Below are 72,089 nucleotides of genomic sequence, written 5' to 3'. Positions count from 1 at the left end.
CAGCTTGCAGTACTGCGAGTGAGCTGGAAACTTTCCTGCTTGACGCCGACGTAGCTTTGCTGAAATACGCGCCAGGCAAAGAGGACTCCAACGAATGCTTCAAAGCCATCATCCCTCATCGCCTCCGGCAAGCTGCGATGCAGCATTACCACGACGCGGACGGCCATAAGAGTGCGCCAAAGACATGGAAGAAATTATGTCGGTTCGCCACCTGGCCCGGAATGAAGGTTGAATTACGTAAATGTGTACTTACCTTCCACGTCTGCCAAGAGAGAAAGCGGAGAGGGGGATCGTGAGCACAAAGCTATGGGAATCGTAGCGTGTGACAGGATCGGACCGCTTCCGCGCAGCAAAAATAGGGCACAGATTTGTGCTAGCTGTCACTTCTTACTTCAGCGGAATGGCTGAACTCTATCAGCTGCGAAGAGCCACTACGAATGAGATCCTAGCGAAAATCTCAAGATTATTCTGCCATTTTGGATTCCCCGACCGGTTGATCCAGAGTAGAAAAATACCTCGCTCCGTCCAGGTTTGAGACAATATCGTCAATGCTTGGGAAGGGGTACGCATCCTTCTGTGCGACTGAATTCAACCGCCTGTAGTCCACGCACAAGCGCGAGATACCGCACTTTTTGGGGACGAGTAAGACTGAAAATTCCCAAGGACTCTTTGAGCGGCGAACAATGCCCGCATCGAACAGTTCCGGCAGTGTTGCGTCAATCGCCTGCCGTTTGGCGGGGCTGACCGATCTGGGATTGGATTTCCAAGGCTGTATGTCCCCTGTTTTAATGGGATGCTTCACCCGTTTTGTGCAGCCGGGGCGGCATATAAATGTCTCCTCGAAGTCGCTTAACAAGGAGAAAATGAGGCTGCGCTCACGCTCCGTCAAGTCACCCGCGTTTGCGAGGAGACCGTGTAAATTCGCGTCCTTGTCCGCACAAAACACGCGAGGACGGGGACAGGCCGCAGCTACTGACTCTGGGGGGGAGCTACTGACTCTGAACGGGCTTTCCCGGTAGCCGCCGTTACCGATATCAACCACGATTCCCGATTTCGCCAAGAAATCTCGTCTGAGAATAATGGGGACCGTGAGTCCACGCAGGAGATTGAAGCGGTGTCGTTGTCTACGCTGATTCCAGCGCACGACAAGGCGCGTCTCACCGCCGGAGCATGCCTCTCCGCGCGCGAGTTGGAGGGGCATCTTGTGCTTTCGCAGCCGAATGCCTTTCAGTCCCAGATGAGAGACGACATCCCCTCCGATGAGCGACGTGCTCTCGCCAGTGTCCAGTAGTGCACTGAACGTAAATACTGCGATTGCAAGCTCTATGAACGGAACACTCACACTGCTCGGCGTTCCGACACTGAACATCGAAGGGGCCGCGACTGTGGCTGCATCGCCCAGTTCTACATCGGCCGCCGGCGCCGCTACCGGCGGCTACTCTCATTTCCCTGCCCGTTAGGACACACATATGCAATTTGACCCGCCTGCCCACAGTTGAAGCAGCGCACAGAGTTCCGTCCATTGGGGAGCGATGGGCGAGGCTGCTGTCGTTGACGGCCATCCGTGAGCGCGTTCCGAACCGGTATTTCCACCCGGTGACGCTGTCCGTCTGGAGGTATAACCCCTTCGCGATCGTTTGACCGAGTTTGGGAATCTCTCTCGGACGGGTGGCGCGAGATTGACCAGATCCCCGGCCGTGTTACCTTTGTGGCCCTCAACCCGTATGAGTACGGATCCAAGGAGCGATTCGGGATTTCTAAGAACGCGCCTTCGCCCAAGAACCGAGCCGGTGCGCGAGCCGATTCGCTTTTTGGGCACGTGCTGCCGATCCAGGCGCAGCAGGGCCCCAAAGATTCCGATGGAGGTGGTGGGGGCCGGTACCCGCGGGCTGCCGATATTTTGGCTTGTACGCGACGCGCTTCCACAGCTAGCTCGTCCAAGTCTCTGCGGCGACTTCCACGCAGAAAGAGAGCAAACGCGGCGTGGCTCTGTCGGCTCACCCTTTCCATTCGCTCTGCATTCGAACCCGGGAATGGGCGCACTCGTATAGCTCTTGCATCGCCCTAACGTACTCGACCAAGGATTCGTCAGGGGCTTGTGTGCGCAGTTCCAACTCCCTCCGCATCCGCAGCTGGTAGTCGTAAGGCAGGAACTCCTCCCTGAACATCCTGCGGAAACCGGCCATCGTGCTCGCGGTGTGGCCGACCAACCGGTGCCACCAATCGGCCTTATCGAGGAGCGCGACGGGGATCACTCTCCGTAGCATATCCCGCTCACTCGTGCCGGTTGTCTGACCATACTGGTCGAGAGCCAGCTGAAAGTGGTTGGCGCTCTTTTGATCGCTCTAGACATTGTATTTGTGCTCGGAGTTCCGATTCGCGGGCTGGGCTGTGCGGATTGCAGCGCTTGCTGTAACGCGCTGGCCAGAACGTCGGCGAGATTTCTCGCGTTTGCGGGTGTCTCGCTGTCGGGAGCCGTGATAACCGGTGACCTCGTCGGTTCTGGCGCGTTCACAGTTAAGCCGTTTGGCAGTGGTGAGACAAAGGGCGTTGTGCCCGCCTGTGCCCAGGTGGCACGCGCCGATGGTGAATGGACGCCAACGCTGGCGTCTGGCGGAGTTCTCCGGCGTCCACGGTGGTGCATACGTCGCGCCTGGGGAAATGTGTCGTCCTGTCCGTTGAGCTGCGCCGGCTGCTGGTGTGCCAGGGGCAGGGTCTTCCCTACACCTCTGGCCGAGCACTGCGAGCCACATCAGATCAATCAGCGTACATTGCGGATCCGCCAACTCGAACGTGTCTCCGCGTGAGAACCATGTTGAGGCGCCAGTTGTGGGGGTGCCTACTAGGCCGTTGAGCTTCCTTTGAGGTCTAGGCCACGAAATCCAGACTACCGGCATCACACGCCCCGCGCGGCCGTTCTCACGGCGGCGCAGTGGAAATGCGAATAAGGGCACAACACATAACAGGGCGATTTGCCCGGACCCGGACGTTTCTTTAGTTCTCACAAATCGCTGGATGCTGGATTCTTGATCTTCGACCCTTGCCGTCTGGCTTGGTCGTGCGGCTGTCTAGGCAAGATGACGACAAAAAGAAGGGAAAAATGGAAGGTATTCACCTGACGCCCTCTCGCTGTTGCGACTCGCTGTTCTCTCTCTCCGGCCGCATCTGGTCCGCGCCTATCTCGGCGCATTTGCCTGTTGTCACTTTCCGCCAATCAGCAACCGCTTCGGCGGTGCCTGGTGGTGCGCTCTTGCGACCAGTTTGGGGAACAGGGCAGCGCAGCGCTCTCGAGCGGACCATCTGTTTGCTCACCCGTGAGGAGGGGGGAAAGCGTCCGTTTCCCCCGTCTCCACGGTGTGCCTAGCTGCCCAGGGAAGAATACGGCATTTCGAAATTCCCACATAATTGACAAGGAACTCTCGTTTCTGCTACACATAAGTATCATCAAAAAGAATGCCTCCCAGTCCTTGAATATACTCAAAGTACTGTCACGAAAACGGTAAGGATCTGATAGAACATGTCTTTTACAAATTTACCGGTCTGTAGTACGCTCTACCCTAGAATATGGATGCGTTGTCTATGGCTCTGCGAGGCCACCACATCTTAAGCGACTGGACCCAGTACATAACCTTGGTTTACGTCTCCGAACTGGTGCCTACAGAACTTCCCCCATAAACAATCTCTATGTCGAAACCAATGAACCCTCCCTTGCAGACAGAAGAACTATGCTCACATGCGCATGTCCTGAAAATCCGTTCCCTGCCGAAAAACCTCTGGTATTCCATAGTTACAAAGTGTACCTCCAGAACACTGTTCAACAACAAACCCCAGCCAATCAGACCTATACTTCTCCGCTTCGATGATAGTTGCCAAAGTTTAGGAATACTGGATACACTGCCTGAAATGGCTTCAGCGCACGACCCACTGCCGCCGTGGTAGAGCCTCCCCGCTGTAGGTGACTTTACATTAACTCATTCTCTGAAAAAACGAGCACCACGCGAACACATACTACTGGACTACTTGAGATTGCAAGAAAAATATGCGTACCACATAAAATTTTACACTGACGGCTCAAAAACAGCCCATTTTGTCGGCAGCGTGGTAATAGAAGGAGAGTTTAAAAGATAGTGACTGCCAAACTGTACGTCCATTTTTACCGCCGAATGTTATGCTGTTCCTGTAGCTGTTTGTAGAATAATAAGTAACAGTATTGAGAACAGCATCATCTACCCGGATTCACTCAGCGTGCTCACAGCTTTACATCCCAGAAATGCAGCCCTACCATCGATAGGAAGCATAATACACAACATAGAAAAAATCACAACACGGGGGCATACACTAAAATTCTGCTGGGTGCCGAGTTATATTGGAATAGTTGGAAACGAAAGAGTCGACTTGGGTGCTGCAGAAGCTCACAGTTACAAAATCAAAAAAGTCAGTACACCCAATAGAAATTGCATGAAATCAATATATTGTAAATTGCAGGCCAAATGGCAGACAACTTGGGATAATGAAATAAACAAGAATTTGAATTTTGTAAAACCTGTCCTCGGGGAATGGAAGATCCGCACCAGGAACGTTTTATGGAAGTATTTTTATGTCGTCTCCGCATAGGACACACACGCCTGACATAACTTCCTAATGGCGAAACAAGACAAACCTCTTTGTGAAACAATAGCCGCTGTGGCTCAGTGGTTATGGTGCTCGGCTGCTGACCCGAAAGACGCGGGTTCGATCCCGGCCGCGGCGGTTAAATTTCTTTGGAGGAGAAGTTCTAGAGGCCCGTGTACTGTGCAATGTCAGTGCACGTTAAAGAACCCCAGGTGGTCGATATTTCCGGAGCCCTCCACTACGGAGTCTCTCATAGCCTTAGTCGCTTTGGGACGTTAAACCCCATAAACCAACCAACCAACCATCTTTGTGAAATATGTGGAGACGAACTCGCACTAAACCATTATTTAATGCAACGCTCAAAACTCATTTTATAATGAACACACTCCTCTTCATCCAATGCTACTCTTGGGTGATTATGCAAATGTTGAGATAAATTTTCTTTTCAGCATTTTTATGAGAAGCTGGTTTTCTCCGTAAACTATAAATTTTAGCCAATTGCCTCAATTGTTTTTGAAACACCTCAACCACTTTCTCACTCCTGAGAAGACGGCTGGGGTCCCTATTCCATCGGTTGGGAACCTTGAGATCCTTGGCCAAGGATGGCTGCTGAGGTTGCCTGACCATTTTCAAAGCTTTTACCATAAGTAACCTCTAACATTTTGTCTTATCCCCAGTAGCACAAACGGGGCTCGGAATTGCGGGCCCTCGTGGGCCCCACATGGGCAGCCCATGTGGGCCCGATGTGGGATATGTGCGGGATTTGCAACTCGGCATCGCGCGGGACCCACAGGGGCAGCCCAGTGGGCTTGCTACATAGGACCAGCAGGGGACCCCTATAGTCTGCATGCATAAAAACGATACAGGGGGCTTTCCTCGGTCCCTTGTGGGACCCATAGGGGCAGCAATGGGCTTCTTAGAGGGGACCTCCAGAGGGGCTTGGGCGGAAGTGCAGCGGGGACCCGCACGGGCTAGCCCAAGTCCGGCCCACATGGGCAAGCCCAAGTCCGGCCCACATGGGCTAGCCCAAGTCCGGCCCACGTGGGCTAGCCCAAGTTCGGCCCACAGGCAAACACACATAGACCAAGAAAGAAACAGGACACACACCAGCGCTGAATTCAGCGCTGGTGTGTGTGTCCTCTCTCTTTCTTGGACTTGGTGTGTTCGCGCTGTTGAACCATCATTATGAATATACACTATTTAGCCCAATCTGGACCTCATCCGCAGGCAAAACAGTCTACTTTTGCTTCTCAACCGGTTTTCCTTGGGTGATGGCTCCCCCTCCCAATTTCTTCTCCTTGTTAGAGACACCTCGGTGCGCGCTATCTTTTTCCCATTGAACATGAAACGCGAGCTGTGATGCATTCCGGGAAAGGTCTAGTATTGGACAGTCGCAGCTATTAAAGGGACCCTGAAATGGTTTCTTCAATCATATTTTATTGCAACAACTCTGTAGAGGTGGTCTCTGAGAGTATTCTAGTCTGATTCAGAAAGCTGCGCGTGGAACCAATAATTTACAAACAATTTTTCAAACTTGCCGCTCACAGCCGATTAGGGCGACACCTCACCGCGCGTTTTTACCCGCTCCTACCACTTGACGTAAACTGGGCAGCCTTGGCCATGGACTGGGCGACCCTTCTCATTGGCTCTGCCAACTGACGTCACGCGCAATTTTTGCAACATTTCATTTGAAACTGAGCACTGATGCTCCTTGAAATATTATTTTATTGATTGCTTATTATTTTTTAAAAACATACGTATACAGAGGTAAGAATCCAGCGCATTTCTTGAAATTAATGTGGTACTTCCGGTAAAGAAGGAAATCCGTCTGCTCACAAAAGCATGTGTTTTCGTCAAATCTCGGCGCCCGCCTTTGCGAGTTTCCTAGCTGCGCCGACGAGTCGCTGCTATAGTGTACTAGAATTATATATATCGCTGCTGTCGTCGCCCTGTGGGTCTCGGTATGGCGTGTACTGAAAGGCTCGAAGCCCATCTCAGCGGTGGCTGCACGCAGCCGCGCTTCAAGCTCCGGATCCATGCTGTTCGAGCAGCAATCAGGAGACAGATGTGCGAAAACTTGGACGGCGCGGCACCGATCGTCATCAGAAAGACTGCCAGCTATACTCGAGCAGCGACAAAGCATGCCTGCTTATGTTGGGAGCTTTCGGCAACGGCACCGCTCGCGGGCTCTCCGAGCGACGAGCTCTGCTGCTGCCTGGCTGTCGTGGTCGTCGCTAGGCCTATAGCTCGTTTCGCGTCGAAGAGGCAGCGGCCGGCGCTTCGGAAGTCGCCTGAGCTATAATAAAAGGCTTACTCTACACATCGCTTTACAGTCAACAGCATCATCTCACAATAAAGTAATAGTATGGTCACTTTCCGCGACGCCTTCAGCCGCGAAGCGAGCGGGCGCCAGGCGAGCCGGACCCCAACGTCAGGCCAGCGGCAGCTGCAAGGCGGTTGTGGCCAGAAATTTGCTCCTATCACAGTTGTTACCTTTACCAGCAGCTCAGTATTGGTCAGCGATCCTCAAAAATGACACATTTTTCACATTTCTTGGCCTAGGGTTTATTATTTACGTCAAGAACACTCTTTAGCTCACTTTTTATGACGCCGGCAGACCTGATCCAGGCCGGTCGGCCGGCCGGCATGCTCGGCGTACTTGACATTCGCACAAGGAAATACAAAACAGCCATTCTACCAGAGATGATGCTTTCTAGATTCGAGCAACGACAACATGTCTGTTAAAAAGCGGATCTTTCGGCAACGACACCGACTGCGGCAACGCCGGGCGACGAACTGCGCGCTGGTCCCAGGCTGCCCTAGTCGTCGCTAGGCCTAATGGTTTCGCATCGCTGACGGCGCTTCGGAAGTCGCTTACTCTTCACATCGCTTTACTGCGAACTCGTCCCATAATAGAATATATATTCGATTTCCACGACGCCTTCAGCAACGGAGCTAGCAGGCGGCAGGCGAAGCGCCGCAGCAGCGCCAAAGCGGCTATGGGATAAAATTTGCTAGTATCGCATTCATCACTTGTACGATCAGCTCGGTATTGGCCAACGACCGTCAGAAGTGATGCATTTTTGACATGCATCTATCCCAGGGCTTGCTATAAACGTGACAAACAATACTAGCGCGGTTTTCACTCGCCGGCGGCCGGCGTCAAGGCTGGCAGGCCGGCCCGGTGTGGCTCGGCCCCGAGCGCCCTGAGGAGCGCGCTGTACGTCATCACGACGCTGCCGCTCTCCGTGCTCGCTTTGGCTCCCGCTTCGCGTCGTTGCGTCTGCCGCGCGCGGCTCGTCGTTGACATCTATCAAGTTGCACGCAGGCGACGAGCTGCGATCGGACGTTGCGACGCCGTTCGCAACAGCGCACCGCAGTGAATCGCACTCACTTTCGCACATGTGTCTGCGACCACCGGAAGTAAACAAGCAGAGCGCCATTGCCTGACGTATGCATGGGCGGAGCATCGGCCCGTCTTTTCTTTTTTTTTCGGAGCGAGCCCCGCGTGTATGAGTTGAGGGTGGTATGTGGGGGAGAGGAGGAACATCATTTTTAATCGGCGATATCTTCGGTGTTGATGGAGTTCGCTTAACAATTTTTGCGGTGCGGCGACAATTGATGGAATACCGATCTCTCGTGGGCTTTTGCTAACCTTGGCAAAGAGCTTTTCAGGGTCCCTTTAAGCGACAGCGTAAGGAGCTCGTTCAGGTGAAATCCCGGCTGCGCCCGTCGGAAAAAACCCCAAATGCCTGTAAATAGAAAAAGAAAATAGCCCCACTGCGCCAGGTGGGCAAGTAACGCGTATGCCACGAAGGTTTTTGTTTCTTCTTTATTCCCGTAGGCCACGAAGGGTAATTGCTTCAGGCGTGTTTGAGCGACACCCATTGAACTCGTGGTCGGGTGTATGGCTTAGTAACCTGTGTTTGGGATGTGTTCTGGTCTGACAGTAGTGAAAAAAATATTGGTGTCGTGTATGGTGGCTTAACGTCCCAAAGCGACTCAGGCTATGAGGGACGATGTAGTGAAGGGCTTCGGAAATTTCGACCACCTGGGGTTCTTTAACATGCAAAGACATCGCACCGTACACGGGCCTCTAGAATTTCGCCTTCATCGAAATTCGGCCGCCGCGGCCGGGATCGAACCCGCGTCTTTCGGGTCAGCAGCCGAGAGCCGTAGCCATTGAGCCACCGCGGAGCCAGACAAATATTAATATGCAAATTACCCGTCAGAAATTGGACGGAATGAAAAGGGGTGTTATGGTGCTTCAGTGTACTGGAACAAATGGTGTGTATGTGTAAAAGTGGCGTAGTATGCCGTGCTCTGTAAGCTAGATAAGGATTGATCATAGGTAATCAATAATTGGGATTCTAATCGACGATCGTTATCGGTAAAGTGATTGTGGATTGGTAATCGCTAAGAAATAAGAAAAGAAAAAAAGACGAAAAGAAGCTACCGAGAATCTCACGCAGCGGAAGGTGTACGTCAAATTACTTAAAAAGAGATAATGCGTGCAAAAGAAGACAGGATGAAAGAGAAGGCACGGACAAGCCAGGCGTCTCATGACGCCTGGCCCTGACGATTGGCAATGCTCAGTATCGTGAATGCCCCTCACGCCTTTCGTATTTGAATTAATATTGTGTTTGAAATGTGTGTCGTAACATTGTTGGTGTGTAAACAGGTTGCTCGGACGATTCCAATGCTTGCTTGGTCATTCTTCTTTATTTACGGCACATTCCGCAGCATCGATGCGATGCGTGATGTTTGTTCAGGGCCTTGAGCCGCTCCCCCTCGGGACGCTCGTCGATGATTGCGCTCGCACGTATGCACCATATGCCTGTGTAAAGAAAGAATACACACCAGAAAACTAATTTTAGTCTTGTTACCATGAAGGACAAGAAATTTCGGTATGTAACAGAGAAAATTTTTCGGTATTTTGTCTCTCTACGCTGTGCAATCTAGAACTGGCTGGTTCAAAAAAAGACACTGAACAACTAGAAAGTTTCTGTTTACGATGAGCATATCACTGAGACGGCGGCAGTACTCAGACAACAGAGCGATTTCAAATGCGTACTTACGTCCTAGCAGCACGACGTCGCCGTCATAAAATCCGCCTTCTCCGCCGTGGCCTCCACCGCTCATATGTCAGTAAATGTCACTGTTCACCAGTCACGTCTTTCGGAGCGAAGTTATTCAACACTGAGACAAGGACGACAGGGTTCCACCATACTTGCACTAGACGTACGCATAGAAGGCGATGCCATCTTCGATCGTGGATTGATCAAGCAACACGAGGAAAGGCACAAAAACTGTATAACACAAATTCAACGAGGACTAGCAAGTGCCAGCGTGTTTTCGCAGCTACCTTCATCCCTTGACACTCAACCCAACCACAGGAGAAAAAAAAAACCTGTTCCAAACAAACGCAGGAAAGGGGGGGGGGGTGCACTTCGGCGGAGCCCCCTCTCCACTTTATTGTGCGTCGCGGGGAGTGTGGTCGGGAGGGCGGCTTAAAATGTTCGGTAGTGGGCTGTAGAGTGAGTGACTCCGCGCCATTTTGGGGAAGGGGGCTGGGAGGGACAGGACAGACACAAAGGAGCCCGCGGGGAAGCAACAAAGGCAGACAGAAAAACCAGGGTTGAGCAGGTTTTTTTTTTTGAGAGTGGACTCCGGAAAAGCGTGGAAGGCGGTGGGGAGAGGAAAGAAAAAAAATTGAAAAAAAAGTGCGCAAAGACAGGTTACTCATGTGACGTTTCTACAGGAGTTTGTTTTTATTTTGTTCTCTCTAGCACTGTACCTTTTCGCTAGCTAACCTTTCTTGTTCGTCGATAGAAATGTTCTCGGCGATTTGTGATTAGTATCTCTTCCTGATAGGGTGAAGGGTGCGGCAGCTCGCGATGGCGCTTGGCCAAGTTGCGTTATTAATGTGCGATCACTAGACGAAGTAGACGCGCAAAGAATGTTTGCACAAAAACCAAGAATTTTGTGTCTTGATCAATGCGTCGCTACAGACTACTGCTAGCGGACATTAAGAAAGCTGCTGCAATTAACGCGACAGTAACAAACATTTTGCAGCCTCTGGCGCAGTCGCCGTAGGCTCGCTATGTTCATCAACCAGTCATGAATTCCATGCGCCACATGTTGCATGGAGACGACGAAAGCGCTTGAAGTGCTGGCGTAATTGAAGTGCGTTGAAACAAGCAAGAAACCTTATCCTGGCAGCTTTCTGCGCGGCGACCGCAGCACACCAGAAAAAAATACAATGCGATAAACGCAAAAGAAGCACCAACAAATCTCAGAAGCTGGTTCTTTTGTTATTACGACGTTCAAAGAGCAGCTCTTCGTCAGAGTGAAACGTGCAAGGTCTTGCTATTTGGTCACGCTCAACCCTTTTACCTCTGATGTAGGATATGCAGGCAGACTAAATGCAAGAATGTCAACTCTTCCCGTGTACAACTAGTGTACGTGTGACTGTCGATATGTTTTGCTCGGCAGCTCGCTAATGGCGCATGATGTTTCTGCACTGTGAAGCCCAGAGTAGTCTGCGCAGGATTTACGAAGGCTGCTGGCGGATATAATACTAGCCGTTTGCCCGCACACACTGTATGTCTTGCTACTGCGCAGCTCACGCTTAGGCCTTTTCTACCAGATATGTACGATACAGGCGGGGAAGATGTTGGAATCGCAATTGTGCCCATGCCTAGCCCATATATTTTCCATGCAGGACCAATTTAGGCTACAGGCGGGAATACTGGTGTTAGCGCACCTACAGCCCAATTGGTTCCGTTAGGGCGCTGCACGGGCAGCCCCTGTTGGTTGTGCCCGCACTTCACCGTCATGTAGCCCCATCTTTTATGCACACGAACTCCACGCAGCCCATGCTTACCCCTTTCATACCCGATTTAGAATACAGGCGGTGAAGACGTCGGAATGGCAAATGTGCCCATGCCCAGCCCACGCGGGACCTTCGCCGGTGTTGCTAAGACAGCCAAACTTCATGCCTGAAACGCTTCGCCACTGTGAAGCCCATAGTTTAGCCCCTGTATTTCCTACGCGGGACCCATGTCGGCTGAAGGCGGGAATACTAGCTCTTTGCCCACACAAAAACACTGCGGCTCCCTCATGGTGGTGTACGGGCAGCCCCTTTTGGGTTGCCCGAGCTTCGCCATAATCGAGCCCGCATTCTAGCCCGCATGTATCTGCGGTGGGACCAAGGTGGGCTGCCCAGTCTGTTTAAGCCTATGCCTAACCGAGGAGGGTCCCAGTCGGGCACGAAGTGGGCAGCCCCAGTGTTTTGTGCCAGCACTGCACCCACGGGGGACCCCTGTGGGTTTACTGCGCGCAGCCACCAGCCCTCATTGCCCATGTCGGACCCGCATGGGCCCGCCACCTTGTGCTACTGGGGATATTTTTACAAGGATGCACGAATTAACTTTTCAGGCGCTTTGCACCACCCTTGATTTACACTTTTGTATAACATCCTATATATAGCAGTTTTCTATACACTGAACTTGGCGAATGATACCGCATATGCGCCATAAAACCCAACACACACAAACATGTTTCTTACATACCCAAAAATTCTAGACAAGCGCATTTTTTCAACGAGCAGTTTTTTAGGGATGCCATTTTTTCGCATATCGTGAGATAGCACATGATAATTAATATCCACCGATCTCTTCTCGTGACGCTTGTTGTTTTCTGCATGGTAATTATTCTCAAAACCACAATCCATTGGTTTTATTTGCAGTGTTAACCAATCAATGAGAGGGCAGGTCAAGCTTTAACGGCAAGATTTTGCGACGCTTTGGAAGATAAGACCATTGTCATCGGTTCCTTCTTAATGGCACTTTGCGGTATTCCGCAGTTGCCTCAAAATTAAAAGCAATGTCCAGGAATTCCGGACTTGTCCACCTTCTTCTTCTGCTCATCCAGCATGTTTGCAGCGTCTAATGCACCGAGAAGTGTTCACATCGACAAAAAGATAATAGATGCATACCTAAGGTGCAGCTATGACAATTTTTTAACAAGCCTTTCCGAGCTTTAGTTGGTGACACGCTATCCACCTAGCTCTGGCGTCCGCATATGAGGAGGTGTAAATAAGTCTGCACTATGTTTATTATTAATTTACGGAAAAAAGGGTTCGGTCATAATACTGCTTCCATTAAAGTTGAAAAAGAGTACAAAATTATCAGCGTGGCCAAGCCAGTGCGTATAGAGTAAAAATCGTGAGAAATTGCAGCTTCTATTACAGCGCTCGATCGTATCATTCGCTAACATTCTCGTCATTTTCACGCAATAAAAAAAAACGTGATTCTGAAAAGTGAAATATTATTAAGGGAGCCCTTTTACGCCGATTTGCTTTCGATAACAGACACTTTTTTATGTGTGCCTTTAAAAAATTAATTCTTTGTTTGTCCTCAGGAGAGGAGACCAGGGCCGAAAGCATTGTTAATGGCGGCCTAAATACCTTCAGAGGAGAGTAGATTTTAACTCTCTCAATCACCACATTGTGCTGTCCTGAGCGCCTGAACCAAATAATACACTACGACACGCAACCCAGAACTAAAAAGTGGCGAGCCCATTCGGGCGACTTTTTCAAGCTCGCATCCGCCTTTGTTTCAAGCTCTTGCGTGTGCCGGTTAAGAAATGGTTATTAATTTAATTGTTTCACACGCCACGCGGACAGTCGTCACTCCCCGGTAGGTCAAGAAGCGGCGCCTCATGGGGAAATTCCCGCGCTCGTCTTGGCAGCATGCGGTTGGGTCGTGTGGGTAGGGCCTGCGGAGGAGCGCCGATCTTTGAGCGTGGAAAAAAATGACGAGGAGAGCGGAAAAAGCGCGAAGACGCTGAAATTCAAACTTCAGCTACACAATACTCTGTTTCTGAAAAGCGCGTTAAAGCAATTCTAGCTGGAGTATATTCGTGAAGCGGCGTCCTTTTGCATCACTGGAATACCGTACCTTTATTGAGAGGCGTCTCTCATAGCCTTAGTCGCTTTGGGACGTTAAAACCCCATAAACCATAAACCAAATTTTCTAGACTCCTTTACAGTCAAGGGAACGGGATGATGAAAAAGAAAACGCACTTAAGTAATGTGTCTAGAAGAACTAAATCTGTACACAATTTAAACCTGAAAAATATCTCCCGGGAAAGACCGCACAGTTATCCGCTATAAAAAAGGACAAATTCGGATGAAAATCACTTGCGTCGTTGACCTTTCCGTTTCCTCTCGCACACTGCCGTCGAAGAGGAAGAAGAAGCGAAAGCGTCTCGAGTTTCGTATTCACGCGCCGGAGAGAAACACTGCTTCTCTGAGCGTTCGAGTCAGACGTCGGGGCATTTTCTGTGGTGGTTTCTGCTGGTTACTGGTGCTTCCAGTGTTCTACTCACCGTTGCTGCCCACAAGAAGTGCCACTTCGCTGAGCTCACGAAAGGTTCTCTTCGAAAAGGTGAGCTTCTGTGCAAGCGTTCACTCACGCAGGCAGTCTCACGTAATAACGAATCTCCAACTGTGCACTGCAGCTTTTCTACAGTAGCTCGCACCTACGCTCGCGGGGCGCGCATAACTTACCCACCTATCTGCACGTGTCGAGGGTGTGACCGGCATTAATCATTAACCATCTGCAGTGCCGCGAACGTCGCAGTGCGGCTTAACCGCTTGGGTCTAGTGCGTCATACCCTCTTCACTGCCGGGAAACTGCGTAGTATCTATTTCCACTCGAGTGCGAAACGCGGAGCGCGTACTTATTTCCAAACGCACGCTGTTGGGAGGTGCGGGCTTTGGACTCGGTGAAAGTTAGGAAATGGGTCCTTATTCAGGAAATCTGACCCAAAATAAACAGGGCCCCAGGCCCTTGGAAGGTAGTACAGACTGGCTCCCCGAGCAGCTGCTCTCTTCCGTTGCTGTAGTAATACTCCCCTGCGTTCACTGCCGCCTCTTCGAACGCCGTGCCCATGTGACCAAGCGGCGCGTTCTAGGACGGAAGCGTCCCTGGGCGCTGACGATCGCGCTCTCGAACGCTGTATCCACGCCACCAAGCGCGTTCTCGGAAGGAAACGTGTTTGGGCATTGACGGCCGCGTTTTCCAACGCCGAACAGGAGCCTCGCGTCCGCGACAAGGCCGCACACTGCGGCGCCGAGTATAGGTCGGAACACTCGGGGCAAAAACAGTTTCCGGAGCTCGCGGGCCCGCAGGCCAGCAGTGTCTTGCAACGCAGCAACGCGTTCCTGCAACGAGCCGCACATGAATTCGTACCGTGTTTGACAGGCAGTAAGCGATGCTGTAGTGTTCACGCCGCCGCAGAATACCCGCAGGCGATTTTTAGAGCGAAGCTCTTCGGGGCCCGTTTCTGCGTTGCGCGCCGTCGCCGTCGCCGTTGCAATCGCCGTTCTAAGAAGCAGTGGGCACCTTAGTCGTGCTTTAAGCTGCGAAACCAATGGAATGGGAGCTTGGAAAAAAAGGAAAGGCGAATAACTGCCCTCTTGGAACAGTGGGCACCTCAATCGCGCTTTATGCTTCGTGGTGGTAGTGAGAAATGTGCGCTGCATGCGTTTTTATTGACAACGTCGTGCCATTGTAAGGAAAGGAAGCGCGCATAACTGGCTCCCTGGGTCAGTGGACACCTGAATCGCGCTTACAGGTACGTGGGGTGATGAGATAGAGATGCGGGCTGCAGCCATTGACAACCTACGCCTGAATCGCGCCTATAGGTACTATCGCGCTCAATATGAGTTGCAACGCGAGGTCATCGACCGGAGCTGGTTCCGTAGTGTGCGCTCTCCAAACTGTCGCTCGGAATTCTGGGAGAAACTGCCGTTCCAGGAAACGACAGCACCCCCTCTAAAGAAAAAGCTTGCAGTAATTGAAATTCATTCTTTTGGCTTTGACATTCTACCGCATCGCAACAGCTCGCGAGAAGTTCCCTATAAGTTTTCTGTTAGTGTCTCAATTAATTAAAGACAAATTATTTGATATTGATTTCAAATAAGCTGCAACTGATTTAATTACGTTATCACGCTTTATTGTAGTGAAACCTTTTTCAATCCGGTCTTGATGCATATCAAACGAAATGATTTTTGTAGCCCCCTCCTGCCATGACTGTCATGAGTTTGCATGAGGTATTTACTCATGTTTTTCGTCACGTGACCATGCTGTTTGTATAGCGAATTATTTTTTACACCTGGGAATGACTGATATTAAACAAAATGGTTTCTGTAGGGATGCTGGACTATCGCCATAGCGAGGTGTCGCACCATGGCCTAGTCATTAGTGGCAATGGCAACCTGACCACGTTCGAGAACAGTGCATTATTGTTCTAGCCAGGCATGTTGCATATCGAACGGAACCGGTCTTAAAACTTATTGAACTATCGGGCGCACGAGCTCGCACGATGAAATCATGAGAAATTCGGGTGACGTGACTTCGTGACCCGAATAGAACCTGAAGTGTATGAGACACACTTCAAATAAATACTTTTCAAACTTCAAACATTTCAAACGTTCGAGTGCAGTCAACTCTTTTTCTACCAAGGCATGATGCCTATCAAACGAAATATTTTTCCAAGCCCTGCTCGGCTGTCACAATAAGAAAGCCACATGGCCGTCACTAGTGACTAAAGTCACGAGACCACGTTTGAGCCCTGGAAATTATTTTTCTCCCCAGTCCTGTTGCATATCAAATGGATCAGGTCTTGAAGCTCTCTTCGGCCATCAGTATGATGAGCTCCCATGATAAATCACTAGTGATTCCGGTCACGTGACTACGTTCGAGTGTAGCGAACTCTTTTTGTACCCAGCGATGATACACTTCAAACGAAATGTTTTTCCAAGCCCTGCTCGGCTGGCCGTATAGCAAGGCCACACGACGAATTCACTACTGACTATAGCCACGTGAATGCATTCCAGCACGAGGAATTATTTTTCTGCCCAGGCATGTTGCATATCAAACGACTCAGGTCTTAAAGGTCTTTTCGGCTGTTAGCATGACTAGCTTGCATGATCGAATCACTAGTGATTCGGGTCACGTGATCACGTTAATGTGTAGTGAATTCTTTTTGTGTCTGGCCATGATGCATATAAAACAAAATGTTTTTCCAAGCCCTGCTCGGCTGTCAGTATAAGAAGGCCACTCGACCATGTTACTAGTGACTATAGCCATGTGACCATTTTAGAGCTCGGAACATTATTTTTCTGCCCAGGCATGTTGCATGTTAAACGACTCGGGTCTTAACGCTCTCTCCGGGTATCGGGACGACGAGCTTGAATGAAGAAGTCACTAGTGATTCCGGTCACGTGACTACGTTCGAGCGTAGCCAATTCTTTTTTTACCCATGCATGATGCACATCAAACGATATGTTTTTCAAATCCCCGCTCGGCTGGCCGTATAACAAGGCCACATGACGAATTCACTACTGACTATAGCCACGTGAATGCGTTCCAGCACGAGGAATTATTTTTCTGTCCAGGCATGTTGCATATCAAACGACTCAGGTCTTAAAGGTCTTTTTGGCTGTCAGCATGACGAGCTCCCATGATGAAATCACTCGTGATTCGGGTCACGTGACTGCACTCGAGCGTAGTGAAATCTATTTGTAACTGAGCACGACGCATTTCAAATGAAATGGTTTTCTAAGCCCCGCATGGCTTTCACTATAATGAGGCTACATGACCACATCCCTAGCTTCTCTTGTCACTTTACAAGGGTCGAGCAGAGTCGAATGTTTTTGTACCCAGGCGCCCGCATATCGCAATAAATGGTGTTCGAAGCATTTCTCGGCTGTCACTGTATTGAGCTCACACGGCCTACTTACTAGTGATTAGTGCCTCTTTAGTAGCGCCATCGCGGTGACTCAGTAGTAACGGCGCTCGGCTACTGACCCGGAAAGCGCGGGTTTGAACCCGGCCGTGGCGGCCGAATTTTGATGAAGGCGAAATTCTAGGCCCATGTACAGTGCGATGTCTCAGTGCACGTTAAAGAACTCCAGGTGGTCAACATTTCCGCAGCCCTTCACTACAGCGTCCCTCATAGCCTGAGCTGGTTTTGGGACGTTACACCACTTAGACCAAACCAAACCAAGCATTTATTGGCCAACGATATAACCGAAACATTTGCGCCACCTGATTGGTTTCACGGACTTATGAGGCTTAAAGTCCCAAATAGATTCAAGCTATGGGGGATGCCCTACTGGAGGTCTCCAGATAAATTTTGACCAGCTGTGGTTCTTTATCGTTAATTGGCATCCCACAGTACACGGGCCTTTTGCTCTTCGCCTGCATCGAAATAGAGCCGCCAAGGCCCGGGCCCGAACTCACGTCTTTCTAGTTAGCAGCCGAGTAACATTACCCCTGTGCCACCACGGCGGTATTTGCGACAACTGACTACCAGCAATAGTCAAATCATGCATTTATGAAATATCTTGTGGACGAATGAATTATTTAATTCCGCAGTAAAGGACGAGGAGTATGTTCATCGATGCATTCATGCTCAAAAGTAAAGCTTTTCTCAAGTTGCGCGACATTGAGCTGTCCGATCGTCGTTTACTGAACTGTCGCATCTTAACTACAACGTAGTAGTCAAGGACATGCGCTGTCTTATCTACCTTGTGTTCAGTGCATGGAAATGTTATGCGATGCTTATCAAACATTTCGCTGATGGTGAGGTTCCAAGCGTGGCAGTGGCTTATCGCTCAAACCTCGAAAGTATTTCTAATAGAACACTAGGTGAGAAGGACATCCAGATACTCGAGCTAAACAAAAGATAAATATAAGCACAGAATCACAGATTCCACGACGCAGTTTCAAATAAATATATCTATATATTAGATCGTAACGAAGGCATTCGACGTCGTGATGGCTGGAGCATGAAAAACGAACGTAATTGCAGTGCATCGCATTATTTGTAGGCTCGTGATAGCATGGCATATGCACTGCGCATGTCAGGTGCCTTTTTCTTCTATGCGGCGACCTGTATACAAGTTAATCAATTTTAAAGATAACATGCAGAGTTTTGAGAGCATACTAGAGTTGAAATAAAAAGATTAACACTTTAAACTGAGACCAAAAAGAGAGACAGTTCAATTTAAGAGGTAGCTCGGACCGTTTGGAAAAATTTATAGAACTTTATCCGATGAAAGAGCAAATAGAACGACGTGTGCGGGATAACACGACATCAACCCGCACTGCAGACATCGTCTTGCTGACTTAACTTCTGCAGAAAAGCTTTCGCACACATCCTTCGCAACTAGGACAGTAGCGACACTAACACTCTACCCAGTAACTTTAGATAGGGAATGTCTGCAGAGCTCGGTGACGCGTAGGCTGCGAAAACGAGCGAGTCCTGTCAGGTAATCATACCATCTCCTGCATACCACACACTTGAGAAACCAACTTTAGGATGAAGTGGATACGCGTGGTTGATTTAACAGAGTGGACAGTGCTGTACAGTCTTAGAAAAAAAGGTGTCAGAAAGGGGCAAAAAGGGCATAGCATGGACTTTTACACCCCTTTGAGGGCCCTAGGAATAACTTTGCACCCGTTAAAAGCACGCTCGTGATCACTTACCCTCTTTCAGAAAACTTACACCCTACTTACGCTCTCTACCGGTGTTGAAAACTGCATATCCATTCCGGCCCCTAAAACGGCGAAAAGAATATAGTTTGCTCGTGTGTCACGACGGGGCGCTCGCGGATGATTTCGCATGGAGTGCCTTGATGCACGCCGTCTTCACAGCGGTGCGGCGAAGAACCTATATAATGGTCGATTTCTATTGTGTTGCAAACACATCAAGAAAAAAGGCTAAACGCAGCAGTCTATGCTGAAAAGGGAATGAAAGTCCTTAGAGCTCTTTTTCTTACAGAAAATTTCTAGTAGGACGAAAATATTCGATGCTTTCATTTGACATGACGTGACAATAAGCTACAACGCTCCCGTTGTATGCCCATTTAAAGTGTGTCCATTATCAAGGAATGTAATATTTCCTCCTCGCGCTCAGCTGCACGTGAGAGCAAGATCGGCGTGCCTAGTTTATTGTGATCATTACACTTCCACCTTAAGCTCGCGTTTGTCTGGAGGACATTCGTGGTTTATTATATTGCGTCAGTCGATGTTGCGAGTGCTTAAATAACCTAAATGCAATTTCCCATTGACAACCTTGCCGTTAGTAGGATGGGGGCAGGGGTGAGACTAAGGTAATCTTTTAGTAAGGAACAGAACACAAACTACTGATTTGTGGGAAGACACGTTGAGTCCTCTGGCACTTTCTCCTGCTCCATGGCACAGCAAATGTTTTGTTTATTTCTCCACTAAATTTGAAAACGACTTTTGAATACTATGCACCAAGTGAAAAACAAAGGGCAGAAATACTGCCTGTCATAAATATTTATTGTGTAATCGGTAAATGAATGCTCAAGCTTTGTTACATCTCATATTTCTCGTGGCACACTAGCAAACTAAGTCCTGTAGAAATGGCTGTGCAGGAAAGGGGAAAATGAAGGCGCTTTTGGCCACGTGTCACTGCAGCAATTATTCCAAGTATTTTTTTGTCGCGAGCCCACTACTCCGCCTTTATAAACGACCAAAGGGGACAAGAACGCTTCGCTCGGAAGCAAGAGAAGCTCGCGCAGGGGCGCGCATTCGTTACTTCAGCTGGTTTCCCCGTCTGCTGAATATGCAGTGACTCAAGTCAGAGCCTTCTGCGCGGGTGTGGCTCGCTGTCCAGCGCAATAGTTCCCTTGAACTCAATCTTGTGGTCACGAGCACCACAATGTGCTCCAACGCCGTTCGTTCCCTGCTCTTTTGTTTTACATCCACTTTGTGCTGCTTAATTCTTTCAGCGAAGTTCTTGGTTTCGCCATGACTATGGTCTCGCCGATGTACGACGCTGACCGCGCCCGCGCAGATGGCTCTTGCTTGAGCCATGAGTCAGACGCGGGGCAATGTCAACCGCTCCCTAGGAACTCTTCGCCCAACTTATATCCGCGGTTTACGTTCAGTAACCCGTCGGTTGAATAACAGAAGGCTTAAAAATGCAAGCTGCAACTCGCTCGCAGTCGCCCCTGATGAAAGAACTGAGTTGGTTACGAAATTTCCGTGTTTTGTTTTTTCATTTTTCTGCATCGCATTCTCTACAACTTAAATACGAGCCGACAGTCTCGACTACGAGTTTTTTTCAAAATCACATCGTCCATGCCCATTCCCTAAACCACTATGGACGAGGCTGCTTGCTTCTTTGGTTTTGATCTTTTTTTTTACTCATGGGGTGTCCTGGGGCCTTGAAATTCTGCATCCTGCCCACCCTCGCCTCCTACTCTTCCTCCTCTCTCGAAGCCCCTGTGTATTCCCGTAGGGGCTTTCTGGTGGACGCATAGCATTGCGTTGGACGCAAAGCACTTGCACAAACCATCACAAACCATCAAACCACAGCGGCCTGTCAGTCAGTCAGTCAGGCGGGGCCCGGTGGCGACCGACGCTGCCGGCAGCAGGCGTCCGCCACTATTCCAAAAGAATGTGTCGGAAATGCAAAAAGAAAGGATGAAATGAAGCGGGAAACGAAAAAAAGGCCCCAGCAATGAAGGTTATCTACCCTGAGCTGACGGCGTTACTTTCCGCTTCTCCGGCCAAAAACTGCGACATCGTAGTGACCTGAAATATCAGACTTAGGGCGCGCTCTCCCCAAAACGAAGGAGACGAAGGATTAGCGGCGCCCCTGCAGAGGCTAATGCCCCGATGGACACCCAAATGTGAAGACCGAGCTTCCAATTCTCTGTCTACAATTCTACTGGAATTTTTTTGTATCCCGAATAAAGAACGAACTAATATTCCAAAGCACGCTGTCGCCAGAGAACAGCACGGGAGCGAAAGAAACGCTGACGCGCAGCTTACCAGAGCCTTTTCGTTTCGCAGCCCTGATAACCGCTTCCATGGACACATATGAGGTTCACGAGCGCAGCGCTTACGCGCCCAGCGCCGCGAAGCGACAAGCGTCGGAAAACATATGCAATTCGGTGGCCTGTCGCCTCCCGTCGCTGGTACTGCGCACAGCTCGGCACGGCGAAGCAAACGGCGCGAAGGGCCGTAGTGGATGCCGAGAGAACTGTGTTCACTGATTGGTTACACCGAACGCAAACCAGTGGCCACTTCCGGCGCGGTGCGAGCGAGGCGCGAATATCTTACATGGACAGATATTTGCCAAGCGCCAGCGCTGACCAGAGGTATTAAGAACCACAGTACTTGATGTGGTTGCGAAGTAGAATGGGCAATGCTCCATTTCAAAAAAGAAATCAAGCAGCAGAATCAAAAGAGACACGGCGCTACAAGCACTTTTCGTTCTTATGGTCTCCTTTTCACGCGCTTCTCCTCTTCAGGCGGAATAACGAATCAAGCAGCACCTTAGATTTCTCAGCGTGCAACCTAATTCTCGCATATAACTTCTCCGGTGAGTAGCTGACGCAAAGAGCGCAAGGCGGCGTGGTAAAAGTTTCATAGTTGGCAAGCGAGCGTGTCAGAACACCTTCCCTCTGCAAACGATCGCGTGGTACTCGCATTTTGCACCTCACTCCGAACAAGATGTGATGATCAACACAAATGCATTCGCTGCCCTCATGCATCCCCCCAACACATCGCAGAGGTCATTTTCCAGTGCTGTACTTACATCTGTAAGCAATCACAGCAAGATTTTTCTTCTATCGGGCATCGCGCGCCGGCCGCTCCGGTGTGGTTGGGTGCAGTACGTCAGAGCAGTTTTTCAGCACTGCATGCGCGTAAGAACGTCTTGCGCAGCACAGGAGCCATCTGTCACCTTCCGAGTTTAGTCACACTACCAGAACAATAACGAGGCCGCACATTCAACACAAACAAGCCGAAGAAAGGCACCCACAGCTACTGAATCGTCGGACCTCGTCAACAAAGAGCCGTTTCAGCGTACTAAAAAAGGTAGTGTAGCGCGCGGCCAATAGTATGCATGACACGCTCAATCCGCCACCAGCGAACGGAAGGGTGGCGCTAAAGTCGGCTAACGTCACAGTGGGCAGTTGAAAGCCGTGCTGTGCGGACGCATATTTAAGTGCTCTTAGGATCACGCGTGGAGACTGGGACCGAACCGACTGACGACTGCTACAGCGACTGTATAAAATAGATAAGTACGTTCTTTTAATATTTTCAAAGCAGGGTGTGTTTAGTTTTTAGGCTGTTAGGGAAAGTCTATGATAATAAATAGAATTTAGGTCAATGACCTATAATCGGCCTCGTCTTTCCTGGCCGGCAGCTATAGTTTTTCAGTGTTTATTGTGCGTTAACTTTTTTTAGAAACGTAATTATTCGTTTTCTAAGTGACCGATCGGCATTTGTGGTAGGCAGAATTTTATTTTATTCGTGCACGTGTTTTCAACTGTTTTTTTTTATTTTGTTCCTGTAGATATCCTAGCATTTTGTGGTAGCAAGAATGGAGTGCTGCTAATATTGCTCAGCTACTGAAGGTTAAATGCAAGGATTGTGAGGCGTCGGTGAATTTAAACGAAACGCGGTTCGAATCGGTGGAGGAGGCCGAAGGCGCAGATTTTATGTGGAAATGCTGCGTATTAGGTGCACGCCTGGACAGGGCTGAAGAGGCGAACAGCAAACTAGTGCTACGTATGGGTGCTCTAGAGAGAGAGTTACAGGTAGAGAGGGCATAGATGCGCAAACTTCTAGAACAGGTTGGTCAGTTGGAGTCAAAACTGGCTTACACCACCATTGGAAGCCATATTGGCGGCCATTCCAGCGCCAGCCACGTTGATGGGGCTTGCACTGGCATGAAGAGCGATAAGCAAGTAAATCAGACAGGTTCAGAGAGGAACAGCTACGCACAGGTGGCAGCCAGGAAGTCTAGATGCGATAGAGGGAAGGGGAACAAGATAAGCTCAAGGAATGAGGTCGCAGTCACAGATAAGAGGCAGGAAAATCCGGAAGTTAGGATTGAGGAGGAGAGTACCCTAGTGCTTATGGCTAATGGCTCAAACATGGGGAGCTGCAAAAGAGGGAGCGTGCAAAGGGTGATAGGCGGGTGGGAGTCGGGGTATTCCCAGAAGGACAATGGACGAGGAACTTAGAGAGGCAAAAAGTGAGCTTTTCGAGAACGTTGCAAGGCGTAACTTGCTAGTGGTAGCGGCGGGGCTAAATGATGTCCTGAATGGGGACGCCCCAAAAGGAGTGAATAGATTAGCTAAGGGAGTTGACGGTATAAGGGCGATAGCACGGCAAGCGCAGATCGTGGTGTGCACACTGCCCGAGGTGCAAGGAATGAATGGAGAGGTTGCTAACGACGTTGTGAATCTTAATCGAGAGAAAAGGACCTTAAGCCTCGAGAAAGGCTTTGAGGTGGTAGACATAAAGAGGGGAGTGCAGAGAGCAGGTTTCGGCCGAGGCTTTAGACGAAATGGCATCCATTTCAGTGGAAGGGTAGGAGCAGAGATAGGCTGGCGCCTGGCAGCCCGAGTGGTAGGTTTTTTAGGGTGTCCACGGTGGCTCAGAGGGTAGAGGTAGGGAAACGCGAAGTAGTAAATGTAACAATGGCTGCTGAGCCCAACAAAATAGCTACTAGGGGGCCCACAAAAGAAAACTACGAAAAAGAAATTAAACGCCAGGATCGCTTACATAAACATCCAAGGAGGTAGAAAGAGAGCGAAAGGGCTAGAAACAGAGCAGCACTTAATGGATGAAGAAGTAGGTGTGTACGCGCTATGCGAGACACATCTGAGGGATCCAGAAGATTCAACTTTAATTGATGGCTATGAATGGGAAGCGTGCAACCGAACAACAACAGAGAAAGTAGGATAAGTAGGTATGGTGATACATCAAGGAACAAATTGGCAAAGAATAAAATCAACTTGCAAAAACATGTCTGGGTATCGGGTACAAATGCTGGCAAAAGGCCATGGCTAGATGTAGTTTATTTAGGGACCGGGGACAAATGCAGGCAAGAAAACAAGGATCTAGTTTAGTGCCTCAGTGACGGTATAAAGCAGTTTCGAGACGGTGCCTATATTCTTCTCCTTGGAGACATGAATGGTGACATGGAGGATCTGGATGGATACACAGATTGTAACCGGAAGTTAACGCTATACTTCTGTGAGCGGCACAACGTAGTTGTTGTCAATATAGAAATTAAATGTGAGGGACAAACCACGTGGGAATCCAGTAACAGGCAGACAACCACTGTCTACTTTCTAATGTCGCCGGGTATCTATAGCAAGCTCGCAATATTGGAAATAGACGAAGAGAGGAATTATAGCCTAGGAATTGATCCTAAACGTATTAGTCTACAGTTGTGAGCCCTGGTCAGAAGAGAAATGCCGCGAAGTCAAAAAGACAACGCAAAATTAAACGACGAACAAATCGAGCTAATTGCAGCCGACATGGAGGAAGCAATCGAGAAACACCCCATGGAAAAGTGGGATTATAATCCGTTAAAGCTACTCATCAGTGCAAAAATGAAACAAGCGAAGAGAGAGAGAGAACAACTTTTATTTAGAAAGCCTGCAGAGTAGGTTAGGCTCCCTCCAAGCAGGGAGGACAAGCTTTTACCGCGACGCGGCCACTACGTCAGTCTCGTGCGTTGTGCTCCTTGAGGTCTTGTTACGTCCCTCGCTACTTCCGCGGGTTCGAGAGGGCCGCCGCCCCCTTCCTGGGGGTGCCGCCCCCCTCTCCTCGGTTTCGCTCGGTCGCTGCCTCTCGAGAGCTGCCGAGACCTGCTGGACGGCCTTGAGTTGTGTCTTATGATCACAGCTCCTCGTTGCAGCCTCTAGCTGCGGCGGGATCGTCGTCTTCTCGCTGGCTTCGCGCGGATTTACGCTACAGTCCCAAAGGATGTGAGCCGCGGTGGCTCTCTCCTTCGCGCACAGTCTGCATATGTCACTCGCGTACACACTCGGACACACGTGCTTAGCTAGCACCGGGGTGAGCAGGGACCCCGTCTGTAACTGTCTATATAACACTGTCTCCTTCCGGGTAAGCCCCGGGTGAGGTGGCGGCATAGTCTGTCTGTTCAGTCTGTACCATTTCACTATTTCGTTGAAGGTGGTCATCTTGTCCTTGGCACTGCGTCGCGACCAGGACTCCGAGTCGGCCGTACTTTCAGCCGCGCGGTTGGTTAGTCCTCGCGCGGCCGAGTTGGCCGTCTCGTTGTGGTTCACGTTTCCGCGTACCGACACGTCACTGCCCATGTGGGCCGGAAACCACTTGATCACCAGAGGACTGTTGCGTCCGATGTCTTCGGCCTTGCGCAGTATGCGCGCGGCCTCACTACATACCCTACCCTTGGCGTAGTTCTTCACTGCCGTTCTAGAGTCACACAACACTGTAGTACATCCGGGGTCGGAAACGGCCAAGGCGATGGCCACCTCCTCCGCCCGGTGCGCTTCTCGAGTCCGGACGCTCACCGCGGTCTTCGTTGCACCCGTCGATGCCCCGACAACCACCGCCGCGTATGCGTCGGTGCTCCCTTGATACTCTGCCGCGTCCACGTAGGCGGCGCCTTCTTCTCTGGCGTGGAGGTCCACGAGAGCCCTGGCCCTCGCCAACCTCCGCTCCCTGTTGTGCTCGGGGTTCACGTTCTTCGGGATCGGGAAGACCCTGAGCTTTCTGTTGATGCTATCTGGTATAGGTACGTCTTTCTGCTGCTTGCCTTCCCTCGGTTCGAGGCCAAGGTCCCGCAGTATCTGTCTTCCGGTTCTCGTTTCGGAGAGACGCTCGAGTTGCGCCGTTCTCTGTGCTTCGGCTATTTCGTCCAGCGTGTTGTGGACTCCCAGCGCCATGAATTTTTCGGTGCTCGTGCTCCCGAGGAGACCGAGTGCCGCCTTATACGCCTTGCGTATGGTGGCGTCTATCTTGTTACGTTCACTCGGCCTCCAGTTGTGGAAACAAGCGAAAGGAGTAAACTGCTGGAGAGGAAAGTGGAAGCCACGAATATTGAAACTAAGCCACGTGGAATATGGAAACTGAGGCCATCGAACAACGACGGGCGGCTTCAAGGGAACATAGAGAAGCAAAGAGGGCGCAGTTATCTGGAGAGGAAATATGCCAAAAATGGGAATTTATCGGCAAAGGAAAAGCAAGTTCAGGTCCTCGTCCAGGCTAAAATAAAGCAGTCTTCTGATCAATGGCTGGCTGAAGTTCGCGATGCCAATAAAGGTTGGCCAAGAAAATTCTGGAGCCATATAAGCTGGTTGGGAAAAGAAATCAAAGAAAGCAGGAACAGATTAAAGATGTTGAGGGAAATTGTTTGCAGGGCAACGATGCAGTGAACTACATTACGTCAGTTATTACAGCGTCATTTAGCAGCGCAATATGGTAATCTCCCCAAATGAGGGAGCAAAACAGGATAGCACAATAGAGAACAGCTTACAACTGACTAGTCTTAACTGGAAAAAGGCGGAAGCAAATATTCCTAAAACCACATCCGCAGGGATAGACGAAATTCCAATTAACCTGATCAATTAACCTGACTTGAGTTGACTGGTCAGATGTTTTCAACATCTCGGATGTAAATTCTGCTTATGATTGTTTAATTCAAAAGTTCACTGACATTTATATATCTTGTTTTCTTTTTGTTACTATAAATTTATCCAGAAAAATAAGAAAGCCATGGATTAATGGCGATCTTATGGCAAGAATAAAAATAAAGAGCGACATGTTCCACAGGTTCATTCAGGCCAAAGATATCATCCTCCTGAGAGAATTCAAGAAGTATCAGAATAAGCTAAATAAAAATATTAAGAAAGCTAAAGCACACTACCTACAAAAGTCTTTTAGTGCAGGTAAAAATAATAGTAAATCAACATGGACGAAACTAAATGAAGTTCTGTGCCGCTCACAAAGAACAAGCCCAGTGGAAGAACTTTTGATAAATGGAAAAATAGTTATTGGGGCTTCCCTAGCAGACGCATTTAATGATCACTTCGCTAGCCTGCCTACCCCTCAGCTATCTTGACATACAAATCTTTCTAATAACCCTCCTTGCCCACACAGCTTATTTCTTACACTTACTTCAGACGAAGAAATTTCTTCTACATTCTTGAATCTCAAGAATTAACGCAGCTGTGGCAATCAAGGTATGCAAATTGAGCCATTAAAATACGTTATTGATTGTATAGCACCTGTACTAACGCACATTTTCAATTTGAGTTTACTACAGGTACCTTCCCGAAACAGCTTCAAGTAGCGAAAGTGAAACCTATTTATAAAAAACGAGATCACAATGACCTCGGCAATTACCGTCCCATATCAATTCTGCCAGAGATCTCTAAAGGATTAGAAAAACTTCTTCAGGTTCGCCTTGTTTCCTTTTTAGATACATTAAACGCATTGTCGAGCGCACAGTACGAGTTGCGGAAACATCGGTCTACCCAATTAGCTCTACTTGATCAAAAGGAGTATATTTTACATAATATAGAAGCAAAAAAAACTTGTGTTAAGTGTGTTCATTGATTTCACCAAAGCTTTTGATTACCTGAACAGAACCTTACTCCTCGAAAAGTTGGAATCTTATGGCATTTGCGGAAATGCATGGGAATTAATTAAGTCATACCTCTCTCATCGTTATCAATTTGTTGAGGTCAATGGTCACCCTTCACATTTAATACAAACGCACACTGGAGTTCCTCAAGGGAGTATTCTTGGCCCCCTTTTGTTTAATTTATACTTAAATGATATCGCCAGTCTTGATGATCGAGCTAAGTTCGTAATTTACGCCGATGATACTAGCATATTGTTTGCTTCTGATGACAGCACTGAATTGTTTATGATAGCCAACTCTGTACTCGCTAAGGTAGCTGCTTGGGCACAGGAAAATGGCTTGGTAATCTGTATTATTAAAACAAAAACGATTGTTTTCCGTCCTAAGACACGACATATTCCACCTAATTTAAAGCATAGTTTAAATAATACGGAGATAGAAATAGTGAGTGAATTTAAAACGTTGGGAGTGATCTTCACGGAACATATATCCTGGGACAGACACATCGACTACATCTCAAGTAAGCTCGCCTCGATTAACGGCATTTTGTACAGACATAGAGATTTCCTCCCTAAAAATATTTTGTTACTCCTATACAATTCCTTGTTTGTCTCTCATTTACAATATTGTAGTCTGGTCTGGGGTACTACTACCCTAACTAACATAAACAAGTTGAGTATATTACAGCGAAGGGTTATTAGAATTATTACACGCTCTCAATACGACTGTGATATATAGTCTGTAATGCAAAACCTTGGCATAATACGTTTTGAAAACGTGTACAATTATCACCTGTGCCTTGAGCTTATCAGAGAAAAGAAAGCAAAATGAAATAGTGTCGTGTCCGGTCGCTGTGTTGAATGCAGCGAAAGACGCACACGGTACTTTTAGACTTCGTTTTTTTTAAGCCGATGAGGGTGCGACCAGCGTCGACCGAGGTAGGAGCCGAACTGGCCGTCCGAAGAAAGGAGGGAGGGGAGAAGCGTCCACGGGAGGGAGTGGCTTCCCAGAACAGGAGGAGGGTGCGGGGGCGCACCATGGGGGGGCATCCGGCGACAGCGTGCGACGAGGGGCAAGCGGTCGTTAGGAGGAGGATTGAGTGGTCGTTAGGAGGAGGATGCGAACTGTCGTTAGGAGGGGAATGCGAGTGGTCGTTAGGAGGGGGCGCACACACACAAAAGCAATAAGGGGGGGACACAACACTTCCTTCCCCCTTAGAAAGTTGCCTGGTATCGTGCAGGGGGTCGGCGCTCACGCGTGGAGGCGCGCTGGCTTTGTGCGCTCGGGGGAGAAACACTTGTAGGCTGGCTGTTGTTCGCTGTGTCTCCTAGGTCTGTCCTGGGCGAAGTCTCTTCTTCCGGGAAGAGGTGCCAGGCTATGTGGGAAGATAGTGCACGTGTTCTCTTCGCTGGCGGACAGCTCTGAGACGGCGTCGTAAATCTACGCAGCTGGTTGAGATGTCGGCGTGCTACTGTGCCATGTATGTTGACGAGCCAAGAGCGCAGGCCTATGCGTCTGACAATTGTAGCTTCCTCCCAGCGTGGCTTTTTCATAAACTGTCGGGCGAGGACGCGCTGCCCCTCATTAAGCGTGCCGCAGCGCGGAATTGCTTTTTCTTCCCGGAACGTCTTTGCCTTTGGCTCGGGGAGGATGGCTGTGAGCTGGGTTCGCATTTCACGCTCGAACATCATTTTCGAGGGGGTCTCGCCTGTTGTGCTCTGAACCGTCGTGTGCTGCTTGAAGAGAAAGCGCGCAAGGCGGCGCTGCAGCGAGCCTGTCTGATCTCTTTCAAGGGCGCGTTTTAGCTCGGCTACGTAGCGCTCGGCTTGTCCGTTTGTCGCTGGGTGGTAGGGGGCCGATGTAACTGATGAGATCCCGTTGTCGCGATAAAACTTGAGGATCTCCGCAGACACAAACGGTGTTCCGTTGTCCGACACTACCTTGCGCGGCAGGCCGAACGTTGCAAATAGTGATCGGAGGTTGTCAATGACTGCTGCCGAAGTCGTCTGTCCCATTTGCCTTATCTCAAGCCACTTTGTGTAGGCATCTACGACCACAAGGAAAGTGCAGCCCTCAATTGGTCCTGCAAAATCAATGTGCAGTGTGTGCCATGGTGTGTCTGGCTTTTCCCATTCTGGGACAGGAGCTTTCGGCGGGGCGCTCCGGCTGCTCTGGCAAGGCTTGCATTCTCGCACCACTGTTTCGATGTCGTTGTCAATGCCAGGCCACCACATGTAGCTTCTGGCACACTTTTTCATTGCAACGATGCCCCGATGTCCGGCGTGGATGAGAGACATAGCTTGTGCGCGTAGTTCTCTCGGCATCACAACTCGGGACCCAAATATGATGCAGCCGCGATGGGTGCTCAACTCTGTAGCTCGCCTACGGTAAGCGTCGAAGTTGTCCCCTTTGAGTTTATGCACGTTGCCTTGTTGAACAGCTGTGTAAACTAGCCGGAGAGCTGCGCACTTCTGCGTAGATGCTGCAACTGTGCCTGCTGTAAGCGGAGGTTCTGGCAGTGCTTCGAACATCAGAACGTCTCCTGGTGGAAATGGTTCGTCAACAGTTGCGTCTAGTGGCAGACGGCTTAGCGCATCGGCGTTTTGATGTTTACCAACCATGTTCTGGCTCGGCGTCTGGTGTATGCCGCATATCATCACGCCTAGTGGAGAAAACCAATTTCTCCCTAGAAGGCTTGATCCTGTGCCCTTCACAACAAGCAGAGGTAGCGTATGGGTCTGGCCGTTGTAGTTAACCTGCACGTTGGCAGAGCCCAATAGTGGCAGATTCTGTCCTGACCACGTTCGCAGGTGCGTGTCGTCTTGTTGCAGGGCGGGTGCGTCAGATGGCCATGAAGTTCGGAACGTGTCCTCACTGATCAGAGTACAGGCTGCGCCGGAGTCCACCTCGAACTTAATCAGCTGGTGATGTACGCTTACTTCTGTAAAAATCTTCGGTCGCGTGCCGAGATTCATGGTGTTCAGGTCGTACAACACAGATGGTGTTGCTGATGTTGTTCCATGGAGATCAGATAGCGGCGTATTCTCTGAGGCGTTGACGCTGTGATTAGGCTGGGAAGGTGACTTTATCTTGGCAAGTCTCCGTTTCGTAATGCATGCTCTTTCGATATGCCCTCGCTTGTGGCAAAAATTACACGTGGCTGACTGGAATCGACATCCCTGGGGGTTGTGTTGGTCGTCACACCGCCAGCAGCGTTGTGCCTTTTTGACCGATTTTACAACAACAGAAGGCTTGCGCACCTGGTTGCTTGTCTGGTGTACCGGCTCGGTGTTCCGGCGAATCCCTCTCTGCTGGTGACCGGCGCTCTCCGCTCGAACGGCGATGTCGTAAGCTTTGCTGAATGTGAGGTCCTTCTCAGCGAACAGGCGCTGCTGCAGTGACTCGTCACTCAGTCCGCACACAAATCTGTCGCGTAACATCACGTCCAAGGGAAGCATGGTGGTGTTAGCAGAAGAAGCTGCGTCTCCCTCCTGCCCGGTAGCTGTTGTCGACAGCGTTCCAAAATTGCAGTCGGCAGCGAGCCTCTTGAGCGCGGCTACGTAGGCGCTCACAGTTTCTCCTCCCAGTTGATCTCGTCGTTGGAAGCGAGCCCGGCTGTAGACCTCGGATGGCCTTGGGTCGTAGTGCTTTTGCAGCGCTTTTACGATGTCGTCGTAAGACACTGCCGCTGGTGTGCTTGGCTGAATAAGGGCGCAGACAGTATCGTAGGTCTGCTCCCCGCACAGCGTCAGCAGGTTGGCCCTCTTCAAGGCTGGGTCTGTGATGTTGTTAGCTTCAAAGTAGAACTGAAGGCGTCCAACCCACGATGACCACGATGAGCCGTTGAATTCTGGTATCTGATTGGGAAACCCTCGCGTAGCCATGGCTTGTCAATAGCGTTGCGTAGCGCGGGTCGAATCCACTTTCTCGTCGCCACTGTCGTGTCCGGTCGCTGTGTTGAATGCAGCGAAAGACGCACACGGTACTTTTAGACTTCGTTTATTTTAAGCCGATGAGGGTGCGACCAGCGTCGACCGAGGTAGGAGCCGAACTGGCCGTCCGAAGAAAGGAGGGAGGGGAGAAGCGTCCACGGGAGGGAGTGGCTTCCCAGAACAGGAGGAGGGTGCGGGGGCGCACCATGGGGGGGCATCCGGCGACAGCGTGCGACGAGGGGCAAGCGGTCGTTAGGAGGAGGATTGAGTGGTCGTTAGGAGGAGGATGCGAACTGTCGTTAGGAGGGGAATGCGAGTGGTCGTTAGGAGGGGGCGCACACACACAAAAGCAATAAGGGGGGGACACAACAAATAGTTAAATAAGGTTCGCCTAATTAGCCATGAAAGCTTCATCACGCTACCACACATGCAATCTCGAGTTTTGGAAAGTGCATTCCTTCCCGACTAATTATGGATTTCAGAAACTATAATATCGAATTCCTATTATACTAAACACATACCTAAAGGATAACATTGATATTTCTGACCTTAAGCCACATGAACTGAAATCTGTATTCTTGTAATGCGCCATTCTTTTTTCTCGTTTTTGCTACCTTTGTGTGTTATGAATATTTTTTACTCATACTTAAGCTTTGCCTAATTCAGTTGTCATGAATGCATACATTTGTGAATGATTTCTTTATTATGAACTGTCAACCAATGTCGCCTTTATGTTGCTGTATTACATTTGTGCGCTCCTTTTTACCATTACATTTTTCTTTACAGTGTACTTAGTGTTCAATGCTTCCTTGTTTGATATTAGTATCTAATCTTCCTCTTACTTATAAACTTGTAGTCACTTTTTTTTTCTTCGCATAAAAGAACTGCGTTCAGTGTACATAACCTTCTTATCAATTTGTCAAAAAGTGTATGCTTTTCGTGTGCGCAAGTGGTACATTTTTTTTATTGTACGAGCAGTAAATTTTATACTTTATCATATATATCTGTTAGGAGAAGGTAAGTGACGCCAACCAAGTAAAATACAGGAAAAACACGACGTTTCGGGACCGGCTCGGCCCCTTCTTCACGGTGTGACTACGGGCGAGCGCAGCTTGGCTTTTTAAGCCCCTGTGTGGAGGACCTGCGGGTCAATGGCCGCAGCCCATGGACGTAGGATGAGGGGAGAGTCCCCAGGGAACGATTAACATTCTCTCGTGTTTGCTGTATGTGCCACGACTCGAGTAGAAGCCTCCTGCGTGGGTTAGCTTCCGTTTCCAATACAATGGTGCTGTCGAAGTCAATTGGGTGGTCACACCCTTCACAGTGTTCGGCCACGGCGCTGCGTTGACGATTCATGTGACGGACGTCCGCTTTGTGTTGGTTCATCCTTTCCGCGAAGTTCTTCGTTTCCCCTATGTACGACGCCGGGCAGACGGAACACGGAATTTTGTACACGACGCCCTGGGCCTTTTCTCTGGGCTGCCGGTTTTTTGGGCGGGGGAGAAGGCGACCGATAGTGCTGGTCGGTTTGTGCGTTGTCAGCACCCCTTCTTTTCCGAGAATGCGACCGATCGTCTCGCTCACGCCTCTCACGTAGGGGATGCAAACACGTTTCCGCTTCTGGCATGCGTCTGAGGAAATAATAGACCGGATTTTGTTTTGCCTTTCTTGTTTCCTGATAATGCGCCGGATGAATGAGCTTGGGTAGCCGTTCTTTTGGAGGTCAGAAATGACTCGGTTCTTCTCCTTCCTTTTATCTTCACTTGAGGAACATATGGAGTCGGCTCTCTTCAGTAATGACGTCACGACAGATGCTTTGTGCGGGATGGGATGGTTCGAATCGAAATGTAGGTACCGTCCTGTGTGGGTTGGCTTCCTGTGCACCGAGGACTGCAGGCCTGTGTCGTGCCTTGTAAGTAGGACATCCAGAAAAGGCAGGCTGCCCTGCTGTTCATGTTCAACAGTAAATTGTATGGCCGGTTCAACTGAATTTAGATGACTCTGGAGGTTTTCTATCTCTGAGGTTTTCACCACACAAAAGCAGTCGTCTACATAACGGAGGAATAACTTTGGCTTGGGATTAAAGGAGGAGAGGGCCCGGCTTTCGACGTCTTCCATGGTTAGGTTAGCCACTGTGACTGAAATTGATGCCCCCATAGCAGTTCCGGTTGTTTGCTTGAAAAATTCTCCGTTGTAGGTGAAAAAGGTACTGCGCAGACAGAGGTCGAGAAGGCGACATACCTCATCGACGTTGAGTGGAGTTCTCTCGTGCAGCGTTTGGTCGTTTTCGAGTGCGCGGCGAGCAACGGACACAGCAAGGGGAACCGGTACGCAGGTAAATAGCGACACTTCACCCTGTCTCCTCTGCGACGTCTCTCTGACTACCTGCACAAGGTACTGGCGCCGCTCGCCGGCAGAACACCCACGCATGTACAGAATTCGCGGCATTTCGTCCAACTTGTCTCGAACCTTACCGTGGAGGAAGACGAAAGCCTAGTCTCGTTTGACGTGGTGTCGCTATTTACCTGCGTACCGGTTCCCCTTGCTGTGTCCGTTGCTCGCCGCGCACTCGAAAACGACCAAACGCTGCACGAGAGAACTCCACTCAACGTCGATGAGGTATGTCGCCTTCTCGACCTCTGTCTGCGCAGTACCTTTTTCACCTACAACGGAGAATTTTTCAAGCAAACAACCGGAACTGCTATGGGGGCATCAATTTCAGTCACAGTGGCTAACCTAACCATGGAAGACGTCGAAAGCCGGGCCCTCTCCTCCTTTAATCCCAAGCCAAAGTTATTCCTCCGTTATGTAGATGACTGCTTTTGTGTGGTGAAAACCTCAGAGATAGAAAACCTCCAGAGTCATCTAAATTCAGTTGAACCGGCCATACAATTTACTGTTGAACATGAACAGCAGGGCAGCCTGCCTTTTCTGGATGTCCTACTTACAAGGCACGACACAGGCCTGCAGTCCTCGGTGCACAGGAAGCCAACCCACACAGGACGGTACCTACATTTCGATTCGAACCATCCCATCCCGCACAAAGCATCTGTCGTGACGTCATTACTGAAGAGAGCCGACTCCATATGTTCCTCAAGTGAAGATAAAAGGAAGGAGAAGAACCGAGTCATTTCTGACCTCCAAAAGAACGGCTACCCAAGCTCATTCATCCGGCGCATTATCAGGAAACAAGAAAGGCAAAACAAAATCCGGTCTATTATTTCCTCAGACGCATGCCAGAAGCGGAAACGTGTTTGCATCCCCTACGTGAGAGGCGTGAGCGAGACGCTCGGTCGCATTCTCGGAAAAGAAGGGGTGCTGACAACGCACAAACCGACCAGCACTATCGGTCGCCTTCTCCCCCGCCCAAAAAACCGGCAGCCCAGAGAAAAGGCCCAGGGCGTCGTGTACAAAATTCCGTGTTCCGTCTGCCCGGCGTCGTACATAGGGGAAACGAAGAACTTCGCGGAAAGGATGAACCAACACAAAGCGGACGTCCGTCACATGAATCGTCAACGCAGTGCCGTGGCCGAACACTGTGAAGGGTGTGACCACCCAATTGACTTCGACAGCACCATTGTATTGGAAACGGAAGCTAACCCACGCAGGAGGCTTCTACTCGAGTCGTGGCACATACAGCAAACACGAGAGAATGTTAATCGTTCCCTGGGGACTCTCCCCTCATCCTACGTCCATGGGCTGCGGCCATTGACCCGCAGGTCCTCCACACAGGGGCTTAAAAAGCCAAGCTGCGCTCGCCCGTAGTCACACCGTGAAGAAGGGGCCGAGCCGGTCCCGAAACGTCGTGTTTTTCCTGTATTTTACTTGGTTGGCGTCACTTACCTTCTCCTAACATTAAATTTCCCAACCAGACAGACTTCTGTCGAATGTTTTCTTTTGAGTCATATATATCTGTTTTCGTTTCTCTTATTTTTTTTTCTGTTTTGATTCTTTGATGTAAGATGCGTCGGGTTGTCGCCGTGTACTGCTGTAGCTTTGTAGGGGACGAGGACTTAGATGATACCCTGTTCGTGTTTACCTGATGCATACAAATAGCTAAGGCGGAAAACAGACCTCTATATTTAGCCTTTCTGTACATAATCGGGGCATATGACAACGTGAACAGGGAACCCTGTGGAACATATTAAAATATACTGGGTGTTTTTTTTTAGAAGGTCCAAAATTCTCACAAAAAGGTAAATTGTTTTAGATTTATTTTAGCACAGGGGCTATAATGGAGGCTACGGCGGGTGCCAGGCAAGAGGAAAACTGCTTTAATTAGTTCGCTGATTAACTAAATATGTTAATAAACTTCTAATTTTTATTTTAGGGGGTATGTTGTATTCGCATAATTGGCGATCGTCGTCCAAACAGTCCAACCGAGAAAAAAAATTTGATTAAAAATTTTCCACGCACGTTACGAGGCGCGAAAAAGTCACCCTGGTAGGCATCTTCTCACCATAATTCAGCGGCGGTGAGCGCCTCTGACGTAGTTCGTTCCGCCCTGCGCTTTGCGTCACACGGCTGACGTCACCTGAATCCCGGACGGGCGGAATGCGCTATCGCTGCTTGTTTCGCTTCACTCCGCGGCCACACGGAATGCCGCTTTGGAACAAAAACGCACTGACACAAAGCTCAGGGCGTAGCGAACTACGTCACAGGCGCTCACAGAGGGTGTGTTAGCGTGTGAAGCTGCCTACCAGGGTGACTTTTTCTTGCTTCGTAACGCGAGCAAAACATTTTTTCATGAAATATTTTTTCTTCGCTGGACTGTTTGGAAGACGATCTCCAATTCTGCTAATACAACATATCCCCTAAAATAAAAATTATAAAAGTTTATTAACGTATTCAGTTAATCAGTGTACTAATTAAAGTAGTTTGCCTCTTACCCGGCGTCCGCCGTAGTCCTCAGTATAGCCCCAGGGTTGAAATAAATTTAAAGGAATTTACCTTTCTTTCAAAATTTTGTAGCTTCTAAAAAACACCCGATATAGGTAACGGCCATGAGGTAATAGATTTTCTACAGCAAATCTACCGAGATAATAAAGTTCAAATAACATGGCAAGGAATAAAATGTGCCACAACTGTGGCAGTACACAAAGGATAAAGGCAAGATTGTCCTACATCACTGCTGCTGCTCTTGCTTTATGTGATAAATATGGAAAGAAGGCTACAAGGAAGCGATCTAGGTTATAATCTGTCGTACAGATTAGGCGGAAATGCAGTTGAGCAGCGGCTCCGGATGAAAAGCATGCGGACCATGTTGTACTGTTCGCAGATAACGAGGAAGATTTGAAAACCTTGGTTAATTGTTGTGGAGACGAAGGAAATGCTCTTGGTTTCAAGTTCAGCGCAAGTAAGTCAATTGTGATGATTTTGAACGATACAACTGATGAGGTGCTTACGATATAAGGCCACGTCATACCCAGAGTGGCCGAATACAATACCTCGGGATATGCCTAAACCAAGGGCAGATATACAGAGAAAAGCATGAACAGTTTCTTAGGGCAAACGGGCGAAGAGACGCCGGGTATAATGAAGCATAGGGCACTATGGAGGTACAAAAAATGTGAAGTACTGAGACGTATTTGGAAAGGAATAAAGGTGCCAGGGCTTACTTTCGGGAATGCACTTCTGTGCTTAAGTGCAAAACCACAAACGAGGCAGTACAAGGGCATATGACCTGAGCATCGTTCCAAGCACGGGAAGCTAGGAGTAAAATACTACATGGATATAGCCTGAAGAAATTGGACGGTAACAAGTGGGCAGCTAAGTTATTTAAATACTTATGTAGAAAGGGCGCTGACTCAGAGTGGTGGAAAAGAACTAAGAAACTAACCAGTAAGTATGCCGGAGACGCGGTCGGAGAAACAAAGAGCATTAAACGACAGTTTAAAAACGCGGAAGTTAAAAATTGGAGTAATTCAATGGAAAAGAAGCGTAGTGTAGAACTACACCAATACCGGAAGAGGCAGATCAGGAAAGAAACGAATTTTTCCATGGTAACTCAAGAGGCAGTGCCCTACACTTTGAAGCTAGGTCAGAGTGTCTTAGGACGCGCAGCTACAGAAAAAAAATTCAACGAATAATTTGACACATGTACTGTGTGTGGTAGATCTGGTGAAACAATTGAACACCTCATACTCAAATGTGATGGAATCCATCCCGATGTCGATACAGGCACAGTCACCCTTTCTGAGGCCCTAGGGTTTAAAGATAACAATTTTCATGTAAAAAAATGTGCAGTGGAAGTTAGCAAAAAGCGATTGGAGGATTGGTGGCTGAAAACCGGAGAGGTGACATAATGTTAGAAGTGTAGGAAACAGTAGTGAAAGAAGATGGCGAATCTTAATGTGAATTAACAACACAGTTGACCAAAAATAAAAGAAAAAAAGCTGAGCATGGTGGCAATTGCCACCACCCCGTTTCAAAGGGGGCGCTATCCATCCATCCATCCATCCATCCATCCATCCATCCATCCATCCATCCATCCATCCATCCATCCATCCATCCATCCATCCATCCATCCATCCATCCATCCATCCATCCATCCATCCATCCATCCATCCATCCATCCATCCATCCATCCATCCATCCATCCATCCATCCATCCATCCATCCATCCGTCCATCCGTCCATCCGTCCATCCGTCCGTCCGTCCGTCCATCCGTCCATCCGTCCATCCGTCCATCCATCCGTCCGTCCGTCCGTCCGTCCGTCCGTCCGTCCGTCCGTCCGTCCATCCATCCATCCGTCCATCCGTCCAACGACGACATATTTTGTTTCAATAACGAAGTCCGCAAATCGATAACTACTTAGGTGAAAAAATGCGACTACCCACAACCATCTGTTTCCGGCGGCGCTGCAAACGAAAGCTTGGAAAAGCGGACAGCTGCTGGCGACGCATATGGGGTCATGCGAAAAGCCGCAGCCGCTGCACGGCTGCACTGTCTACCTAGTTCTAAGGCTATAACCTAGTTCCCCGTAACTACGTCGCCGAATAAGGCATGATGGTGATGTTGGCGAACGCTACTGCTTTTGGTTTTTATTTTCGCATATTGTGTGGCTTAGTGTACTCTACACAGCTTGGCTCATGCCATTTAGTGTACGTGCGTATACCTCGGGAACGCGAGCGTTCGCAGGCCCCTCTAGCCTGACATGCTGCAGCATCGCCTCTGTTTTGTGTGTGTTTATATCACGCCATGGGACACCTTGCACTCTCTTTGCTGGAGCGAGCACCGCTGGCAGTCTCGCTACCATAGTCTTCTGTGTGCTACCTTGATTGATTTTTGCTTCTACATTTCGCGGTCGTCGGCTCTGCCTCACGTCCGCTGATACCGGTTAGAACAGGCGAAGAATGAACACATGCTTTGGCACGTCTACTCGGTTCGACTACGTTAAAACCCAACACTTTTTTCCCGGGTTCCTAAGTCATTGCAATACGGGAAGATAGAAAATACAGCTACCATCACGTTTTCCCTCGCCACAGCTTCGTACCGTGTTTGCGTTGATGGAGATACAAGTGAAGATGCAGAAGAGGAACGGGGCCGGTGCTTTAGCGGTGCTCAAAGCGGGGGCTGCTCTCATCCTAGCTTTTTCTATACTGGAAGCTCCTCTGTCGCTCAGTGCTAGTGAAACGCGTTACAAGTACAGCATGAGGGCTTAAAGTGCTCCAATTGCCGTGCACTTTCCTCATGCAAAGCCATTGTTAGCAAAGTTGAGTACAGCGGGCTGCTGTTACCTGTTTTGTCTTATATAATCAGCCTCACAACATGAACTTCACCCAGCCGTAGGTTATTAGAAAACACTTTAAATAAGTTCGATTTTATTACGCGCATCCCTGCTTCACTTCTGAGCTTCATTTCCGATGTATATTCGTTATATGCTGGCAGCCCCCTCAATTAAAAAAAAATAAAGTTAATATTGCCTTGCCCGAAATTTCGCGTGTACATTCGCTCAGGAACGAAGCAACTTGAGTTATCGAAGCTGTAAGCCTGCACCATGTAACCCCATGTATATTTCCCCTCTCTTTTTTGTTCTCTGCCACTATAGCCTCCAACCTATATGTACGCCCCCCTTATGCAATGCCTCCGAGCCTTTAAGGGACAAATAAATGAAATGAAATGAAATGCAGTTTGTTCATTTGTTTCTCTCGATGTGTCAAACTGCGCCCAGATTTTCTGGTAACTTTCTGCTGACAGGAGTATATACAAAGAAGGAACAGTCCACCAGTCTTGTATTAACAAAGAAGCATAGAATGTAAAAGTTACTACAAGATTATTAGAGTAAATAGAATGTTAATAAAAATTCGAAACAAATTTGTTAGCCATTTTTTTAAGGGTCAGATAAGCGAGCACTTCAGTGTGATTGATTTGTGCTCCAGCAGTGATCGAACCTAGTGCAGTTAACAGCAGGTACTAAGGAGATGTGTGCTGGCCACGAGTCAAGGCTATTGGCGTTACATTCTGTGCTTATATAACGTACCAGTGATAATCCAAGTTTTGACTTTCATCGTGAGACCAGTCATTTGTCAATCAAGCTTGAGTGAGTATGGATGCAGTCAAGGAGGTAAGGGACCGGGCCGTGGTGCGTCTGCTGCAATGTGCTTGCCTCGAACGACTACTATGCAAGGCTGTATTATTGTTTTTTGGATACCACCAAGTTTTGTCCATATGACATTACCTCCACCTCCCGAAGTGTCATTATGCTGATGAACGTGTTTTTGAATGACAAGCATGAGGAAGAACGTTAAACGGAAAGCTTAAATGCACGTAGGCGGTATTTTAGCCTCTGGAAATACCGTTGTGTAAAGCTTACCACAGGCAGGAAGGAAGGCAGACAGAACTTTTCTAAGCTGTTTACGCCAACAGTGAACGAAAAAAAAACTTTGAGGTGGCAAGAGTGATATGAGCGCTTTGCAGCCATGGATAATTGGCAAGGCCATAACGCGTTTGCCGCTCTTTGCTCGTACATTGCGCACAGCTTTCTACATAGAAACAGAGTCGCGATTTTCTGCCTCGCCTGAATGCAATACGATAGATAACTGAGCCCGTGAAACAAACCTGAAAACGATAAGTGTGCGCTCCTACAGCGATAAAGGAAGAAAAGTCCTTCTAAAACGATAAGACTTCGCGGCAGTATCCTATCAGGCTTGCGCGTTCGCTACTTAAAGGTTCGGGGGAAATACTTTAAATTTGTGGCTTTTCGCAGGGCGACTCCTTCCTGCAAGTGAAGTGTTATTGAACACAGAGCCATCGAACATAGTCGCACAATATTTTGCAGATGGCGTCGACGCGTTTCTCCTGCGAGCCCTGCTGCATGCTTTTCAACGGCCCCGTGCCCTACCACGACCACCTGAAGAGCGTCAAACACCTAAAGAATATGGAAAGCCAGATGCACTACGAAAGACGGGCCGAAGGCGGAAGACCCGCCGCTGAGGCCGCCACCCTGGATACCCACGCATCTGCGGCGTCTGCTGCCGCTGTTACTACTCTGGCGCAGAACACTGGGCTGCCGTTCCAGTGCAATGTCTGCAACGTGTCCATGACGTGTAAAGAGGCCCTGATTGCCCATACAAGCGTGAGTTGAATTCCGGGAACAAATTGCTGTCAGTTAACCTTTGCTCAGACGGAAATATTCTTCGAAACTTATTTGCAGTTGGACACCACCACCACGGACCTGAAAGCGCGTTTCAGGTGTCCTTCTGGAGCAGGGAGCCAGTTATGCACGTTTTGTAGCGCAACAGAACTTTTTGTACCGCAACAGACCTTTTTGTAGCGCAACAGAACAGCAGAATTTTGTGCATTTACCAGAGAAAAGTACTACAGATCTGCAGACTACAGAAAACTACTATACAGTACAATAGACAAATGCTATGAAAGAACAGAAAAATTGGTCGTGATGACAAAAGTACTTTTGATTGTGATGTGTAATGCAAAGCTGTTACTATGGAACTACAGGACACACCCTGCACATTCCCCCTCTGGCAGCCTCAACTATTGACTGAATCTTTTCTTGCCAAATTGAGAGCGGACACACATTTTGTTTCTTTCCATTACAGGGCAAGAAGCACCGAAAGGCGTTGAAGAGAGAAGAGGTTCTGCGTGAGATCTCGCTTGACGAAGGCGTACGCGCACTGTCCTTATCCGAGTCAGCACCCAGCCAGACAGTGATCTCGCCCGTAACACCCGCATCCGTACCGCAGCATCAGCCGATGGAAGATCTGGAACATGTGGACCTCTCATGTGAATACTGTGGCATTGTTCTCTTCTGGAACATTGGGTACAAATTGGAGCACTTGGAGACTGACGAGCACTACAACAAAAAACTCCAGGAAATCGGGCGACAAGGTGCCACGCCGCAACAGTAGCCGAAAATGGCGACAGTCAGGCAAGTCATTGAGAACCCGTAAATTTAGCTCCTTTTTAATGAGCAGAGTAACAACTACTTCGGTGATCCCTAAGAACATTTGCCTGTGTGCCTGATGAGAAGCTGCTGCTATTTCACAACGAAGCCACCAGAATGCCTTGAGAGTTTCTAATGAGTTTTCTTCTGAGTTTTTACTGTGTTTCTAAAGAAGGTTCGCCGCCGTGTTTCTTCGGCACTTGATGTGCAAGTTTTTTCTGAGTTCTCAATGGGTACCTGCCAATGAGTCTGTTGCTTTTCAGCAGAAAATCAGCTATGTGTATTTGGTTTCTGGATGCTGACACTACAAGCAGTGGGTGACGATCTTTTTATGCAGATGCAAAGCAGAAACAGACGTTGCATATTTGGGAAAGTGTACTTTTATTTACAATAACCTGCAGCCAGTCTTCAATGTCGTGCATGCAGTAGCCTGTCTTGTACGGTGTGCAAGGAAATAAACTCACTTTATTTCCCTGCACATCATAGAAGGCAGGCTGTTCCTCAAATGAAGTGGTGTTGTTTCAATGTGGGCACAGGTGTACCTGAAAGAGACCAAAAGAAATCGGTTTTTATTACAGCATGTAGTACTGCAGTAAACAGAACTTATAAATTTCATGCTCGTGAAAACCAGCCCATCATCCTTCGAAAATGGCAAATAAACCTGCCTTTTCTGCTCATTCCTAGTAGGCATGCATGCATGCAGAGGACATTAAATATATGGTCCCACAGTATATCCATACTACAACAATGGATGGCTAAAGCAATGAAGATGACAAAAAGTTTGCAAAGAGTTAACAACCAAAGTATACGTTGTACAAGAATTTGGAGTTTCCTGTAACCCAGCTTTACAACCCAACACCCAACATGGGTAAAATTTCAGAACTGTACATTTAGCTTCACTAAAGAATATTTCCACTATTCCAGTTTCTATTTTTTACGGCAAGTTAGCAGTGCTATTCCTCTAACAACTGATACATTCAGTGAGCCAAAACCTATTACATTATGAGCAGTGAACCCTTTGCAGCGATGGCGTAGAGGTGTAGTAGCTGCCTCATGTGGGAGAGTATTGCGGTTCGAATCCTTGTCTCTCCCAAATTCACAAACGGGTTAAAAAATCCTCGGGTTGAAGGAATTCAGTTAATTGGTCTGGGGCGCGCCGTCATCAACACGTGCACTCTCTCATAAGAACAGGTTCTGACCACCCTGATTCAGTGTGTGGCCCCAACCTCTCATAAATACAGAACTTAACCCACAACTCTCAGTGCTCAGCGCCAGCGAAAGCAACTGATCAAGAATGCGCTCTGTCCGGTGACACAGCAGAAGGTGCGAATAACGATCAGGGGAACGTGCATTGTCTGTCATAAAGCAAGAAAAGCTGCTAACCAGTGGCGTACTTACCAATAACTGCATCGACACGGACAGGGTCCACGGCCTCCTTTACTGGTCGGTACTTCCTTGAATTTGTTCCTTTCCCGTAGAGCGATTTTCCTTTTAGCTCGTCGAGCGTGAAAGCGGCTCTTAGCAAATGGCGCGCAAATTTTGCTGGCGCTGTTTTGCAGTGCGCATGCAACCGGCTTAGCAGTGTTTTGCACCATAACGCCGCCTCCAATGTTCGTCTGCAATTTTAAAAACAAAGCAAGCATGAATGCGTCATTTACTCGAAATCACATTGACCATTCCAAGGGACACTGCATTCCATACTTGCAGTACATCCTATTGTTCTGCATCACACTCCTTGGCAAATGCACTGAAGCAGTGCACAAATGAAATACAGTCGAGCTCACTTATAATGAACCGGGCGGTCATGGGGATTGCGTTGACTATAACCGAGGTTCGTAGTAAGTGGACTTTTCTTCTTACAGGCATTCGGCACTTGGCGGTAGGTCGGCCTCTGCGTCTCCGGCTCTCATCAAAATTGTACGGATGCAGCGACGAAGCTAGTGACACATATCTGCACGTGGAATGTTGTATTGCACTGTCCTTTTATGTGCGCTGCTTCCGCATGCCAGCAGCAAATAAATTGGAGAAGCATTTGGAAAACACACATCACGTCGCCAGTTGGGCAGCAAGGCATGCCATGTGACTGGTTGACAGCCAGTCACACGTTATATCTCGCTGGCCAGCTGTTGATTTGAGTTCTCAAATGCTGGCATTGGTTAATCACCGAGTCTCTGTACCATTTTCACCACTGCCCCTCTTTTGCGTGCACCAGGCTTCTGCTACTACTTTAGACCAACTCGCACACATGCATGCACTTGCTGACAGTGCATTCAGTCAGTGTGCGCTTGACCGCTGGTTTCAATGCTGAATTGCATTGCTTTAACGTGGGTACGACGCGTTCTCACTTGCTCCAGTTGAGCTCTCTTGGTCGTTTATGCTATTACACGCAGAGCCATTGCTCTAACACATATTTTGACAGTCGCACCACCCTCATTCATAATAACTGAGCGTTCATCATAACTGCAGTTTTTAAAGGTAGGCTAAACTGCATATCAAATATTGCCACAGAGACTGCCAACCTTTGCCAAGCTCCAAACAAAAGGAACTAGCTTATCACAAGTGCATTAATGATTCAAATTTACGCTGAACGACGGAAGAATAGACTGAATAGGTTTTGCAATAGCTCACTTATACACACCTTCTGTAGATCATAATTAAGTATCGAGTTTTTAGTTCACACTGAAAAACACCGAAATAAAAGTGGGCCGAATTCAACTTCCAAAATTGGTTAATATCGGACATACTGTCACAGTTGCCTACCTTATTTGCAAAAGTTGCACTGAGTTAGTGCATAAAAGAAACAAAACACGAAAGCTAGGGGTATGCACGCGTGCCATCATGTCGAGTCGCTGCTGTGCTGCATGACACACATCTGCATGCGGCCGCCGCGGTGGCTCAGTGGCTACGGCGCTCGGCTGCTGTCCCGGAAGACGAAGGTTAGATCCTGGTCGCGACGGTCGAATTTCGATGGAGGCGAAATTCTTGAGGTCCGTGCACTGTGCGATGTCAGTGCGCGTTAAAGAACCCGAGGTGTTGGAAATTTCCGGAGCCCTTCACTGCGGCGTGTCTTATAGCCTTAGTCGCTTTGGGACGTTAAACCCGAAGAAGCAAACAATCTTTTGCATGCATTCAGAAAGTGCCACCACTCTCCTCCCTGCTAGCAAAGCGATAACATAATAAAGAGATTTTTAAAAGGCAACTTTAACTTGCGTCTTAATCTGATGGCTCCATCACTTAGATTTTTCATTTTTAAGATGTCTGGTGCACTTGTCTTAAAGGCATAGCTCGAAGTATGACCACATGTATATTATTTGCTGTTGAATCGATGGCTAGAGCTCACAAAAAAGCCAAGACATGGAGCACAGCATGTAGCTGTTTTTTTGAGTGTGCAGCAAGAGATGATGTCGCAACCACTGCAGCACAATGGCTCTGGACTACCAGGCACGGCAAGCGTAGAGCTCGCTCTGACATTGGTTTAAAGTTTCTGCGGCAGCCTTATTCTGTGACCATGTGCACTATTTTATCCTTTAAGAAACACCGTTATGGACATCGCAGATGGCTCTGGCAAGCATGTACAAGCCGTACAGTTAACGGCTAGAATAGGGTGAGCGTAAATTAGTGAACGGTACATTCCCATGCGAAAATACGGGTGCCGGGGCCATTCGCGTTTGCGTTTCACATAAAACACACTAGTACATTTACAGTGAGTATCATCTTTTACTTCTTCGTATGAAGAAGCGAGAACTAGGAATCAGCATTAGACTAGCCCCACAAGAGCTACAGTGCAGTGCCATTCCTTTAGAGAACTGTGCCACCCTGGCACCAATTCCTTTTGAGACAGTGAAAGTGCAGGGCGTTATACATTTCTGTTAGCGTTAAGGAACACAGCCTCCCGCAGAGACATCTGAAACAAAGAACTTATTAAATTTTCTACAAAACTAGCACTCGCTATATGTCCTGCTATATTATTCCCAGGGCGCTGGTGTCTTTGCACACAGAGTTGTGCAGAAAGTGCGCAAACTGAACGATTTCAGCGGGAAATGCTGGTTCCAAATCATTTTTGTAGGTTTTCACCAACCTCTCGGCCTGCTGCGCCAGAGAGGCCTCGCTCCCAACCTCTGTCAACAATTTTATGGATCCGAACCTTTCGCAGAGCTCAGCGTAGGCAGCCTTTCGCAAGCACAAAGCAGAGCCTAGGCTATCCAGCACGACACTGAAGGCCTCCACAGAAAATTTTTCTCTACCTCGTAGCGCACTATCGCTTTTTCAGTCCGGGTGCTTACTCAAAATGACACGCTTGCCCTTATCCTGATAACATTTATTTATACTTAGCGTGGGTGCTCTTTCCTCGAAGGTATCTAAAAGAGGTCGCAACGAATTAACAAAGCCTTCTATGGCGCTCAGAAGATCTACAGCAGTTGAAATGTCTAATCCTGGTTTCTGAACTGCTACACTCGTTATCCCAAAGCGCTCCAAGATTTCACTCCAGAAATTGCCATGAATGCGGTGTCCAGGTTTGTCATCTTCTTAAAGAGGAAGTGCGCTTCGTTCCGAGTGTCACCGTTTTATTCTTTGTTCTTTGAGATCGCTTCAAGACAGCACAAAAGTGCTTTGAAATTTTTCAAAATTATTTCGTTTATTTCACGGCACAGCTTATCTCTGTTCCTATCCACAACTCCGCAAAATTCAAACTGTTTCAAAATTCAAAATTCGAGGCTTCGAACATCAAGACGTATGCTGACACATGTGTAAGCGCTCCATCAGTGTCTTTATCTCAAAAAGAACTTCGCTTCCTGAATTGCACATCTTAGCTTGTGTAGGCGTGCAGAATCCCAATGCATGAATGAGCTCTTTGCTTTGTTTTCTATTTTGGTGCCTGAATGTATTTATACGTGCAGCGTGCCAAATCAATGCCAGTTGTTAGTTCAGCGCTGTGTTGTCCGTTTCTTTCTCTGCTCTCTTCTTTGGCTTTCGGCCTTGCGCTGTTTCAAATCAAACAATGAATAACCAGCTCGACCATCAGCTTGTGCTTTCAAGCAATGAAACGTTTCCTAGACGTGAGATTGCGTCCATCAGCGCTGCATGCAGATCAAATCTTACTGTGGAAAACAGGTAAAGCGACAACCAACGCAAACGGTAAAAGAATTTTCCATATAAGGAGAGTTGAGCTTGCGATTTACGCTATGCTGCTATACTGCTGGCATCATGTCGACAAAGTGCGCGGCTGCGGAAAGGAATACGAGGAATGCGGAAAGCACCATGTATACCTCTCGGCCACTGCCCTTCACCCCCGATCTCGAAAGCTGGTGTCAACTGTCTGGAGCTCAGGTTTTAACGTGCGTTCCCCTCTCTTCAAAAAAGAGAATGGGTGACTGGCGCTTCTGCCTCGCGCTAACCCCTTTTGTGGGTTGGGCTTTGTCAACATACCTCTCCCGGTCTACATCATGCATCAGAGCACGTGCGTAATTCTGGCCCGATAGGCAAAGCACGCCACGAACCGAGAGGGTTATAATTGGGAGAAGAAATGCTTCGAGGCGTCCCTAATCGGGAGAATAAAGAGGAGGGGGACCGCTCGTCACAAGCTAGCTTAGCCGGTTCAGAAGCTAAAGTGGACGGCTTTGCTCATCGAGGAACGCCCTTTTGATGTCGCGTTGTTTACACCAGGCAGAAGTCTAAGGAGAGGTCTGCTTCGTCTGAGAAAGAATCAACATATGCAACACGTTTATTGCAGGTACAGCTTTGCCCAATGCGCAAAAATGCCGTCGTGCGCCGAGTGTATCTGCAGCCTCGAAGATTCGCAGGCCGGGCTGAGACTCCTGGAAGGCCACATGAGCGTTACTGAAAACGTCCAATTTCTTACTGCCTCACGCCGTTCATACTTGAGGTCGATTACAGGAAACTTCAGCATTACCATCCGAGGCACGTCTCCAAGACCTCAAAGACCCGAGCGCAGTTATTTTAGTGATAATATTTTGAAACGAAGGCAAGACTTGATTTTGATTATATTTTCTGCATTATTGCTCAGTCGATACAGATGCACTGCATGCCTACCGGCAATCTGCGTAGTAGGCGTATACGGTCGACTGAGGTCCGGCAACCACGTAGGTCTGTCAAGATGTGCGGTTTTAAAAGATTAGAAAAACTTTTCCGTCTCTACAGTACACGGGCTTTAAGTGATTCTAGGTAAATACAGTAATGGACGCAGCGCATAAGTCTGTTCATTTGAACCGGCATGTATTTTGCAACGCGCAGTGGCTTGCCCGACCGAGGCGCGCAAAGATGAACGAGCCCACCATTGGCACCGCACTGATGCCGCAGTCCTCGAAGAGAAAAATATAAATTTACTTTTGAACACAAATTTTGCTTCTGGCATATTCTTTCGCTTAACTCAGCGCTTTATTCTCTTCAGCTCCCTCTTTAGATATCCAGCTGTATTTATTGATTTACATCGCGTTCACAGCACCTATTCCAAATTCCTATGCACAGGCAGGAATACCTTTCGACGGGGGAGAAAAGTGAGAAGGAAAAGAAAAAGGGAGGTCATTTTTTTACCAAGACAATGACCATATTGCACTCACAGAAGAGAGCACATGTGCTGTTGGCACGCGCGTGTCAGCTCAAAAAAGTCGACTTGATCTTATAAGCACTTCTACTTGGCCTCCATTTGAATATGTTTCCTTCCTCCACTATGTCCCAACTTTGCACAACGCCCACTAGCATAGCGGCGCGATCATCTTAGCGGCTGTTGAGCGAGGAGTTCTCGAGTCTACTACAGCAAATAAAACGCGTTTAAAACTTTTTCTAGGGCGTTTCACACAATTTAAGATGTGTGTTTTCACATACAACCAGTATTTATTTCGGATAAGTGGTGCACGCGCTACCGGTACCACGCTTTGCACTAGCCGCAACAAGCAGACGCTCCGAACCTGTCCGGAATCCAGTCTCAAACATGCGTCACTTCCGGCGGGCGGCAATGGTGCCCGTTTTTCCAGTTTCGGTATTGAAACCTATGATTTTTGCGTGCCGTTGCCACCGTAAGTGCTTGAAACTGGAGCGTAATGTTTTGTGGGTAGCATAATACGGTGCTGTACTATGAAAAAACAACCTTTTTACGGTTTGAAAAATTTCGGTCCAGTAGGCCTTTAACAGTAACGTTACGGTGCACTCGTCGACACGACACGTTCCTGGGGGAATATCGCGCACACTGCGTAAATGCTGAAAGATGTGTTAATATTCCCAAGCGCTCATTTAGCGGATGAATGAGATATTTACTAACCAAGCAACAGAGAAAAACACGCAGCAGATATCGAAATCAACGCCACGGGAGCTTGAGCAGTCGCGGAGTGCAGCCGTCCCTTACAAAAATGGTCTATAGACTTTCTATAGACTTTTATAGACTCTATAGACATCCTATAGACTTTTACTTTTGTCTATAGACAGTCTATAGAAAATCTAGACTAAAGTCTATAGCTGACTAAATTTCCTTTTGTCTATAGACTGTCTATAGACTCTCTATAGACTAAAGTCTATAGCAGCCTCAATTTTCTTTAGTCTATCGACGGTCTATAGATTCTTTATAGACTTAAGTCCATAACTACCTCAATTTCCTTTCGTCTATAGACGGTCTATAGACACTCTGTAGACTAAAGTCTACAGCTGGCTCAATTTCCTTTTGTCTATAGACGGTCTATAGATTGCCTATAGACTAACGTCTATAGCTGTCTCAATTTCCTTTCCTCTATAGACGGTCTATAGACTGCCTATAGACTAAGGTCTATAGCTGTCTCAATTTCCTTTCGTCTATAGACGGTCTATAGACTCCCTATAGACTTAGGTCTATAACTACCTCAATTTCCTTTCGTCTATAGACAGTCTATAGACTTGCTATAGCCTAAGGTCTATAGCTACCTCAATTTCCTTTCGTCTATAGACGGTCTATAGACTCGATATAGACTAAGGTCTATAGCTGCCACAATTTTCTTTTGTCTATAGATGGTCTATAGACTCTCTATAGACTAAGGTCTATAGTTGCCTCAATTTCTTTTTGTCTATAGACGTCCTATAGACTAAAGTCTATAGCTGGCTCAATTTTCTTTCGTCTATAGATGGTCTATAGACTGTCTGTTGACTAAGGTCTATAGCCTCAATTTGCTTTCGTCTGTAGACGTTCTATAGACTCTCTATAGGCTACAGTCTACAACTACCTCAATTTCCTTTCGTCTATTCAGTGTACACTATAGATAGTCTGCTGTCTATAGACCAGTCTATAACAATCATAATTTTATCTAAAAATGTTCGATACACTGACTTTCGACTAAGTATAGAACAATGTCAATTTCTTTTTGCAGTGCATGCTGCGGGGACCTGCATCTGGTGACCGCAACTATGTCGGGAGTCCTCCACCTCCTTCGCTATTACGGAAATTAAAAAAGTATTGCGTGGGGACATTACAACACCCTCCTGTATATTTTCAGGAGCCTTGACAAGCTCCTTTTCGTTATATCGTGACGTATATTGTCAATACAATTAAATATTTAATGCTAACAAGTAAGTGGCGGAAAGGCAGCCGTTCTTGAAGTAAGGGTGCCGCAAACTGTACTACATCGAATGAATACGCTGTCCCTTAAAGGAATCGCTCGACACAATTCCATTCCATCTTGCGATCGTTACTGTCCAACGCGCTGAAATCAGAAACATTTCATCAACGCTTCTACATTCCTCTTTAAAACGTCCTGAAAATAAAAGGGGAAAGACGGGTGTGAGAATTCAAGGAAGCGCCCATCCCTTAGAAACACCTCAGAATAGTCTCAAAGAGCCTGGTCCTCTGTGCGATTAACATCTCCCATTTATATCTTTGCAGTTTGTATTCACGTGCACCGACGCAACAATCACAAAACCAGAATTTTTTCGTTCCTACCCTTGCACCTGTTGCTTCGGAGCCAATGACACGCTGATGTCGAGCATATCAGTTTTCTAAACACGAACACATGCAAAAAAGACGTTATGCTATGCAACATTATAATTTGAGAATTGTACCACATACTATTCGGTGGGAGATGCGGCGCGTATACGGTCAAGCAGTTAGATTTCGGTTCTGTTTTCACGAAAACAATAAGGTTTTTAGAGGGTATGCGAAGAATTTACGCTTAGAAACCAGTTGCCTTCTGTGGTTTTGGATATCAGATCAAGCTGCACGCGGCAAGAGTGCGAGCGATAAAGATACGACCGTGAAATGGGTTTCTGTTTCACGTTTTACCGTTTTACCGCGAGACGGCGGAAAATCATTCGGGCTGCAAACAACCCTGTGCGTGGCTGCATCTGCATCGGTGGCGTCGGAATTTTTTTCGCGGATTACGTTTTCTTCAAAATCCAGCTTCATCGTCCGCTTACGGTAAGTCTATACGGTTATATTTTACTCATTTGGTCTCCTAAACCACTCTAAGCAGAGCTGTGTGTGCAGAACAGATTATGTGCGCAGTGACAAACGTCCTATCTTCGTTTCTAAGGCGGAAGCCATCGGATTCTCGACTAATGCCGCTGTCTTTACTAACGCGCGGGAAGGCAGTCTGTGCGATGCCCTTGATGATAAGCCGCTCCTCGCGAGCTGTCTACTAGAGTTTTCGTGTTTCAAGGTAGATGCGCGGCCAGAAATGTAGTTTAGCCTGTGAATGACGGCCGAAATGGAACTGTGCGTTAGTTATTGCCGTGTGAGCTAATTTACTTTGCACCTCCGAAAACGTACTTACATACACTCTCGTTCTGGGATGGATTACATTTATTTTCTAATCTTTGTGTTATCGCCTGTCTGGACCTTGGAGTCCTGTTCTTTTTGAGGTGTGCATTTCCTTGCTACGTATGGACGCTCGCTCGGTGCGCGTCGTGGACGCCGACGTTTCAGCAAAGGTGTCTTCGCTACAGATTGGAGCGCGAGACGTTTGTCAAAGTTGTAGTCAAGCGGCGCTGGAGGAATGCTTATAGTGTGATGGTATAAAATTCATTGCCGGCGCGAATGGCCGGCGTGCTCAAACACCGCGAAGAACCCACGAGCTCCATCCCGTCTCCCCTTCGTTGCACACGTACGGATTTCCCCATGTCTGTCATCAGAGCCGTTGGCCGCCCCCGCTGGCCTGCGGGCACTTCATTTTGAAAGCGGGGTAAAGGTCGGCTCGACAAGAGGTGGCTTACATTTCGTTCCGAGTGGTTCGTTCATGAATCCCGCTCACGCGTGCACAGATTTCTCTAATACCATTTGCGCGAGAGGCAAAGTATGTGTTTCTGTTTTCAGACTGCTAAGTTACGAAAGCGCCGATGTAATTCGCCGCTTATTTGCGCTTAAAATTAAATTATGCTCTCGTGTTATTATAGCTGCGCCTGTTGAAGGCGTTAATTGTTTCATTTAAATGCTTCCTATTTTGAGCGCGTTCAATTCTTTCTTTGACAGTAATTTGTTGTCCCAAACTCGCGACTGCTTTTGAAACGGCGCAGCTGCAGCCTCTGTGTGCTGTATGAGTTTTCTGAATAATGAGCGCGGCATGGAAGCGCTGCAACCCGCTTGTTTCTAAGAGCGCGCGCAGATGTATGAGTATGCTGTTCCATCTTTGTGCTTCAAGCCAAATCTTTAACTGGCTCTGGTGTTGCAACGATAAATGAACCTTATAAAAAAGGTGCCTTTTGGCTACACTGCTGGCATATTCATGTTGTAATTTGACACATGAGATGGCATTTCATAGTTTCTTTTTGTTAATATAACGTTTGAGTGGAGTACTTGCGTGTTTCGATCAAAGTTATCAGAAATATTCATCGTCTGCTGCTACGAACAGCCTAAACAAGCGGAATACGCAGCAATGGTTCTGGTGGCGCATTTCCACTTACTCTGGGTGAACGACTTGTCCGCCATGAAAGGAGTGGTACTTTACCCAGAGGATAAGGCCATTTGGACCAGATTCATTGCTGCGTCTGCCGCTTGTTTCAGCTGTTCGTAGTGGCAGACGAATATTTCTGATAACGTTGATCTAAACACGCAAGTGCTGCACTCAATCATTATGTGAACATAAAGGAACCACGAAATGACATTTCACTCGTAAAATTACAGCATGAATATGCCAGCAGTGTAGCTAAAAGGCACCTTTTTTACAAGGTACATTTAGCGATGCAACACCACAGCCAGTTAAAAATTTGGCCGGGTATACCAGGCTTCACGCAGGGTATTTTGAAGCGCTTCTTCTATAGCGGTTGTAAGAATAAATGCTGCAATATTCTCCTTTTTGGATCCCTGTGTAAGGTGCACTGAATCTGTATTTTATGGAGGTGGCATTCTTAACAGCTCCTTGCGAGTCAATGCAGATATGTGGCACAATTGTTCGAAGTCTTCTGTTACAAATAATGTAAAAGGATTGCCATACAGAAATCAGTATCAGTACTGGATTCAGAGTAGAGTGCTCCAGGGATTATGGGTCTTTGTTACAATGTTTTATGAAGACACTTATAATCCGTCGTGTATTTACTGAAATGACTGCGGCGGCGTGATAGCTCAGTGGCTACCTTATTCGTCTGGCGACCTGAAAGATGCAGTTTCGATTCCGGCCTAGGCGGTCGCATTTTAATAGAGGCAAAATGCTAAAGGCCTGTGTACTCTGCACAGTTGGCCGAAATTATTCCGCAGCCTTTCACTTCAGCGTTTTGTAGCCTGTGTCGCCTTGGGTCTTTGAACCCCATAAAACCAAACCAAAAGATCGAGATTGCCTTTCGAGAATGGCATAGCCAGGATATGCCTTGCATTGTAAAGCACATGTGTAGAGATGGAATGGGAATTTTTTTTTCAGTTCCTCTGTTATTTTTTTCTTTTGCGTTGTACAGGTGAACATGCCCGGATGATTGACTGCAGACAACAGGCCGCAAGAATGCTTCTGAGGAAACTAGCCGGACTGTTACTTTCAACATTTATGTTATTGTGGTGCATTCTTACGGTCCATGTATTGCATATTCCCAGCCTGGATACCTTGGAAATAAAACTAAATTTGTAAGTATATTGATTGTGTCATTTGTGAACTCAGTCTGGTGACTTTTTTCAACGGTTGTAGACTGTCTATAGGCAGTTTATAGATAATGGTCTACTAATAGTTTATTAGACAGAGGTCTATAGACTGTCTATAGACAATGGTCCATAGCACTGCCAGGCCACACACCTATGGAATGTCTGTAGACAGTCTATACACATATGTCTACTGGACCAGTAGACTTTTGTCTGTAGACTTTCTATAGACAGTAATCTACAGGAAGTCTATGGTCATAAGTGTATAGGTCGTCTATAGTCCGTCTATAGACAAATGGCTATAGACGGTCTATAGACAACTCTATACGAAATGTATGACCATAAGTCTATAGATCGTCTATAGACTGTCTATAGACATGTGTCTATAGCCTTCCTATAGACCTATAGACTCTCAGTGGACATTTGTCTATAGACTGTCCATAGACAAAAGTCTACTAAAAGTGTATGGCCATAAATATGTAGACTGTCTATAGACCAGTCTAAAGGAATTGTCTATAGACAGTCTATAGACTTCATAGACTAAAGTCTATAGACAGTCTATGGACCTTCTATAGAAATTTTTATAAGGGGTGGGCGAGGCGAAGTGAAAACGTCGAGGACTGTTGGTTGGCGCGGACGGCGAGCCATTGTGTCGACAGCCACCCGACTGCTCGAGTCTCGACGATCGCCACCACCCTCGCCGTACAACTACCATACACTGTAAAAAAAATACTCCACAGTACAGAGAAACCCGCTGGTAATGCGTTGCCGGAGGGTTTTCGTTGCCGGAGGGTAATGCGTTGCCGGCAAAGCATTACCAGCGGGTTTTCAGCTACCAGAACTACAGCGACTCCGTCTGACGGTGATCGCATTCTTGGTGACGGAAAGCTACGCTATGCTATGCACGAGAACGAAATCGTTTTTTGGCAACGAATGCTTCTGTTGTAATCTTATTAAAGGTCCCGTAATGTGTATGCATACTTCCTCCGTTCACTTGGAAGTCATTTGACCTAGAACGGAAATAATCTGCATTGCAATTATGCACTATGGAGAGCAAAAATAACAGACCCCTGCCAGCGCGTGCCGATCCGCGCCAAACTGCATGCGAGCGCCACCTGACGAAGCGCTCCTAGTGCCGAGACCAGCGCAGTGGCGTGCGCCTATCTCGAGGAGCGCTACGCATTGCGTACCACTGCGCTCGTCTCAGCATCTGGAGTGCTTCGTCAAGCGGCGCTTGCATGCAGTTTGGCACAGATTGGCACGCGCTGGCAGGGGTCTGTTATTTTTGCTCTCGATAGTACTCTCAGTAGTACATGAACATGCGTCTGTGTAGCTTCTGTCCAGAATGTTCATTGCAAATATAGCAGTCCAGAGGCGGAGAAAATAAGTATTATGTACAAGACTTTCATGCATATTGTGTATTGCATAAGTACAAAGAATGCAGCTTAGAATGAAAGAGTGGTAAGTGTTTGGGTGAGTACAAGTACATACGTTTTATTTTCATGACAAACTGCACACATTGTACCTCTAAACATTGCTGTCGCATTCATCTGAAAAGGAAAAAAAATCCTGATTTAGTAGCCACACAACACCAATTATAAATTTCACAAATACATTTGAACCATCCGCTAATTAACAATCGGATTTCGTAGAAGCTTGTTGAAGCCATTTACTGAGAACCCAACCAATATGATTCATTGCCTAAAATTCATTTCTCGTAACAGTAAACAGTAAAAACCACAGGGTCAGGAAGAAGCAGACAAAACGCGCTTACTCGGACACCACTGTATGCATGAAAGTCTTTACGGTTGTCTAACATTTTGTGCAAATAGAACGCAGCTAAAGATGGGGGGTAAATACAATTCGATGCAGATGCCTTTCATTACATAGTACTCAACGCACAAATTAGCAAGCAAAGAACGTTGCTAACATCTGAAAAAGGCCAGAAATTTGCCCACAAGCATGATGATGATTGTGATTTTTTATGGCGGGAGTGCATCTGAGGCCAAAGAGCACCATGGCACAAGGTATTTTCTTCATCTCAACGTGGGGCCAACGAACCATTTGGCAGGCATTTTACCGTAAAGAAGACGAGCAGAAGGCGAGGAGAAAGCTTGTACCCATTCGATTGGTGGTTACCCAGCACTTTCCCACAAGCAATCAGGAAGCATACTTCCCCCAAACCTTATGCTTTCATTCAGTTTCCATTATCTCAGCATGTCCAAGAATATGTACTAATCTCTGATGTCAGTGAAAATGCAGTCACAGGTGCCGGTTGCAGCTCACTAAGGCATTCAAATATTTCTGCAGTGTGCCTCACAAGGAACAGATGCTCAAGTTTCCAGAAAGGGCTCTTGCAGAAATTTGACCGAAGGCCGCTGCGATGTTAACCATTTCAAAATGATGGCCCAAAAAGACGAAGTGTCCTCATTTGTCTGATGTAGAAAAAGGATGAAGGCATGAATCTTTCAGCTTCTTCAACAGCTGTGATGTGTTTGCTACTGGTAATGCTTGGCTTGGTTTGGTTATTGCGGTTTAAGGTCCCAAAGCAATTCAGGCTATGAGGGAATCCTTAGTGAAAGACTCCGGAAATTTCGACCACCTGGGGTTCTTTAACGTGCACTGACATCACACAGCACACGGGCATCTAGAATTTCGCCTCCATCGAAATTCGGCCGCCGCAGCCGGGATCTAATCCGCGTCTTTCTGGTCAGCAGCCGAGCGCCATAACCATTGAGCCACCGCGGCGGGGCTGTTACTGGTATTGCTTCACACAGCTTCAGTCTTCTCTGTGACATTTCGTGAAATCATTCCATATCTGCGCAAGATCTCACTCGCAAACATTTGATTACTAATAGAGGAGCGAAAAAGACCCCTGTCCTAGGCCTTTTTTTGTGACACTAAAGGAAGGCTTGCATTGTAGGGTCATTATTACGAAGAGGTCCATGTGGCAACAAACTTCGAAACAATTTCTACAAGAGCTGAGTGTTCTGAAGCTTAAGAATTTTTCATGAGGTGCCCTGTAGATTGAGTGCTCTGAAGCCTAAAAATCTCTCATGAGGTGCCCTGTAGATGTATCAGAACACCTCAGTGAGCTGTTACTGGGCCCTGTGAGTGCACTGTCACTTGACATCAAAGGTATATACTTTTCTTCAAGACATGCAGTGATGGTTTTTATGTCGAGCGAAAGCATAAAATATTTCTAAGAAGTGCGCTTCCAGATTGCTTGCGGAGGAAAGCACAAGAGTCTGGCCATGCTCAGCTGTTACCTTTGCTTCTTGCTTGTTTAGTTGTGTAGTAAGTACTACGTAATCACAGAAGGTATCTGCATCGACTCATGTTTAACCTCTGTCTGTGCGACCTCCATCTTGCACGACATGACAGGAAACTCCGTAATGCCCCTCATGCACCGAGTGTCAGTTTGTTCTGTCGGCTTCCTGGTCCTGTGTTTTCTAAAGTAATTACTGCCTTTATTTTCCACTCCGTGAAGCCTGAATGTGCTACACTGGGTTGCGCCACGCGTCATGCAGTAACCTGGTCATTTTTTTCATACATCGGAGGCGCTCAGGTCGCAAGCCATGCTTACTATATTCAGCAGATAAGTGTACATGTGAGACACATCATTAATAACCAATTTTAACAGTGGTATTTCGTGAAAGAATATCTAAATGCTACTCAATTTTCGGTCAAATTTTCGGATACACACTCTTATTCAGATTAAAAACATAATTTGGCTACTGTGAGGCCACGTGTCGAGTTTGCATCAGTAGCTTGGAATAGTGCCTCTGTTACCTCTGGCAATGAAATCTAAAATGTTCAGCAGAAGATTGTACGCATCCTTTGTGATAGATATATCGAGCTCTGTCGTTTCTAAGAGTACGACTTTCTTCTAGCAGACCTTGGTATGTCTACTCTTAACGACAGGTGACTCACGCGTGACATGCATTTTCTACATAAAGTTGTGCTCGGCTCTATTGGCTGTGAGCAGTTATTGATGTCACTGCGATTTCGTGTGCCTCAGTGAAAAACCACCTAATAACTGTGATGTATTTCAGCCTGATATGTATGCCATTTCTTCAATGACTAGTTTGCAAATAACATATAATTCAACTGTTTATGACACAGATATATTTGCCTAATTTGCTGTTTTTATTGTTAATTTCATTATGCTTGTTTTTTTATTAATATTATTATCATCATATTTGTGATAATTTTTCTGTATTATGTCTGTTCACGTCATGGTGTTTGTATTGGCTTAGTGCGCACTCGTTTAGGCCAATTGGCTGTCGAGACACACTTAACATAAAATATCTATCTATTTATATATCTATCTACCTATCTAAGCAGAAGCACAGCACCAAGGTACTCACCAATTATCTGAAGCACTCTGCGCAAGCCTTGGTGCCAACATGAATACAGGTATTTTTCTGTCCAAGTCTTCATCATGCCATGTTATTCCAGCCCTCTGGTAGCAAAATTTTCCTCTAAAAACCATAATTTTGTTTATGTTAGACTAGTAATATTAAATTTTACTATATACTAGGTACTTCTCATCATAGTAGCCCAGACTAAAAAATACCAATGATAATCACATTTTGAATTTTCCCGTATATGATCATAAAATTTGCTGTAATTAGCAGGAAGATAGCCAGATTTCCAGGACAAATGTTTTCAGTTGCATGCAAGCCTCAGTACCCTTGCACACAAAATGTACAATTTAGCGGGTTTCACCTTTCCGAACGGAATTTCATGCTGCAAACATCTAACTATGGGGAAAAAAATTTTAACCTTCCATTCCACACAAAGGAAAGAAAATTTGTCTGGTTTTTCTTCACAAGCCTCTGTAAGTACACAAATCAGTGAATCTACTCTGCAAGTACGTGAACCTACCAGCACGAGACAGCGACGAGAAAGGAGACAAAACAGGCACTGACTTGCAACTTAAGTTTATTTGAAGTGAACAGGGAATATATAGGAAAGCCAAGCAACACCACAAACCACACAATTACAGACAAGCTATATCACAACATGAGTAAAGGATCGCCCTTAACATTCCTCTCATCTAGATAGTCCAACTTGCTGCGTGTGAACGCGATGGACCGCACACTCACAGATTCGTCACCGAATCATAAGATGTGTCTAGATTTTCTGGTTAATCTGCTACGAATGTATTGCCAAAATTAGTGTTGCCAAAAGGAATGGCTAGCAGCCTTCACATTCCTTGCAATGTACAGATAAGTTAGAACCCCTACCAATATCCAAATACCTCTCTTGCTCCTGTACTCTTACATTCATACACCTTCCACTTTGACGAACATGAACCCAACCACAAGATAACGATGTCTGGCACACCGCGTACATTTTACGAGGCACATATATGTCGTCATGTTTCATTTGACGCATATGCTTTTCGTTGTAGGTACGAATTGCGCACAAATGACACACACAGGAGCATCAGCGTTCAATTAGGAATAGAGAAGGAGCAAATTTGCCTGCTCATTGCATTGCATGCACCGGTTGTGAGCCACTGCTGAATAATATCAGAATTATGGGCAGGAGTAATGACAAAGTTTCCTGTGAACTTCTAGAGGCATACCACATCAAGGCAAGAGGTGATAAATGTGTGAGTGACACCTCCGTTTCATTGTACAACGCGGAAAAGAATTAATGTTTTTCCTGTGTGTGTCTTTTGTGCGCAATTCGTACCTACAACAGTATGCACCAACTCGCCCAACAAGAAGTTCTTCTTAACTACCAGCATATGCTTTTCCCTAACCAAATTCAAAAAATTATTCTTAACAATTGTACTGATTGTGGACAACTAATTAGGCGCCAAGAACACCATTCCTACATCGTAGCTTCTGGCCCGATTTTTCAAATTGTGCGACAACCTATGTAAGTAAAGTAACACAATTGGTCTTTTGGCATCTCGCTGGCTGGCCCCGGTCTGATCCTGCCAGTCCCTGTGAAGGGGTTTCAGCTTTAACATGCTAAAGGGAAGAATGGCGCAGCATCAAGAAATAAGGACGCCGGGACAGCACGCACACGCAGAAGTGTCAACCTTGGAGCGGATACAGAATCCCAGAGCGCGTGCTTGACAATCAGCACTGACAGCCAAGGAAACTCGAAAACACTGATTTGAACATTCAAGATTGAATGAGCCTGATCCTTGACAGCCAGTGCTGAATGTCAAGCACGCGCTCTTCGATTCTGTATCTTTTCCAGGGTTGGCGCTTGTGCGTGTGTGTGCTCTTCTTCTGTCCTCGTTACTTGATGCTGCGCCATTCTTACCTTTAGCATGTCTGACCAACTTGATCAATCTTATACACTCAGCTTTAACAATTTATCACATGCTCCTTCAACAGCATGTTTGGGAAATCGTGCTTTATTAAGCCTTAAAATCTGCTCTAGCAAAACAAGTTGTCATGCTGTGAAAACATGACTTCATCAATACCGAGCCTAGTCTAGAATGCAGTGCTATCTTTCACTAGCTTAGAATGGTTCGACCAATACTCATGTAGCTGCTAAACAATTCAATCCTGGATGAATATCGCCAGCACATATGGCATGTGCAGAACATCAAAGTAAAGCCCAGAAACTGCAGCTCTTTTTCTGGGACATTTCCTCTAAGGTAAATCTAAGGCAACTTGAAAATATCTACAGGTGTCACACCATCGCAACCTTTTGTAAAAGGCCAGAAAATCATAGACGTGGTGAAATATTTTCCCCCAGCCCATGCAAGTTCTTGGCAATCATTCCGTCCACCCTGCTTAAGAGAATATTGCTTTGCACAGGGGCAACCTTCGAATCGATACATATACCAGACTTTTGAACATATGCCGCAACAGCCATACTGCATAAACATGCTCTTCAAATAAAAGAAGGCAAGTCCAAAAAAAAGACTATTACACACCTGTTCCTAAACACAAGCTCATCATTGTGCTCCGATATACACATTCACCAGCTTTTCATTGGGTCCTCATACGGAATGGAATAAAATAGTCGTACATCGACACTAACCGCCAGACAATCCGCTGGATTGTGATTCTTCAGACACTCAACCACACTGCGAATAGAGCGCAAGAAACGGATCTTCAAGACGCGAAGTAGAGAGATGCTTTTGCAAATAGCCAGACAAAATTTTGCATGAACCCTTTAATGAAATTTGTCTGAAGAGCATGTTACTGAATAGCATTTATTTGAAGAGCATGTTTGTAGAGTATCGCAGTGCGGTATGTGTTCAAAAATCTGGTATATATAGTGGTTCGAAGAATGGCCCTGTGCTAAGCGATATTTAGTTACGCAGGGTAGACAGAATTATTGTCAAGAACTTGCATGGGCTGAGGGAAAAAATCTCTTGCTATGGCGATGATTTTCAGGTCTTTTACAAAGTTTGCGGCTTGTACATACTCTCAAGTTGTTTAAGGAGCAAGGCCTTTGTCTTAGGTTTACCTTGGAGCAAATGTCGCAACAAAAACAGCTGTGGTTTCGGGACTTTACCTTGATGTTCTGCATACGTCATGCGTGCTGGCGATATTCAGCCATGAGTGCTAAGCTGCTACTTGGCTACAGGTCGGCTATTCCAAGCTAGTGAAAGATAGCATTGCACTGTCTAGCCTGGGCTCAGAATTGATGAAGTCATGCTTTCACAGCATGACGACTAGTTTCCAAGCACAGATTTTAAAGTTAATGAACGCACTATTTTCCAACCGTGTTATTGGAAGAGCATACAAAAAATTGTTAAAGAAGCCGAAACCGTTTCGCGGCAACCGGCACAATCAGGCCGGGGCGAGCCAGTGAGACGCCAAAATACCAGTTTTGTTACCGCACGTAAGTAGACTGTCGCACAATCTGAAAAATGTGGCTAGAAGGTATAAGGAAAAGTGGTTTTCTCGGCCCCTATTAAGTTGTCGAAAATATGCAAAATTGTTATGAATAATTCAGTGAATGTGGCTCGAGAAACGTACACGTGTAGAGTGAAATGCATACGTACCTTGTACAATGAATGTGGTATCAGATACTATCATCTTGGTCGGGTTTAGATAGGTCAAACTGGAGGGTGTACCAATGTTAGATTACAGGAGAACAAGAGGGTAGGGGTTCTGATTTGGCTGGACATTGCAAGGGATGTGAAGGCTGCCACCCTTTCCTTTTGGCGACACGCCCTTTGGCAGTAAATTCAGAGAAGATTTAATCGGAGATTATCGAGGCTAGACACATATTACGACTCGGTGACGAATGTGGGAGTGTGTTATCTATCGCTTTACCCTTACAAAAATGGATCTCGAGTTTCTTTTGAACTTGTATGGGGAGCCTAATGATTCTAAAGGATCTCTATAGAAACACGCTGTCTATCGAGTCAGCTCATTAAGTAGTCTATTTACTCTTTAACGAGACCTAACTATAAAATTTTGCTCTGTACGCAGTCAACAGAGATTCTTTAGAATTGGTTCAATAAGAGTTCATAATGAGTCAAATTTTATAGAATTTCTTTCGTGCCTTCACTATATGAACTCGCCCCGTTCGCAGTCAAAACAAATTCAATAGAATTTCCTCCGTAAGACTTTATAATGAGTCGAATTTTATAGATCGTGTTTTGTGCCTTCGCTATATGAACTCGCTCCATTCACAGTCAAAACAAATTCAACAGAATTTCCTCCGTAAGACTTCATAATGAGCCAAATTTTATAGAACTTCTTTCGTGCCTTCACTATATGAAGTCGCACCGTTCGCGTTCAAAACAAATTCATTATTTATTCACAAAGGAAAATTGGGTCACTGACCAAGTCAAAAGATGAAAAAATGACGTTTCGGGTCCCATACGGGGCCCTTGTTCACAATAAGGCTGTCACAGAAGAAGAGATGATTATATACGCTTCAGAATCTTCTGCAAACTTTTCACGTAGATATGATGTAGCGTGCCCTGATTCTTGTTTAGCGTGTTGGCCGTTGTCTGGATGATTAGAGATTCTAGGTGCAGTCTTGCAGATAGGTTTCTTTCCGTCGCCAGGATTTTCACCTCATCCCAGCCTATCTCGTGGCCAGTGGATAGCACGTGCTCTGCAACTGCATTTTTTGCAGCGCGCTTGTTTCTGACGTCGGCCTGGTGCTCCTTAATGCGCCGCTGGAAGTTCCCGGTTTCCCCGATGTAGACGGAGGGGCAGTCGCTGCAAGGTATCCGATAAACAACGCCAGGGAACTTGGGACGTGGTAGCGGGTCCTTCACGTTGACCACATCGGCTCGAAGCTTGCTGGTTGGCACGTGTGCAATGTGCACTCCGTGTTTACGGAAAATCCTTGAAAGGGCCTCACTGATCTGACGCACGTAGGGAATCGCAGCACGTTTTATCTTTCTTGTCAGCTCTTTTGCGCCTCGTGTGTAGGTGACTTTATTTGTCACTTTGCTGATAAAATTTCTGGGGTAGCCGTTTCGCTCAAGTTCCTTCTGAATAAGCGCCATCTCGTTACCAAGGCTGACCGGGTCGGAACAGATGTTTTTAGCACGGTTGACGAGGGACGCAACCACTGAACGCTTGTGAGCCGTAGGATGAGCGGAGTCAAAATCCAGGTATCTTCCCGTGTGCGTTGCTTTTCGGAAGACGCTGAAGGCTAAGCGATGCGCATCACGTTTGACGAGCACATCCAAGAACGGGATCGTGCCGTTCGCTTCCTCTTCCAAAGTGAAATTTATGGATGGCTCTACGGCATTCAGGTGTTCAAGAAAGCTGTGAATATGCTGCTTGTTTAAAATGCAAAAGCAGTCATCAACATACCTCAGAAACACCTTTGGACGATGAGTGAACGAGTTCAGGGCTTTCTGTTCGATAGACTCCATTGTCAGGTTGGCAGCCGTGACTGAAATTGACGCTCCCATTGCGGTTCCGAAGATCTGCTTGTACACTGTTCCGTTGTAAGTAAAGTACGTGTTGGCTAAGCAGAAATGAAGCAATTCGCTGATCTCGCTGACGTTCAACGGCGTGCGATCGGGAAATGAGGGGTCGTTTTTTAGGAGCTCTTTGCAGGTTTCCACAGCAAGATCGACTGGGACACTTGTGAACAGGGAACAAACACCAAAGGACACGAGCACATCGCTTTCTTCGAGGAGGATATCCTTTACTTTTTCAATAAAGTCTTGCGAATTCTTGATGTGGGTCGCTGTTTGTCGCACCAACGGAGCCAACACTTTATGCAGATAACCGGACAGACGGAAAAGAGGGGACCTGGTGAAATCCACGATTGGCCTTAGCGGAGTTCCACTTTTGTGAATTTTCGGCAAGCCATATATTGCGGGAGCGGATCCATTAGTGCAAAGAAGCCTGTAGTACAGCTTTCTTTGAGAAGGCGGAAGACCACTGAATATGTCAGACAAATTCAATAGAATTTCCTCCGTAAGACTTTATAATGAGTCGAATTTTATAGATCTTCTTTTTTGCCTTCGCTATATGAACTCGCTCCTTCCGCAGTCAAAACAAATTAAACAAAAATTTCCTCCGTAAGACTTTATAATGAGTCGAATTTTATAGATCTTGTTTTGTGCCTTCGTTATATGAACTCGCTCCTTTCGCAGTCAAAACAAATTAAATAGAATTTCCTCCGTAAGACTTTATAATGAGTCGAATTTTATAGATCTTGTTTTGTGCCTTCGCTATATGAACTCGCTCCTTTCGCAGTCAAAACAAATTAAATAGAATTTCCTCCGTAAGACTTTATAATGAGTCGAATTTTACAGAGCTTGTTTTGTGCCTTCGCTATATGAACTCGCTTCGTTGGCAGTCAAAATAACGTCTATAGAAATGGCTCGGTATCGCTTCAAAATGAGTCAAATTTTTTAGAGCTTGTTTCGTGCCTTCGCTAAATGAATTCGTTGCTTTCGCAGTCAAAACAGAATCTGTTGAAATCTCTCCGTAAGACTTCTTGAGCCAAATTTTATAGATATTGTTCGCAGTTTTCATTATATCAATTCGCTCTAAAAGGCGGCAAAATTTTAAATCAAACTGCACATCAGCAAGATAGAAATAATTCAACGCAAACATATAACATTAAATTTTCGAAAGGCACCTCTGAATCGACGACCGATCTCAAGAAAAATTTGGCAGAGCACAGCGGCAATGTATTCGTTTGCTTTCTTGAGTAAAAAAACAACCTCACCGCCGTTACGATCACTTGAAATCTCCAGAAACTGGATCAACAAAGCGTACAAATACCTGTAACGAATATTTTTTTCCTCACTGAAAGACAAAATATGATCAGCTCTCACTACTGACTAATGAGCATGAATAGGAGTAGCCTTGTACATCGTTGTCATTGCATTCGCCTTTTTTCGAGTTCTTGTTGATTTGTGTCTGCACCAGTTGTTTCCTATTTTTTTTCTTTGGCGAAAAAATGGGCCTTCTTCCCGTAGCGTCCTGTCTATAGCATAAAAGCTGCGCACGTGCTCTACCACGAGCAATGTTTGCCGACCAAACACACGACGCACTGTGCGACAGTAATTCGGTTTAGTATTAGCAGAACCTTTCTAAAACTTCGTAAGTCACCTTTCCAGCATCGCAAAAACACTTTTACCATGGCGCTGCGGCTCGCGAGGGTAGGGAGTTGGGTGCAGCACTGAGGCCTGGCAAAGCTGCGTTTCACCGTTCCATCGCGACTGCAGCCTGGTGACGGTTCATTTCACCAGCGAAGAAATGGCTTGACAGAGTTGCGCCTAATTCCTTTATCGCCGCAACAACACAAGGCAGAAGCGTGCACAAGAGGCGCGCGACATTTTTCGGACAATATATTTCTCCAGCGCTGCACCCGATTTCTGCCGCCCCCCCCCCTTAAAAACAATGACCTCAATGGTAAAGACCCCTTCCGCTGTAAAGAGAAGCTGACTTCGTGAGTTTTGCAAAAGAGTAAACCTGTAGTTGAGACGGCAGCCGCTACAGTAAACAGGCCCATTATTAAGATTATGTTCCTAACGTGCTTTTTTTTATCTTCGCTAGTATCTGTAGACATAAATTAATAAATATTGTTTGTTTTAAGCGCTTACACACATTTTGCAACAGACCAGCTATAAGGCCTACAATTCAACTTCACTGTGTGCCGAAAATTCCTTTACCATGCTGGCATGGCCCCACCTTGAGTATTTAGTCGTTAGGTGCATATTAACTCTATGTTAGGTGCAATGCTGGCTTTTCTAGTCCAAGCAGATGTGCGCGCGCTTCATGCGGACCCCTACCGCGCAGTCTGATAGTCGATCCTCGACTCAAGGACGCTGAACCAGGCGTTGCCTTCTCAAGGGAGGCAGAAGCGTCTAGAACCACGTTGGTAGAAATGCCAGCACTTCTAATTATGAGTCCTGCCGCACAGAATGAATTTCGCACCCCAGAGTTACCGGCTCTCCCAAGGAAACCGAAACTCTCTCCAGGAGCAGCGGCAAAAAAAAAAGTCACACCGAAGCCAATCCAGTCCAATCGCAAAGTCGTCAGCAGCGGCGCCATGTTCTTTTTGTTGCCGGCCGGCCGGGTGGCGTTTCGGGCGTAGTTTTTTTTTTGTTGCAGTTGCGCCTTGTGTGGTGTTTTCGTGCTGTGGTTTTCGAATGTGCTACAAAATTGGTGCGTGACCTGCGCGCTTCGAAAGACCTTCTGAAGCACCTGAAGTTCTTCTCAAGATATTGGACGTCGTATTGCGCCGTGCACCACGCCGTGACAATGCCGGCATCAACGTGGAAGAACGAACGACCTTGTGTGATTGCTTACGAATGTGAGTACAGTTCTTGAAATTATCTTCCAAAATGTTGTACTGGGGTGCGTGAAGTGCTGTAAATGCTGCTGGGTGTTGTCTGACAACTTCTTCGGAGTGCAGTAGAAGTTTGAGTTCGATGCAACGGCTTCCGCAAGTGCGCTGTTTGCACGTGACCGCGAACCTGTCACACAGCCACGGAAACCGTCGCTAAGCGCCTATAACTTCCTCTCCGCAGCGACGAAGTTGTGACATGGAGTACAGTTGCATGTTTTTACTCTCATGATACCGTTGTGCTCATTATTGCAATGATTGGGACCAACGAGCGGAAAGCACTGTGTTGGAACGACGTATGCTTCTCAGTGGCAGTAGTTCCCGGCGTTTAGTTTTTCGTGTTGTATGTGTGCGTGTGTACAGTTCATAATTCCAAGCTGAACAAAACACGGTCTGCCGAGTCCACGTTAGAAATGCTCACAGTACTCAGGCCGTTCAGTGCCTAGACGTGGAATGACGATGTAGCTACAACCGACTAGAGTTGCGCACGTCAAATGCAAGAGGAATGTTGCCGATGAGTTTCGTCGCGAAAATAACTTTTAGTAATCCCTTTCCGGCGTTATTCGCTCATAGAGAGTGTTTGTGGGCACTGGCTTTGGTTGTTTTTTTTTTTGGCATTTCAAGCATACTTCGAACTGGTGCAAAAATGAATTGCACACTTACGGCTGTACCATCGCAAACTGCGCATAATGTTTTTGACTATGCTTTGAAATAATTTTATTTCGAAGGAAATTATGGTGACGCATGCGGTTTCTCCTTAGTTTATCAAAGAGAGAAGTACTGAGATTTGGATTTCGCCGAGATGTTCCCACTTGCACTGTAGTGTCATGCCGTAAAAAGCTTATTATTTTATATTGTGTTTTGTTATGTCTGTGGTATTGGTGCTGATTCATTTGTCTGGCTGTAATATCACTGCTTTTCTTCAGCAACTGGAATATAGCTTTATTGATCTCGCTACCAGAGTGCTAGAGATATGGAGAGTTTTTAATTTATGTAACTGAATGGGGTAATTTATATGGATGCAATGGATTATACTGGCTAGCAGTTTACAATTGTTATGTGACATTGTAACGCACTTGCTATCTTTCCACAACTATTTCATCAGTGTCAATCCAGCATTAATGGAGCAGGGAAGTGAAAAGTTTTCTAAATGCAGCAGAATCAGAATCCATCCCTTTGCTTAACGAGGGGGTCGTCGGCATCACCATCTTGTCAGATGTTTAGTGAGTGCAATTACTGTGTTCGAGTAGCCATTCCGAGAGACTCAGATGTAGACGCTTTGTGCTGCCTGTGAGCTACTGAGGTTGAGTGACAGCTGTTCTCAGTTTTCACTGCACCTAATTTACTTACTGCAATTAATCAGTCACTTGTAAAACACATGAATTAGTTCTCTAAAAAAAGTGATTGTGATTGTCACTGCATTATAGTGGCAATAAATATTATGTATTAGATGAATACTGTTACAGGCTAATGTAATAGTTATTCATTCTTATGAAATGTTCTAGTCTCGCAGCAGTATCAATGACAGCTGGGTGGTGTTTATGGTTCTTTTCGAAGTGTACATGCCATTTATTTTGAAATCATACTTTCTGTATTGTGCTGTTAGTACTCTTCAAAGCTAGATCACTAGAGTACTACTGCTTGTAGATTCTGATCTGATTGATGCTTTTGCTTGCATTAGTGTGAAAGTAGTTGTGTGCAAGGTCTCACTGACTGATTTTTTTTCTTTGGCCTATACGCAGACATCTGGGTACTTCAGACTGGCAAGCATGGGTGGTGCCTACCTGACAGCTCCTCGTCTCTGCGCAGACAAGAATGATGCACCTAATAATCTACCGGCCATGTCACATCATTGGCTTACTGCAAGTGGTTAGCACAGTTTATGAATGGAAATGCTGGTATCTATTCAATTGAATTATTGTACTGTTTGATATGCACAATGAAGATCACATCCAAAGAATAGATGGAAGTGCCGATATGAACCAACAGGTGCCTCCTTTTGACCAATTTTTATTTTCAGAATAATGCAATCAATTAAAAGATATGAATTCTAAACTAAATATGTCTATACCAGCATAGTTAGGAAGTCAGATCTTGTATCAAGCATTTGCATATTTTAAATGTGTGCTTTGAGTTGGTTATTAATATCCCAGCACATTTATCCTCCTTACTATTTACTACAAAGGAATGAAATAGATTGGTTTTCGAAATATTTGTTTTGTTTCTCCTCTAAACCGAATATAGCTTTTCTTCTCATTTTTCTTTTTGTTCAGTTCACTTGATTACTGCAGCATATCATAGTTTTCTTTAGCAGTGAATTTTGCAGCCTGCTTATGATGGTCTCTTAGATTGTTGGGCAAGCTGACCGTTGCGAATCCAGGCAACACTTAAACTCAGCTCAGGAAAGCATATCCATAGGTATAGTATTAGTTGCCTGTGGACAACAGCAGTTGAGTGAAGAAAGGGGGCTGTAACAGATGACATTCACAGCTTATGTTGTCACCTAACAAGGATTATTGAGCAGCCAACTGTCAAGCATCCTATTCTGGCCGCCCTGTATTCCCTATGGTTGGATCAATTTGTACATGTGAAGCAATGTAGGAAAACACAAGTTACATATATGTAATGAAAGAAACCAGTTCTTTTGTTGGCACAGTCAGAGATTTGATGTACAGCTTTTTTGTGGTTAATAGCGAGTAGTGCAAACCAGTCTGAATTAAAATGCCAACAAAGGCGCGCCCTTGTAGCAAACGGTAATATGCAGGATGGCTATATGGTTCATTATTGCTCAGTGTAAGACATAAAGTACTCATTGAAATTTGCATCCTCATGGGACGATTTTTAGTCATGTAGAGTAGAAATGAATAATGTACTCTTTGTTTTGTGATTCTTGTACTTTGCGTCTTGCTTGAATTAAGAATTTATTCCTGCTCAAAGGAGTACTGTCACCTAACTTTTGGGTGCGTGTTTTCTGCTTTGTAATGATTCGTAAAGCATGGATTATTATGTGGTATTCTAGTATGCCCGCTAAATAATTTACAGTTGAATTTCTTTCTCATGCTGTTTCGGTTTCAACAGCCGAACGATGACTGTGACATCATAGTGTACTTACTGGTCTCGCGACACATGAAGAAACTGTGATATAACCACTGCTTTGTCCTTTTAATTTGCTACAATGCTAAAGCCAAGCAGCCCCAACAGCCGGAATGACAACAAATGAAGAAGCAGCAATTTGCTGTTTTTTCATGCCTCATGTGACCTATAAGGGCACGTTAACGTTACATTCGTTGTTCGACTGTTGAAACCGAAACAGCATGAGAGAAAAATTCAATTATAAATTAGTTATAATTTGCAGCTGAACACCACCCGGTGATCCATGCGTAGTAGTGTCTTCCACATTACTGTGGAGAGGAAAGCATGCCACCAAAATTAGGTGCGTGTACTGTTTTAACAAGAGGCAGTTTAATTCTGGGCAGTAGATCTCCCGTGTCCTCTTCAAAACAATTGTGACTCCTTCATCATGTTCACTCTGTTGTGCACGCAATCCTTGGGACAGCTGTAAATGGTATCCTTTCAGAATACTACATAAAGATATACAGTGTTTTCTAACTTTTAATTCTCACAGAATGAACATGCAGCTAGCCTTTTGCTGTGGCTCCGACTAGCAATGTGTACCTTATGTAGGGCATAAGTGAATAAAATTAAGGCAGGCATATACTAAGAGCTATTGAAGGCAGAAGGCTAGGCAGTATTTGTTTGAGTCGCTACTCCACTTTTTTTTCGTGAAAACATATTCTCTTTGAGGTGTGATCTTCGTTGCACATGTGGCGCAGAAAATGAATCTAAAATTACTTGATTGTCTCAAAATAAAATGTGCTCGTACTGTTCGTGTGCCATGTCTCCTATCAGTTTCATCATAAATGCTGCTAACTACTAAGGCTCGCCAGGAGCTGCAAACATTCAATTCCATAAGCTGCTGTAAAAGTTGCTAAGTGAAATAAAGTTAGTTCATTGTATGTCGTGTGCTGTTGCTCTGTATGATTTCTTGCATGCTTACAGCAATCAGTGGTTACATCATATATGTTACATTGTACATGCTGGGCTTTTATAGGAATGTGGTGGCCAATTAGTTATTGGAACTCATTACTCGGGTTTTATACAGTGTCAAAAGCATCACATTGCAATGAAATGCATTCCAATGGATTTACATAAAATTCATATAACTAGTTTCAAAAGAAAGTTGTTACAGTATTTCCTTTAAAGGATGTTAGCCGTGTTCCTATAACAATGCGGTGGCTAATTAGTTATTGAAACACTGTACCCAAATTCTATACAAATTCAAAAGCAGCCCATTACAATGAAATGAGTACACTCAAAACAATTTCTAAACAATTTCTCAAGGAGTTTCTAAAGCAAGTCATTACAGTATTTCTTTTAAAGGACATTAGCCACATTTCTATAGCAATGCGGTGGCCAATTAGTTATTGAAACACTGTAGCCAAATTCTATACTGATTCAAAAGCAGCACATTACAATGAAATGAGTGCGCTCAAAAGGGTTTCTAAACAGACTCCTCAAGGAGTTTCTAAAGCAACTCATTACAGTTTTTCTTTTAAAGGACGTTAACCGTGTTCCTATAACAATGCGGTGGCGAATTAGTTATTGAAACTCTGGACAAAAATTCCATACAGATCTAAAAGAAACTCATTACATTTTAATGAGTAAATTTGAAAGAGTTTCTAAAGAATCACAAAAGTAATTTTTGTAAGGGTAACACGCAATGAGTTGGACTATCTCGATCAGGGGAATGTTCAGGGTGATTTTTGACTCATTTTGTCATCTATGCT

The 72,089-nt window shown here is 46.7% G+C and overlaps 1 pseudogene; it reads left to right on the top strand.

The window, feature by feature from the left end:
• The first annotated feature begins 13,878 nt into the window (after positions 1-13,878).
• LOC149355715 (uncharacterized) lies at positions 13,879-42,444 on the top strand (annotated as a pseudogene).
• The last annotated feature ends 29,645 nt before the right edge of the window (positions 42,445-72,089 follow it).

Source organism: Amblyomma mixtum, chromosome 3 (genome assembly GCF_055824585.1).
Source record: "Amblyomma mixtum isolate Tamu chromosome 3, ASM5582458v1, whole genome shotgun sequence".
NCBI classification, from domain to species: Eukaryota; Metazoa; Arthropoda; class Arachnida; order Ixodida; family Ixodidae; genus Amblyomma; species Amblyomma mixtum.
Note: the sequence above shows the minus strand (reverse complement) of the source record. Positions and strands in the feature narration are given on the sequence as shown.